The sequence below is a fragment of the Xyrauchen texanus genome, chromosome 30 (assembly GCF_025860055.1).
Source record: "Xyrauchen texanus isolate HMW12.3.18 chromosome 30, RBS_HiC_50CHRs, whole genome shotgun sequence".
Taxonomy (NCBI): Eukaryota; Metazoa; Chordata; class Actinopteri; order Cypriniformes; family Catostomidae; genus Xyrauchen; species Xyrauchen texanus.
This window is the reverse complement of record NC_068305.1, coordinates 1,313,729-1,374,676: the sequence shown is the minus strand read 5'-3', so window position 1 is coordinate 1,374,676 and position 60,948 is coordinate 1,313,729. Positions and strand designations below refer to the sequence as shown.

At 43.0% G+C, this 60,948-nt stretch overlaps 1 protein-coding gene and 1 pseudogene across 1 annotated transcript; both read left to right on the top strand.

The window, feature by feature from the left end:
- Positions 1-4,375: 4,375 nt before the first annotated feature.
- On the top strand, positions 4,376-29,400 carry LOC127624225 (transmembrane protein 200A-like). Its single transcript, XM_052098951.1, has 2 exons — positions 4,376-4,860; positions 27,424-29,400. The coding sequence occupies exons 1-2, from the start codon at positions 4,855-4,857 to the stop codon at positions 28,930-28,932; spliced, it is 1,515 nt and encodes a 504-aa protein (XP_051954911.1). The 5' UTR covers positions 4,376-4,854; the 3' UTR covers positions 28,933-29,400.
- A 17,593-nt stretch (positions 29,401-46,993) lies between these two features.
- Positions 46,994-47,639, top strand: LOC127623565 (uncharacterized; annotated as a pseudogene).
- The last annotated feature ends 13,309 nt before the right edge of the window (positions 47,640-60,948 follow it).

Below are 60,948 nucleotides of genomic sequence, written 5' to 3'. Positions count from 1 at the left end.
AAATTTTGGCCTACAGAGCTAAAATATTATTTTAAAAAGCTGCATTTGTGTTCTGCAGAAGAAGTCATACACATCTGGGATGGCATGAGGGAGAGTAAAATCTTATTGTGTTGCACGGAACAAAGAAAGTCATATGGGTTTGGAACAACATGATGGTGAATGATGACAAAATTTCCATTAATAATAATAATAATAATAATTCTGTAGTACATGTTCAATGTGTATTATGTAATGGAATATAGGGGAGTAAATGTCTATTATGTAATTTGTGAAAGTAACGAGTTACTCACTACTTTTTACAGTACTCTTTTAATTGGATACTTTCTTACTCTTACTCAAGTAATTATTTATTTACTTTTTGGCTACTATACCCACCTCTGTTAATGGTTAATAACATTAATCTAGTTGAACCAACTTAAGATTAATTAGATCTTATCTAGTTGGTCTGACCAAATTAATTTAAGTTTGTACAATTAGAACTAGAACATGCCAATTCAAACCAATTCTTTCTTGTTGGAAATTTGTATTTAATTATGTGGAAAAGTTTTCCTCAATTTAATTAAGTTCAGTGAACTTATTTTTTTTGTGTGTGTAGTAACCAAACTGTCCTCTATAGTGCTTTAGACTAGCTTGTATTTAGCATGCTAACATTCACTGTATTAATTTGAGATACTTTAAGTTTCCAGTTTTGTTGGGTTTACCTGATTCAATTAATTTCTCTCTACACCAAGTATTTGAGTTCAAATTACATAGTAATTCTAAGCTAAGAAATCTCACGTGAGAGTTATTTAAAAAAAATGTGGTGTTTATATAATAATAGTCATGTTCAATTAGTAAAATAAAGTATTCATGTATTCAATAAGCTAAACTAAAAGGATAACAATTATATACATTTGTCACCTTTAAACTTCTTTGTGTCACCTTGAAACATAATATATACTGCTTGTACATGTTTGGGTGCTTGAAGAATTCACAGGCATCAGGGATCATCAGTTTATGGATGTGATTAATCTGTACTCAGACATTTTATAACAGAACCACTGTTGTGTTCAAGCAGTATTCAAATGAAGTTGAAATGGAAACACATTAGAAATGTTCCACTTTATATAATCTTAATAGCCTTCTCTACAGCATTCACTCATAATCAGTTAAGACTGAATCTGTATACATTTGAACATAAGTTCATCTCCATGATGAACTAAGAACGAAAGCATGCATATCTTCAGGGTGACAGCAGTAAGGTTTCCTCAGCTGTCACGCAAGATGATTTTTTCATGCCAGGTGGGATTCCTGATTATTTTCCCATCATGTGCAGCACAGCACTCATTAAGAGAACATGTCTATTTTTAGACATTCTTTAACTGTGGTGATCACACCTACGCTGTCTGCAGTGTTGCATTCATCCAGCTCACTCCACTGCTCTTAAGATTCACGTCTTTATCTGCCTCTTCTGAAATGCTGGCTGAATTACACGCTTCTATACAAAATGAAGATGTTGCTAAGGTGGTGAGGATGAGTAGTCTACGAGTCAGAAGATTTAATATGCATTTTCCACACAACAGAGTGCAACAGTGACTGCACACTTGATCAAGTGCACCTCAGAAGCTCCTACTTTTAAGGCAGGCATTAACTCATGGATCAGGAAATGTTTGCAGTGTCGTGACAAACAAGTGCTTATTAGAGAAGTACTATGGTAGTGTTTATTGCTGTTTAGTATTTTGGGATAAAATAAAATCATAAGGAAAAACAAAGAAAGCCAGAATGTCTAGTTTTCTGCTGAGATATGATACATAGGCTAAATAGAAAAGAGGACAAAACATGTTATTTTGATTATTAAAATGTCAGATCGGCTCCAACCAGTCATTTTATTAGACAATAGCCACTGTCACACATTAAACCTGTTAAATTGCAGTACAATGGTTTGTCAAAGGGTGCACAGCATAATGAAAGGAAGACACAGGGAAACTGTCTTCTCCTGGCCCAAATACGATTTTTAATTGGCAACTTCAACGCTTACAGCTTCACAAAACTCATCAGCTTCACAGACACCATGGACTTCCTTGTGCCAGGCTCTCTCTCTCTGCTGGTGGCGTGGCTGCTAATATGCCACTCTCCCCATGCTCACTGGAATAAGAGACAGGTGTTAGACATAATCTAGCTCAGGTGCAAGCGCCCTTACCGCTTTCTCTCTCTCCGGATGGACGCTTGACCGCACCCCCGCTGCCACATGGTTGGATTGCCTTAACTGGTAAATGTTCCACATCTGCTATTAACATGCAATGGCTTTCTGTCTTTTTTCCGTTTCGCTACAATTCACACATCAGCAACAAAATGCCATTAAACTCTGAAATGTACTTATTATTTTATCAGTAGACAGATGTCCTGTTGTTGTTGTTGCTGCTACTCTTTAAAGTCTTGGAAAAAATAAGCCAAGTGCATTTGGGTGGAAAGACAGAGAAACTAAGATGGAATCAACTAGATGGAATAATTTCACTATCTGTCCACTTTGACAATTATTAATGTTTTTACTTTACTCCCGAGCAATTAAATTTTATCTGTCAGAACTTTGCGACTGGCCCGAAACGGACTTCTTACATCAACAAGTCCAGGCCTTGTGCGTAGTCAAAACGTTAATTTTATTTAAAATAATCTATATCTATATATTCACACAGAGTCAAATCTGGAATTTTTAGGTAATAATATAACTTCTAATTCAGGGAAATTGCCAGAGCTGAACAGAATGTAAAAAAATGACCTCTAAACAGAATAGCGCTGTTCATTTTCTGGAAACGGCTTTATGTGTGAAAGCGACTGATATCTTCCACTTTTTTTTTAAAAGCATTTCATCTGGAAAGCATCACAATCTAATTAATATCTGCTAAACATCTTTAGATTTTCAGATTTACAAACATTGTTTATTAGAAAAATCTCAAAGACATCTGATGAATGTCTTATCGACATCAGAGACGAAATGTTGTATAAATATATTGCAGATGAGAAAACAAGCTTAAAAATAGCCTTTGTCTTCTAGTTGTAAACAACACACACATTACGTAGACATCTGGGTGATGTACATGTACTCGTCGTCTGTTTTATGTGTTTGTTTACATCTGGAAAATGTTTTATTTGCTTATCTGCAATACGTCTGTAAGATGTCAATAAGACATTCAGCAGATGTATTTAAGACGTTTATTATTTAGAATGTTTGTAAATCTGATCTTTTTAAGATGTTTAGCAGATCTTGATTAAAATGTGATGCTTTGTAGATGAAAAGATCTTAAACCGATATCTCGGACATGTACAGTCAGGTCCATAAATATTGGGACATTGACACAATTCATTTGAAATGAAACGAACAAGATGTGCTTTAACTGCAGGTCCCTTAAAAAGTGGGAGGCACATATACAAACTGTTGTAATTCCTACACCGTTCACCTGATTTGGATGTAAATACCCTCAAATTAAAGCTGAAAGTCTGCAGTTAAAGCACATCTTGTTCGTTTCATTTCAAATCCATTGTGGTGGTGTATAGAGCCAAAAAGATTAGAATTGTGTCGATGTCCCAATATGTATGGACCTGACTGTATGTGTGCTATCTGGGAAGAAACCGAAAGAACCTTGAGCGGTGTGGGTGGGGGTAAGTTAGGGGGCATCAGAGGTCAATTTGGGTGGAGTTGCATTTGCAGTAGTGAGTGGCATCTCTGCGTAGCTTACCTCTCTATTTCAGGAAGACACATAGAGAAAATTATGTAAAATAAAAGTAGTTTTTTTCTCTAACAGGGGTCGTTAGTGAGTGAGTGAGAGAGAGAGAGATTATGTATACATGTGTGTGTGTGTGTGTGAGAGAGAGAATGTAACCTATGAACTCAGCTAAGCACAGCATAAACACAGGAAACCAGAGTGATGCTGACATTTTTAGATAAAGGGTTTTTGTAAATTAACTCTTTTCACTGTCATATGACAAAGAAAATCTGTTTTGGTTATCCAAGGAAGCTCCGTTAACGCAATGTTTTAAAAGCTTTACTCTCAGAATAGAATGCAATTGTAAATTAATTTCCCGAAGCTTAAATACCAGCATATATACATATAAAAAGTGCTTAAATGTTTTTTTTTTACATTTTGAAATATAGCTTAAATAAATAAAAAAAATATATATGGAATAAAAATATAAACTGTAAATATAATATATACAAAGCAAGCAAGTGGTCAGTGTTATTGTACTTTAGCATTCGGTGTGTGCTTGGATTATTTTAATCCTACACTAATTAATTATTCAAATTCGCACACTGTCTCTCTCTGTCAATGTGCGTCATCTGGAACGGCGTCACGTGGGAGTACAAAGGCAGTGTTCGTGACGCGCTCTGGTAGGTGGGAAGGATTCGCGTCTGAGGCGAACATTCGATATTTATTAGTTTTGGAAATACTGCCACTAAATACGAGTGACTTTTGCTTTTTATCGACACTAACTCATATGTCTGATCAATGTTTTGAAATATCCGAATGTAACCATGGATATATCTGGTCTTTGAACTATTTATTATGGATTTGTGGACGAGGAAATACATGCAAGACGCTGAACTGAGGTGATTTTTGAGATAGAATGAAAGAAAGAAATTGAAAGAAAGAGGACTTCTTTCCGCTGGGTTGAGATGGAGAGGATGCGCGCGCTCGGATGGAAGTTTTCTCACAGAGCTCCTCATCGACTGAATTATGACATAAACAATCCAAAGCATCTTATAAAGCCAAGTATGAAATACATTTATAAAATCATCCTCTTCAGTGGAGTGGAAATATGATGATGAGAGCGAGATCTACCTGTGCGTAATGGACACACAACATTAGGAGGAGGATACATATGCAGGTGTGTGTGTGGTGTGTATTATCAGTAAAACACAAGTGTCAAGGCTAATCATGCACTGAATGTTAAATCTGTAAGATATATTTAAATCTGTTGACGAGGGATCATTTTATTTTACACAAATATATGTTTATTTACATTTCTATTGGTTGTTCTGTCTATATGCATGATATGAAAGGGCAAATGTTCGGCAGGTTTGTTAAAGGTCAGTATATCTCCATCAGAGAGGAGCAGAGGAAAACAACACGATAATTAGAGTACATTTGATCGATATGGTCGGGCTGAAGAGGACTTTATTACTTCTGCCACGCACGCACGCACGCACACACATGCGCGCGCGCGTTGTTGGTGCAGCTATCCTTATGAGGACTCTCCATAGACATACTGATTTTTATACTGTACGAACTATAGATTCTATACCCTACCCCTATACCTAACCCTCACAACAAACTTTCTGCATTTTTACATTTTCAAAAAATATAATTTAGTATGTTTTCATTTGAATTATGGGGACACTAGAAATGTCCTCATAAACCACATTTATAGCATAATACCCTTGTAATTACCAGTATATAACCTAAAAAATGTCCTCATAAACCACCCGCACTCACTCACTCACTCACTCACTCTCATACACTCACAAATGTAGTGTTTCCATGTTTTATGGGGACTTTCCATAGACATAATGGTTTATATACTGTACAAACTTTATATTCTATCCCCTAAACCTAACCCTACCCCTAAACCTAACACTCACAGAAAACTTTCTGCAATTTTACATTTTCAAAAAACATAATTTACGGTAGTATTATTTATAAGCTGTTTTCCTCATGGGGACTGACAAATTGTTCACACAACGTCAAAAATGTTGGGTTTTTCTATCCTTACAAAGTGATAAATACACGTTCACACACTAACACACACACACACACTCACTTATACACACACATACTCACATACTCACACACACACAAACACTCACACACATAAACACATACTCACACACATGCTCACACACACACACACATAAACACATACACACACAAACACACACACTCATGTTGTGTTTCCATGTTTTATGAGGACTTTCCATAGACATAATGATTTTTATACTGAACAAACTTTATATTCTATCCCCTAAACCTAACCCTACCCCTAAACCTAACCGACAAATTGTCCCCACAACGTCAACAATTTGGGGTTTTCTATCCTTATGGGGACATTTGGTCCCAACAAAGTGATAAATACACACACACACGCACGCACACACACATACACACACTGATCCTTCTACAGCAGGTGATCATGGGTAGTCATATGCTGTGTATTCATACAAGAATCTCTTCACTATTAATTCGGCGTATCAAAACTAAAAACAACTACACAAATATAACTACAAATGTATTTTAAAGTTATGTTCACCTGAATCTGTTCTTTCACTCAAAAAAGGATTTTTGCTGCTTACTCATTTTACTTAATTAAAACAAACGAAAGTAACACAATTTTGTAAACTTGATTCCATTGCGTTCTATTCATTTATATTAGTAAAATGACATTTTCTTTAATCTATTTGAGTTTGGATGGCTTGAAAACTTTTTGTGGTGTTAATGCAGCATTGATATAGCTGGACGGGGAATTTCCATTTACCAGCATGCTTTGTGTGGGACTGAATTGGGAACAAATATTCAAATTAAGTGTTAGGGGAAGTGACCCATTTAAAGGTGGGTGTACACATGCGAGCTCCCGACAGTGTGAGAGACTGCGTGGAAATCGTTTGTGCTCGTGTGGTCACGGCTCGCATTGTGTGAGAGGAATTACGAGCGGAGCCGAGTGGCTTACGAGCAGCTCATGACCTCCCAATAATTTTTAAAACTATCTAAAAAATGAATTTGTGAGGTGTGTGCACGGTTGAACGAGCCGATTTGGCGATTTACCTGAAGTTGACCAATCAGGAGAATGTGTTAAACATGATCAATGGAAACTGAGTGTTCATGAAGCTTTTACACATTTGGAGAATGGTCGTGTTAAAACTGTGTTTTCCCATATTATTCAGGACCACATCACTGGGAATGATTCTACAGAAATGCCATGCAGTTCTCTGCTCTTCAAACAAATCATTTGCCATATGGGTTACGCTAGAAAACAATCTTTATCAAGTTTAACATTTCCATCATGGTCTGTTTTTATTCATCATACTTGCATTCATTTCAGTTCTAGGGCTTAATTTAGGGGGATATAGCATCTGTTATAATTGTATATGCACACAATAGTGAATATGTGATGGAAGATTTATTTAACTCTCCAAATGCGAGTCTATTGAAACAAAGGACTTCTAGGATGAAAGTTCTTCCTGTCAATCAACTGCTGCACTAAAACAAGATTTTTAAACTTTGCTGTGTGTGGCTTTAAAGTGCATTTACATGGACAAGTCCTCACGGGTCTTCTTCAGAATGTCTGCTATCAACATGTAAGCAGTGACACAGATGAGGAGTAGCAGTCTACATCTAAAGCTGAATAATACAGATAGTCAACTTCACTAAAATAACTCAAAATTCTGCACTAAATATCATGTTAACGGTGTGCAAATTTTATGCACTTTCTTTTTAATCTTGTACATTTTGTGCACTTTATTATCATGCAGTAACTGGCAGCAGCAACACACTGACATTATAATTGATGTATGCAGTCATGAAATCACACAACCTCCCTTCGAAATCTCAATCTGTCAATGTTGAAGAGCATTTGTAATAAGTATCCTTTTTTTAATCTGCAGATGAGTTTTCAGCTAATGCAGCACCTGGCCATGTCAGTCACAATTTTTATTTCTAAATCGCAAGCTTTGAGGAATAAAGCAATGTCCTCCTTAAGTCTTATAATGATAAATACCACGAAGATTAATGTGATTGCTCCAGAATTCACCAGGTTGTAAAGTCGTGTTGTGTATGATTGCAACTGTACGATTATCAGTTAAACTGTGCAGGGGCTCACAACCTACCGAGTGTGATAACTCGCACCGTGTACGCCCGGATTAAGCCCACCCAAAATTTTGTTAAATCAAAGATTAATCTCTCATCTAAACACTCATGTTATGTTTTGTGATAAACTGACAAAATTAAATTACTTTATTTAACTGCAAATATGAAAAAGTGGAGTGTGCTTATTAGGAACATGTGTCCCATTTCAGCCCACATGTGTTCTTAATAAGCCCACTATGCTTTTAAACATGTAAATGCTTCACCTTTTACTAAATTAAATTCGATTTAGACCCCAGACATCAACACCAGTTAATTGAATATTTATTTTTTGAATCCTGCAAGCTTTAATCACATTGGTGTCTGCCTATTCATTTTTCTTCCTGCAGTGAAAACAAAATCTGTATGTAGCGTTGACGAGGAGTTCAGTTTAATATGAAGTTCAAAGGGTTATTAGGAACAATAGGGGTCAGTGGAAAAATAAAATAATTATTCTGCTTTTAAGCTTTGAGGAAACAGGCTTTTCAAAGGCACTGCTCCTTATAAACCCAAATGAAAATAATGTTATATTTCTGGATTATAATTACAGACAGAGCACTCAATCTTGTTTGAGCTCAAACTTCTTAAATATTTTCATCTAATGTGTTTATCAGCTGTTTTTATTGATTTATTTTCTTTTACTGTAGGCTATCTATTTTTGTCTCACATGTCATGCACTAGCACCAGATACTCATCAAATCCATCTTTTCAAATACAAGGTATTGCTGTTAAATACAAAGAAAATAAATAATATCAAGTTGCATTTGGCTTATTAATCTCGCCTGATTTGTTCATCTGACTCAAGAAAAAAAGCTTTTTTTGAGTTCATCAAAAACAGTGACGTTTTTGAGCAAATTCCATAATGGCCACCAAACAGCTGGAGCACATGGTCCCAAATAACTCAAGAACGAAAAATTTTATTGCTTCCAAAATAGGACTTAAATATTGATCTGTTTCTCACCAACACCTATCATATCATTTCTGAAAACATGGATTACTTTTAAGATGTCTTTTTTTATTTGCTTTTTGGAGCTTCAACATTCTTGCCATCATTCACTTGCATTGTATGGACCTACAGAGCTGAAATATCCTTCTAAAAATCTTTGTGTTCTGCAGAAGAAAGAAAGTCATATATTTCCGGGTATCTAATCATGTGACAATAAAACTTAAAACCTTGTGACTGTGTGTGCAGTTTAAAAAAATATTATAATTTTGTCATATTATTATATATCGGTGTTTTGATATATTTATGAAAATGCACATTCAGGTCAATGGACACAAAGATTCAATTCCTACATACTTGACACATTTACAGTGCATCCGGAAAATATTCAGAGCGCTTCACTTTTTCCACATTTTGTTATGTTACAGCCTTATTCCAAAATTGATCAAATTAATTTTTCCTCAAAATTCTACAAACAATACCCCATAATGACAATGTGAAAGAAGTTTGTTTGAAATCTTTGCAAATTTATAAAAAAAAAAAAAAACGAAAAAAAAAAATCACATGTACATAAGGATTCATAGCCATAGCCATGACACTCAAAATTGAGCTCAGGTGCATCCTGTTTCCACTGATCATCCTTGAGATGTTTCTACAACTCAAGGAGAAACCTGTGTCCACCTGTGGTAAATTCAATTGATTGGACATGATTTGGAAAGGAACACACCTGTCTATATAAGGTCCCGCAGTTAACAGTGCATGTCAGAGAACAAACCAAGCCTTGAAGTCCAAGGAATTGTCTGTAGACCTCCGAGACAGGATTGTATTGAGGCACAGATCTAGGGAAGGGTACAGAAAAATTTCTGCAGCATTGAAGGTCCCAATGAGCACAGTGGCCTCCATCATCCGTAAATGGAAGAAGTTTGGAACCACTAGGACTCTTCCTAGAGCTGGCCGCCTGGCCAAACTGAGCTATCGGGGAGAAGGGCCTTAGTCAGGGAGATGACCAAGAACCCGATGGTCACTCTGACAGAGCTCCAGCGTATCTCTGTGGAGAGAGGAGAACCTTCCAGAAGAACAACCATCTCTGCAGCACTCCACCAATCAGGCCTGTATGGTAGAGTGGCCAGACGGAAGCCACTCCTCAGTAAAAGGCACATGAAACCCCGCCTGGAGTTTGCCAAAAGGCACCTGAAGGACTCTCAGTCCATGAGAAACAAAATTCTCTGGTCTGATGAAACAAAGATTGAACTCTTTGGCCTGAATGGCAAGCGTCATGTCTGGAGGAAACCAGGCACCGTTCATCACCTGGCCAATACCATCCCTACACTGAAGCATGGTGGTGGCAGGAACTGGGAGACTAGTCAGGATCGAGGGAAAGATGAATGCAGCAATGTACAGAGAGATCCTTGATGAAAACCTGCTCCAGAGTGCTCTGGACCTCAGACTGGGGCGAAGGTTCATCTTCCAACAGGACAACGTCCCTAAGCACACAGCCAATATAACAATGGATTGGCTATGGGACAACTCTGTGAATGTCCTTGAGTGGCCCAGCCAGAGTCCAGACTTGAAACCCGATTGAACATCTCTGGAGAGATCTGAAAATGGCTGTGCACCGACACTCCCCATCCAACCTGATGGAGCTTGAGAGGTCCTGCAGAGAAGAATGGGAGAAACTGCCCAAAAACAGGTGTGCCAAGCTTGTAGCATCATACACAAAAAGACTTGAGCCTGTAATTGATGCCAAAGGTGCTTCAACAAAGTTATTGAGCAAAGGCTGTGAATACTTATATACATGTGATTTGCAACGATTTCAAACTAACTTCTTTCAGGTTGTCATTATGGGGTATTGTTTGTAGAATTTTGAGGAAAATTATTAATTTAATCCAATTTGGAATAAGGCTGTAACATAACAAAATGTGGAAAAAGTGAAGTGCTGTGAATACTGTCCGGATGCACTGTATACTAGATTTTCAAAAGATTTCTAATTTTTATCATCTTTTATAAACCTTATTATTATTATTTCACTGAATTTTAAACAAAAATTTTGGAGTAGACTAGTCAACTAGTCAGAAACCCTCAGAAAATATTGAACTTGACCTGCATTCACCGATTCAACATTAGTGAATGGAGGCATTTTATTGAAAGCAATTGAATGAAAAGTTCAGGACCAAAAGCGCAATCCTTATAGCCTGTTCTGAATTCACTAAGTAAAAGTTACTTAACATATTAAAACAGCTAGGACATTGTTGAATAATTGAAAATAATGAAAAATAATTAACAGGAAAGATAAATCTACAAAAGAAAAAATATGCTGAACAGTTGTGGGTATTTCACAACATATATTAGCCTATGATCTAATATGACAGCTGTTCGGTAAAGAACATTAACCAATAACAGTTACAATGTACAAAATAAATAGATAGAAAAAAATTGTTCTGTGAGAAATATACAATAAACCAAATGTATTAAACTTGACGTGCACACAGAATAAAATATATTTTAACCTGTTCAGCAGTCGGCAAATCATTGAAAATAGCCTTCTTAATCTGCAGGGTAAAAAATTGCATACCTAGCTAAAAATAGGCTATTTAATCAAAAGCTTACATTTTTGATGAGCAAAATTATCATATCAACATGGTCCGGTTAAAGACTGGACATGACTTACCTGAGGCAATTATTCTTATTCCTGCACTTGAAAAATCCTGCTCGGTGGATGACTTGCAAGAATGCACAGATTGAAAGAAGACTCAAATGTGAAAACATCCATAGCGACTTGAATGTTTCGGAAATCTGCTTCCCGCACCACCACCGAACAGATTTCATAGCTACTTTGCTCATCTTGCAAGAGGACATTTTTCAAAATTAGGAGGGAAGAAGCTTGAGGTGAAATTAAGCTTTGTATCCATCTGCACCTCTTTTTTTACTTTTTTTTTTTTTATATTGACGACTAGTAATTCCAATGTCAAATATAGCTGCAAGCAGCAATGCGATTCCTCCTCAAAATGGCAAATCATTAAAAATGTATCATTAGAGGGTTAGAGTTAACCCTCCCAATGGAGGAATCCAAAAAACATGTCTTTCTGTCTGAATCCTAAACTAAAAACTTTACAGGAAAATCCATCATGCCGGAACTTATGGATACTTGAGGCTTTTTTGTTCCCAATGAGAAATGAGGTATGTACATTAAGTTTCAGAAGAATTGGATAAATGGGGTGGAAATATCATCACTTTGAAAATAGGACATTTGGGCATGGATTGTAGCACCCCCTAAGGGAGAATGTGGGCCAATCTTGGTGTGGGGTTTCCTGTTGGCCTGTAGTATCAATGTACCAAATTAGAACATTTTTGACCAGAAAATGGGAATTTTGGGCATGGCCTGTAGCACCCCCTAAGGACAAATGTTGGCCATTCTTTGCGCAGTACTTCAGAGTGATGTCATCTTGAAGCATGTTAGGTTTGAAAAACCATCAGTCAAAATTTGATTTATTGACACATATATATTGATAAAATGTGGAAATTTACGTAAACATGCCCCTTTCAGCCATTTTGTATTGTATTCATTTTTGCTAATAACGATTTGAAAGACATCAATTCTACACATGTGTACCAAATGTCAAGTCAATTGGAGCTACGGTTCAGGAGAAGAAGAGTTTTGTATGTTTTCCTAAATTTTCATTGAACAGGAAAATCCATCATGGCAGAAGTTATGGGTCCTTGAGGCTTTTTTTGTTCCCCATTAGAAATGGGGAATGTACACCAAGTTTTAGAAGAATTGAACAAATGGGGTGGAATGCCATCACTTTGAAAATATTTTTTTTGGGCGTGGCCTGTTTGGTTATAAAGAGTTTATTTCATTAATTTTTTCACGGTTTGGCGGCTGATAAACATGAAGTACACGAATGAGTGCTGTTGAGCAGTTTTCTGACAGACGTTCCAAAAACATGTTCATTATTTTGAATAATCTTCACAGTAACACATCTGTGGGTAATTTTGCTTCATTTTAATATAAATGTTGTTATATTTTATCACTGTACAATATGGTTCTATTCATTAACATTAATAAATACATTCCTATATTTACTGTACATTATCACATTGAGAATAAATGTATTCATCCAAAAGCTGAAAAATGTGTCTTTCAGAGGCTTTATATGGAGTTATGATGAAAATAAGATCAAACTGTTCTGAGACCAGTGCAGACAAACAGCACACTGATGGTTAAGTCATGCACTAAATAGGGAACAAGGGAGCATCCTATAGCTCTCTATGCAGTTACTGTAAGTGCATTCACTCCTAAAATCTGATGAAAAGTTCAGTTTCAGGCTGCAGATGATGTTTGGATCATGGGACAATGATCATCAGTACATAGATTCACCATTTATAATGGATCATTTTATTTGAACATGGTTGACAGTGATTGGATGATGCTGGATATTACTTTCAATCTGAATAAATTATTCAACTTTACAGAAAATCAGCTGTAATGTCTGTAACATCTCAAAAACATGAATCAACACTCCTGGACACATAATAAAATATTTGATGGAAAAAATCTGACTTTCTATAGCTTGATATTAGTTAAAATTTCACAACTTTGTCATGCAGTTCACATATGTGGACAGATTTTTAGGAGAACTATTTGCTCTATAATTTATGTATTTTTTTATTTATTTATTGTTGCTTGTTTATTGCACATAGTGTTCACTCTTGGGTCTCAGGAGGTTAATGAAAAGTCCTGAATATATAAAATCAAGTCCACTGAAACTTTCAACATAGCAAATCTATTTGATTTAAAATGTATTTGTTATATGACTGGTGACTCTGGTTCCCCGAACATCGGCATGAAATCAGGATTGACCCTATTTACTTTCTTGTCTTTTTGTGAACGATAAACACGTTACTCTAAAGTAACAAAATGTCTGTCTTAAAAAATGGTCATCAAAATGTAATAAATTGCTCCCCACTGAAATGATTTTATTTTTTAACCCCTCCCCTTCAACCACCTTTCATCAATCCAATCCTGATTGATGAAACCAGGGAAGCCATACTTTTTCTTCTTGTTGAATATCCTGTTTCACTTGGAAATATGTCACTTTGCAAGTAAAATGGGTTAATGCTATAAATGTGATACACTTCCTCCCTTACTCCCTGAACCAGCTTGGAACTTTTTGGCGTCCCACTAGCCAATTTTCTGTTGATTTTTTGTTGTAAGCTTCGAGAATTGGTGGGAGTCAGTTCACATGGCCACGTGAAATAAAAGAAATATAAAAAAGAAGTGACAGAAAAATCTGTGTTTTAATGAATGTACATTTTCTTAAAGAAGCTATGCATTTACATGTACAGTACTTCCAATGGCACATGCTGAAGGAACAAATACAAAATCTCACACTTCACAGAGTAAAGTCCCTCCATGAACTGCATCCTAATTCAGTACACAGTACGTGACAGGGAAACCGACAGAAATTAAAGAGGCAGTTAGTCACCCCTCCTCAATTCTTAATCAGTGAGTGTAACCAAAGTCCTTTGAGGCAAGTCAGTTCACTTGGCGGGCGTGTTTGGAATGCTCTCGAGTAAACAAGCAGCATAAAAGTGCAGCTCCTATCTACTTGAATGGGAAAAGGTAGTTGGTCAAATTACGATCAATGTCACATATTTCAAATCAGCAGTAAAATCTGACAGCAATGGTCTCATAAATTGTGCTTCTTTAGCTCAGATCATATAAAAAAAAATAAAAAAATTCCTGGCTTGTATAGCTAATGCGAATGCACGTTCTCAAGTTGATTGATTGTCCCACTTTACTGAAAAGACCCATGCTTAACCAAATAAAATCTGCTTAAGTAGGAGAGATGTTTATAACAAGTTATTCTGAATGTCTTTTAGCAGTCTGTGGAACAGATGTTTGAAGCTGCTCAAAAACACATCTAGTTAGTAATGGCTCATTGAGAGTTAAAGCATTCTTTAGAGGGAAATGCCTGTTTGCAGACTGTAGCAGGCAACAGATGAATGTTCTTTATTATCTCATAAAGTTTGTTTACATATTCTCCACCTCCTCTATCTTGAAGCTTCCAACTCTTTGAACATTTTTATTTTCGTGGCTTTGTTGCCTTCTAGTGGAACAATAATGTTTTGTATGGTGCAATGTACTGCACTGTTTGCCTAGTATTATATATACATCAACATTCATCACTGGTTCAACATGCTTCATTCTATAGGGTTATGAACAAAAAAAAAACGCACTGAGGCCTGCCAAATACAGGGTCTTAATCTATTTTAGGCAATACATATTAGTGTTGTCACAGTACCAAAGTAGTCTGTACCAGTGAAATTTCACGGTACTCGATACCATTTTCGGTACCAAAGCAAAACACAAAAACAGGATACTGAACACTTGTTAACAAAGTCTACAAAACATTAGCAGCAGAACTAAGAACAGAAATATGCCATTGAGCAACACTTTAATTTAAATATATTAATTTTTAATTATAACAAAACTGAACAATGTATGCTTTAAGTATTTTTGAACACTTATATAAGATTTGCTTCAACTTTTGCTTTAAGTTTTTACCAAGTACTAAAAAAAACAACTAAATAAACAAACATACAATAGAATTAATAAAAACAATTTCCAAACTAATGTGCAAAGTGCTCTCATATTAATAAAGCTGCATATTGCTAATTTTCTTCACGATAATAAATCCACAGTGACATAAATTATGATTAAATAAGTCGCGAGCAACCGCGTTCTAATCGAGCTGCATTAAGCGTCCGCACTCAAGGGATGAGCGTCCCGTGACAGAGTCTCTCTCAGCCGGTGCAGTTTCAATCTCTCCCCCTTATGCTGCGTTCACACCGGACGCGAATAGCGCGTCAAGTTATACGCTTGACCACTTTGAATCCATTCGCGCGTCAAGAGCGAAATTGACGCACGTAAAAAACAAAAAGTTTGAAGCGAAATTTACGCGCGTGACACAAAAGTGAAATGTGTAATTATATATATATATATATATATGCACGTGTAAAAAATATACCCATAAATATTTTGCAACGTCTTTATACACATTACAGGAGTAATACAACACAGGACAAAACATCAATATTTTTTTAAATATAAAAAATTCAATAAAACTGTAAACCCTCGCTCTGAGTTTGCATGTTTTGATGTCCACATGTTCTTGTTCAAGAAATGACAGTGACTGTAGCATTTCTATCGTAAAGAAGTGGACAAATATTAAAGATTAATTTGTATTTACAACTTACCAGGTTTCCCAATCTCCTCACTGACCCTCTTCCAAGCGAGGTCCTTTTTGTTCCTGTCTCTGTAAAAATATGAAGTGGAATCGTACAATTCTGGGTGACTGCTTACAGCAAGAATTAATTTTTCCTCCGTAAGTTAGCTGTCAGTGATATTGGAATGAAAGATTCCGAGCGGGAGTTTACGTCACTTTACCTCCTGAGTGACAGCAGGCAGCTAGGCTCCTGATTGGTTAACGCGGCGCGAATTGACGCGAAAGTTCAGATTTTTCAACTCGGGCGGCAGACGCGAATTCGCGTCAAACGCGTGAATGCACAAAATGCACCATTCGCGCGTAACGCGCGTAACGTGCCAGACGCTCAATTCGCGCCATTCGCGCGAACTTGACGCGCGAATGAGGCGTATTCGCGTCTACCGCGCCGCGCTCTACGCCTCATTCGCGCCGCAGGAATTTTTTACGCGTAACGCGTCTTTGCATTGACTTAACATTGAAATCACTCGCGCCTGACGCGCTATTCGCGTCCGGTGTGAACGCAGAGTTAGCTCGGGACATTTGCGCAACTCATAGAAGAGGCACCGACCACACAGAGAAATGCCAGTTTCTTAGTTTATAGTTATTAACATGACCTGCTTCTGTATTATTTGAACTTTAATAAAGCTATAACGCATTAAATATAACTGCATTTAAGATGTAATGCATGTTTCCTTTAAAGAGCACACAACGAGACTGCTTCTGAATGTACTTTTTTTTTTTTTTTTATAATTCCGTAATACTTTGGGATCTACATAAGATGAAGCTGTAAAAGTTTGAGTGCATCTGGACTGTGATCTGTTTAATTCTTCCTCTCCTCTGTCAGGCGTGAACTGCAGTGCTGCTCTCACGCTTCATCATTACAGTTTAATTTGATTTCATGTTAAATGAGATCAAACGATTATTAGACAACGGAAAATTTTCTCAACAATTTTTTATTTTTGACGCTGTCGATAATGTCGACTAAACATTTCAGCCCTAATGCAAATGATAATATGCTTTTAAACTCACCTGCTTTATTTGCTTGAATAAATCCGGGTGTCTGTCTTTATTAAGTTTGATGTGTTTCCTCCCGTCGTCGGAAAATTGGGAAAGCAGCGTTTACAAATAGGCTTTTGCTGATCTATGATGTTTCCCTTTTCATCAGCCTCAAATCCAAAGAATTTCCAAACCTGGCTTTTTCCACTTTTCTTTTTGACAAGATTCAGTTGAGACTCCACAGAAGCTTTGCTTGTCGCCATCCTTTGCTTGTTGTGAGCATTCGAAAGTTCCCAACTCTGCATGGGAACCGGGTAAACTCGGTACTCCGGTACCATCAGAAATTCTGGTAACGTAAAAACATTTTTGTTTGAGTACCGACTTGGTACCAGAGTACCGGTATTTTTGACAACACTAATACCTATTTAGATTGTTGGTTAAAATTGAGTTGCGCACAGACTTGGATATGAAACTAATATGTACACTGATATGAGTCAATACTGAAAACCAAAAGTGGAAAACACAGTACAAGTACAGTACTTAGATGGACTGATGGAGTGAAACCTTAAAGGTTGAAAGATTTTTAATCAACATTCTGATCAGTCATTTCCATCTGAACATTGTGATTGGCCCAAGGCAGTCTTCTTACGTTAGCACATCTTGACCTCATACATGCTCGGACCGGCAATCTACAGATTTGTTCTCACACAGCATCAAAACTAAACTTTTCCTCGGTTTCCTTGAGCCTCGGTTACCTCTTATCTTTGAGAAAAGGCCAATGAGAATTGGCAAACAACATTTTCATGCCCCTCCCCCGGACATACGTGTATAAAAGGAGGGAAGTGTGCGTCTGTTCAGACGAAAGTAAGGTCCCGGCCATTTCAGCAGCTAGTACAGTGTTGTGGCAAGAGGGAGACAACATCGTTCCCTCCATCAGGGAACGGAGGTAACGACAGTAGCCAAGACGTTCCCCTTCTGTCACTCACTCGACATTGTGTCGATGTAGTGACACTAAAGGTACCCATCTAAAAATGCTACAACACTGATCCGTGTTACGTGGACTGCTGATGTAGGTGTAAGCAAGCTTCTACTTCCCCAACACCCCAAAGACATCATGTAGCGATGTAACTAGCATGGGAGCAGGTCGCGCCAGCCGTGGCCTTTTCTCGCTCTATGTTTATGTTTATTGGGGAAGGTGTTCTTTTCCTATCCTATTCTTTCAGGGGGGAAAGACCCCACGGAGACCACATCCTGCCCAGCAGGGGAGGTTAACATGTGGCAAATACGTCACATGGGCTTACCAGCCACATATGGAAGTGGCGCAGTGGTAGGTCCTGCCATGACGATGAGGAGCTCTCTACAAACACAGCGGCCAGGGGCAGATGGAACTCTGCCCAAGGGAGACGCGGGTCCGCCGACAGGGGGACCGTACCACGTAAAATACATCACACCTTTGTAGCACCTGTTCGAGTACAGGCAACCTGGTGCCTGCAGTGGGTCTGGCGGCGAACTCCTCTGCTGAATTTGGTGTGTTATGTATTGGATACTCAAATTTCATTTTGCCACAGACTCTGTATTTAAATGAGGGAGCAGTCATTAATTAGGGAATAAGTACATAAAGAATTGGGTCCTGGCCAATGTTAGGATAGGCAGATGGGTTATTCTTATGGGATGGAAGTCGGCTGTGAGCCATAGGTGTCCGAAACCTGGTCTATGTTTTGTGTTGCATTGCAATACTGATACAGTATGTTTCACTCATTTACTTGATAATTAAGCAACTATCATGACTTTGTACAAAGTGAGAAAAGGTAAAAAACATATTGCTGATCTTATATTGTTCAACATGGACCAGTGTAGCTGGCAAAATTCCTATTAGATGGGCAGTGTGGTGGCCTTTGAGGAGATCTCAATTTCATTTGATTCCACATTTTCTGTTATGTCAAGTTGTTTTATGGAATGAAAAAATATTGTTAAGAAATAAGTTAGAACGGAAGTCTTGTATAGAGAATATACACAAACACGAACATTTTTAATAACTGCAACATAACATAATCTATGCTATTTATTAAATCTGATGTAAACAATACAATTTTCAAATAAAAATGTATCATCAGAAAAGAGTTTTAATGACTTCAGCCTATTATGCAAACTTCTGACTTCAACTTTATATATATATATATATATATATATATATATATATATATATATATATATATATATATATATACATATATATATTTATACACTGTATATGTGTATATATAGATATATACAATTTCTCAACAGCTTTAAATGCACCTCATCCATTTTATAACAACCAAATGCTTCCCTCAACATGAGTGCAGCAATGTCAAAAAGTAATATATTGGAATGTCACTGAGTGCATTTACAAGTACTTAAAACACGTAAAACGACACAGTTTCAAGGATTGTCATGCAAATCAATGAACCGAAAATGCAAAAACGTTGAATAAGCTGAAAGAACGCTAGTAAATGCATTTACATGCAAAGAGAAATCAGGTTAACAAGCAAAAGTCTAGTTGTGCCAATCAGGTTTTGAGTAAATGTTTATGACTTTTTCTCTGTCAAAAGAGCAGTTTTATTTACATGATTACATAATGTAATAATATACACTAAATAATTATACTTGCATATCGTTGGCTCATTAAACATGATCAATATAAGATTGTGCATGTAATCACAATCACTGTCTTTGTATACAGTACTTTTACAACAGGGTATTTGTGTCTTTTTCTACATAGTGGCTCTTCTCAACCAATATTTTAATTTGTGATAATAGATATTAACATTGAGGTCCCAGAGCATACACACAATGGACAACGAGGGATATAAACATCTCAGTTCAACCGCTCTATCCTAATGTCAGACTTGTGAAGGCATATGAGAAACGACAATGTGTTTGCTGTGAGATTAGCAATTAGCCATCTTGGTAAATTGATATTTAATGTCTCTTGTAGATTTGCAAAAATAATTACCATGCTGGATTTAAATATTGTTCTTTGTTGTCCTCACATACTTGGCTGCCCTTTGGATGCCAAATTCACATTGCCAGACTGTGTCTTGTCCACTGGCAGTTACTCTTGGTGAATGCTTCAGTGTTTTATTTATAGAATAAACATTTCTGAGGGTAATTTAATCATTCATTTTAAACTAGCATTTACAGAGGCAGAGGGAGCAACACAGCGAGAGGCCCTGTTGGTCTGTATCAGGGGTCAGGAACCTTTTTTAACTTAGGAGCCCATTTAAACATTTTTGGTTGATGCATTTTTTCACAAACAAATAATTTACTATTTTTAAAAACAGTGTTTTTCAATCAAATAAAATGTTTATATTGCCCACAGACTACTACTAAAAATATATATATATATAACATTTTTTTATAGGTGTCACGAACACGGGTGAAGGCGCCTCCTCCTCTAGCCTCCGGAGATCGCATTCACCCAAATACTAATTACTCACCTCAGCTGTTGCTCATTACCCCACTCTATTTAATCACGCCAGTTTGTTCCCTCCTTGCGAAGTCTTGTTTAGCCCCAGCGACAATTCCAAGCGTTATTTAGTTATCTCTCTGGCTTTCCTGTGTACCGACCTAGTTTCTCTCCGTTCCTGTTTGTTTGCCGCCTGCCCTTGTACTTTAGTCCGCCTACTACGCCTGTCTGCTGCCTGCCCCGATCATTAGCCTGTCCCTGATTACGCGTCAGCCTCTCCGCCTAACTCCGTTTGCCTGTCCCAGACCATTGCCTGTACGACCTGAGCTTGCCTTGTCAATAAAGCTGCACATGGATCCAAACCAGCCTGAGTCTTCATTACAGAAGACTTCGCCACCCCACGATCCAGCGGCGATCACCCGCCTATCGGAGGAACTCTCTGCGCAGGCTAACCAGCTCTCCGCGCAACAGCTCCAGCTCGGACGCCTCGCTTCAGCCATCGAGGAGATAATGCGCACCGTACAGGCAGCACTCCAACCCACGCCGGCTTCCGCGGCCGCACCCGCGGCTCCTCAAGCAGCCAGCCCGGTGTCAGTCGGCGATTCGCTTCCCCAAGCAACCGCCCCACGACTCGCCTTCCCAGAAAAGTTCGATGGCACACCCTCGAAATGCAAGGGCTTCGTTATGCAGTGCACCATTTTCCTAACACAACAACCGGCCGTATACCCGACAGATCAGAGCAAAATTCTCTTTGTCAGCTCCGTTCTAACGGGCCGCGCTCTCGACTGGGCGACCGCAGTTTGGCACAGTCAGGGTTTCACTCAGTTCTCCTTTGACTCGTTCATGCGAAGCCTGATCGACGTCTTCGATCACCCTGAAAGTGGCAAGAGCGCGGGTGAGCAACTTCTGGCTCTTCGCCAGGGAAATCGCACTGCGGCGGATTACGCACTCACCTTCCGCACCCTCGCAACACAAACCGGCTGGCTTGAGTGCACCCTGAAGCTTCTCTTCCGTCAGGGACTGAACGTGGACCTGCAATCTGAGCTGGCCTGTCGCGATGAGGGGACCACCTTGGAGCAGTTCATCTCGCTGGCTATCCGAGTCGACAACCTCATCCGCTCCCGACGACCAGCCAAGTGGCTCCCACAGTCCGCTCCGACACCCCAGCACCAAGCGGCTCCAGAACCCATGCAATTAGACCGCGCCCACCTCACTCCGGAGGAGAGAGAACGCCGCCTTACCAACCGCCTTTGTCTTTACTGTGGCCAGGCCGGTCATGTCCGCTCCACCTGCCCAACGCGTCCCGCCTGAACGACAACAACCAGGGGTGAGTTTATTACTTTCCTCCACTCTACCCAGTTCCAGCCTAAAAGTTCCCATTTCACTCTACACCCAATCATATAGCTTACATGTCCACGCTATGATCGATTCTGGTGCGGCTGGTAATTTCATTGATGAGGGCTTTTGCAAGAAACATGGTATTCCCTTAACTGTGTGTGAACCTCCCTTGGCAGTGGCGGCACTAGACGGACGACCCCTGGGTACCGGTAAAGTGTGCAACACCACTACCGACATCCGCCTGCAGGTAGGAGTGCTGCACACCGAAACCATCCGTTTGCACCTCGTCACCTCTCCTCACCACCCGGTAATCCTCGGCCTCCCCTGGCTCCGTCTTCATGACCCTCAAATCTCCTGGCGGCACAATCAAATCACACAGTGGGGAACTGACTGCCCGGCGAGGTGCCTGAAAACAATCCACCCCTTAACCGTGGGAACCACCAACGTCCAAAAGGCTCCTGATGACTCCGCTCAGATACCCCCCATGTACGCAGACCTGAGCGAGGCCTTCAGCAAGGCCAAGGCCTCCCAACTGCCTCCTCACCGACCTAGCGATTGTGCCATCGATCTCAAACCCGGAGCCACACCACCCCAAGGCCGAATCTTTCCCCTGTCTGAACCCGAGTCCTTGGCCATGAGGTCCTACATCGAGGAGGAACTGGCCAAGGGGTTCATCCGCCCTCCACGCCCCGGCAGCTGCCGGATTCTTCTTCGTAGGTAAGAAGGACGGCTCCCTTCGCCCGTGTATCGACTACCGCGGCCTCAATGACGCCACCATAAAATTCAGATACCCCTGCCACTGCGTGCCCGCTGCTTTGGAGCAACTAAGAAACGCAAAGATCTACACCAAGCTGGACCTACGCTCCGCCTACAACCTGGTACGTATTCGGGAGGGAGACGAGTGGAAGACTGCCTTCTCCACCACCTCTGGCCATAATGAATATCTGGTGATGCTGTTCGGTTTGTCTAACAGTCCTTCGGTGTTCCAGTCCTTTGTCAATGACGTGTTCAGAGACCTGCTCAACCATTGCCTCATCGTTTACATCGATGACATACTAATCTACTCCGACTCCCTCGAGGAACACATCAAACATGTCCGAACCGTCCTCAAACGCCTCATTCAGCACCAGCTGTACGCTAAGGCCGAGAAGTGCGAATTCCACCTGAAGTCGGTAGCCTTCCTGGGGTATATCATCAGCCCAGAAGGAGTGGCCATGGATGACCGCAAAGTACGAGCTATCCTGGAATGGCCTCAGCCCGCCACAGTCAGGGGGCTCCAACGCTTCCTGGGGTTCGCGAACTTCTACCGCCGGTTCATCCGGAACTTCAGCACAGTCGCTTCCCCTCTTACCGCCATGCTGAAGAAAGGTGGAAACAAACTTCACTGGCCAGCTGAAGCCTTCCAGGCCTTCACCCTACTCAAGACACGCTTCACCACTGCGCCCATCCTGCACCATCCCAATCCTGATCTCCCCTTCGTGGTAGAGGTGGACGCCTCGAACACTGGAATCGGCGCCATCCTCTCCCAACGCCAAGGAGACCCACCTAAGCTGTTTCCCTGCGCCTACTACTCCCGCAAACTCACTTCTGCCGAGCAAAATTACGATGTCGGTAACCGGGAGCTTCTGGCCATAAAGGCAGCCCTGGAAGAATGGCGTCACTGGCTGGAAGGGGCCAGGCAACCATTCCAGGTCTTGACGGACCACCGAAATCTTGAGTACCTCCGCCCTGCCAAAAGGCTCAACCCCAGACAGGCCCGATGGGCTCTCTTCTTCACTCGTTTCGACTTCAACATCTCCTATCTCCCGGGTTCCAAGAACACCAAGGCCGACTCCCTCTCACGCCAGCACGAGACCACAGCCCAAAGCCAAACCGCCAAACCCATCGTACCGCCCGAGCTCTTCCTTGCCCCCGTCCAGTGGGATCTCATGTCCGACATTTCCCAGGCTCAAACCTCAGTTCCACCTCCTCCCGAATGCCCTGCGGGTCGGACCTTCGTACCCCCCAGCCTCCGGGAGAGAGTACTCAGCTGGGTGCACGACTCCTCTTGTTCCGGCCACCCTGGAATCACTGCTACCACCCGCCTCCTGAGTAACCGCTTTTGGTGGGGGACCCTACCCGAGGATACCGCAGACTTCGTCAAGAGGTGCCCAGCCTGCAACCTAGCTAAGCCCTCTAAGCAACCACCGGCCGGCCTGCTACAACCTCTCCCCATTCCGCGATCGCCCTTGGTCACATATCGCCGTGGACTTCGTAACCGACCTACCCAACTCCCAGGGGCACACCACCATCCTCACGGTCGTAGATCGCTTCAGCAAGGCTTGCCGCTTGATACCCCTACCCAAGCTCCCCACTGCCCTCGAGACCGCTGAACACCTGTTCCAGTTCGTGTTCCGCTTTTACGGTCTGCCCAAAGAAATTGTCTCAGACCGGGGAACCCAGTTCACCTCCAGGGTCTGGAAGGCTTTCTGCCGACTCCTTAACATCAACCTCTGCCTCACCTCCGGTTACCACCCCCAGTCCAATGGCCAGACAGAAAGACTCAACCAAGAAATTGTCAGGTTCCTGCGCACCTACTGTCACAACAACCAGCGGGACTGGAGTAGATTCCTTCCATGGGCTGAGTATGCCCAGAACTCCTTGACCAAACCGTCCACCAAACTAACCCCCTTCCAGTGCATCCTGGGGTACCAGCCCCCTCTCTTCCCTTGGTCCGGAGAACCTTCGGAGGTGCCCGCCGTTAACGACTGGCTGCAGCGCAGCGAAGCAGTCTGGGACCAGGCCCACGTCCACTTACAGCGGGCCGTGGACCGCACTAAGTCACAAGCCGACCGCCACCGCCGTCCCGGACCCAACTACGCCCCAGGCCAATGGGTTTGGCTCTCAACCCGAGACCTCCGCCTCCGCCAGCCCAGCAGAAAACTCGGGCCTAGGTATGTTGGTCCCTTTAGAATCCAAAGAAAAATTAACCCTGTTACCTTCCGTCTCGATCTCCCCACTAATTACCGTATCTCTCCCTCTTTTCATGTCTCCCTATTGAAACTGGCCGACGACCCGGGGGCCGAAGAGGAGGCCACTCTCAGACCCCCTCCCCTGATCGTGGGCGGAGAGGAGGCCTTCCTGGTGCGAAGGCTGCTCGACTCCAGGCGCCTCCGAGGTCAGATGCAGTACCTGGTTGACTGGGAGGGGTACGGCCCGGAAGAAAGGTCCTGGGTCAGCACCAACGACATCCTCGACCCAAACCTCATAACAGAGTACCATCAGTCCAACCCGGAGAGACCGGCCCCTCGACCTCGGGGGAGACCTCGGCGAGGATCGCACCTTCGCGTCAGGAGCCGCTCACAGGAGGGGGGCTCTGTCACGAACACGGGTGAAGGCGCCTCCTCCTCTAGCCTCCGGAGATCGCATTCACCCGAATACTAATTACTCACCTCAGCTGTTGCTCATTACCCCACTCTATTTAATCACGCCAGTTTGTTCCCTCCTTGCAAAGTCTTGTTTAGCCCCAGCGACAATTCCAAGCGTTATTTAGTTATCTCTCTGGCTTTCCTGTGTACCGACCTAGTTTTTCTCCGTTCCTGTTTGTTTGCCGCCTGCCCTTGTACTTTAGTCCGCCTACTACGTCTGTCTGCTGCCTGCCCCGATCATTAGCCTGTCCCTGATTACGCGTCAGCCTCTCCGCCTAACTCCGTTTGCCTGTCCCAGACCATTGCCTGTACGACCTGAGCTTGCCTTGTCAATAAAGCTGCACATGGATCCAAACCAGCCTGAGTCTTCATTACAATAGGTAACATGTTGCAATATGGAATTGAGTACACGTGTGTGTGTGCGGGTCTCATTTTACAATTGTTCATGAAAAAGTTTACTTCCCTTTTGGGCTGGGCGATATGTAAAAAATATTTTAAGGATAATTGCCTTTAAAATATTGTGCTATCCAATTACATCGTCAACCCCCCTGTCAAGGGTCAGTGAATATTTTTGCTTTATTGATTTTGCTTTAAAAATTACAGTAATTTATTGAAACATGAAAAACTTAAACAAAATACATTTCTAAATTCAAATAGATCTATAAACAAACGAAAAGCAATTAAAATATAAAAATAATTAAAATAATGAAGTGATTAAAAAAATCCAATTTAACCACCTCCCCAAATCCAAACATTTACAGTCTCCAACGGCCCAATTTGCCATCACGCAAGCATCCATCAATGGCAACATTTGATAAATGACTAATAGCCTACAAATTTAGAACTAAAGACAATTATAAATGTAAAGATAATTATAATAATCATCATAATAAATAAGCCTATTAAATTCCCTTGTGTTCCAAAATAATGCTGCCAAATGTGTGTTCTTATTGAATTTGTGTTTGTATTGTGTTTTAGTAATAAAGCTTCTGCTGCCTAAAGAAAAGAAAATATAATGTGAACTTGTCTTGAATTACTTTATGATTTAATCCCTTTCATCTTTGTTTCTTTAATACAAAGATATATATTACTGAACCAGCAAAACTGCTCCCACCTGTTGTGGGTAGATGAGCAAAATTACTCACGCATGAATTGCCTGCATTTGAACAAGGAGCTCGCAAACTGGATTAAGCCTCGTCACATTTGCAATTTGGTGGGTGCTATTTCACACCTGAGCGCACATAAAACATAACAAACGTTCATAAAATCGCTCGTAGAAAATGCTCTTAAAAGCTAAGATCAATAGTTATTGGGAAACAAGGCCCAGAACTATACGAATGTGCGTGTTTTGGAGAAGCGCTTTCATTGCACACGTGAATAGCAGAGCTCACTGCACACATATAAAATCAGACACGCATCAGCAGCTTTTCTTTGGTCTGTTCTTAAAAATATAATCACACGTTTCTTCAAACGCGCATCTTTGTGTCTAATTTCTTGTAATATATCACTCAGAGAAGTCTTACAGGTCACCTTTCACAGTGGCTGGTACATCAGCAAAATCCTCCATATAAAAAATTTGCATTTGTCTGGTGTTCATTTCAAACCTTGTTCACCAGGAGTAGGCTATACGAAAAATTCGGAAGAAAGAACAGTGTCATTGACTTCAAGCTTTGCAATCGCATCCACGCTTTCTGCAGGAAAATTATCTCTAGAAAGTTTTAAACGATCATGTGTTGGTGAATGGAGAGAAACACGGCGAGCCACTTGATTTTTAGCAAAGAGCCACATGTAGCTCGTGAGCCATAGGTTTACGAACCCTGATCTATGTTTTGTGTTGCATTGCAATACTGATACAGTATGTTTCACTAATTTTCTGTACAAAGTGAGAAAAGGTAAAAAACATAATGCTGATATGTAAAAGCACATTTCATCTAATCTTATACTGTTCAACATGGACCAGTGTAGCTGGCAAACTTCCTATTAGAATGAAAAATATTGGGAAGTTTCCCAAATTTTTCCCCCTCAGGTTAATATGCCCCTAACGCCTCAAGTAGGATTGATAGAGAAATCAAAGAAAAGACTCTTTAAACATGGCTGAAGCCTCCAGATTGCTTATATGTTTGTTTGTTTTTTTGTTTGTTCGTTTGTTTTGCAGGCTTGTTTTGCCGTAGCAATGATTGCAACAGGAGGGGTGATCACAGGGCTCGCTGCATTGAAAAGACAAGACTCCATTCGCACTCAGTATCATCTACCAATCCAGAGCCCCACCCCTGCACCTGAGAAGAAACATGCTAAGCGTAAAACTCGAGCTGATGTGGTGGTAGTGAGGGGGAAGATCAGACTGTATTCCGCTTCTGGGTTTTTTCTGGTTTTGGGAGTGCTGATCCTCATGGCAGGTATTGCGATGGCTGTTTTAGGATACTGGCCGCACAAGGACCACCAGAAGGCACCAGAAAGCAAGCTCTCCATGAATGATACAAAGTTTGGGCGAGGGCAGATGGGCTCCATGGCACAATTTTTTGAGCAGCACCTGCATTCGGAGAAGATGAAAATGTTCGGTCCTTTCACCATGGGAATTGGGATTTTTATATTTATCTGCGCCAATGCCATCCTTCATGAGAACAGAGACCGTGAGACCAAGATTATACACATGAGGGACATGTACTCGACCGTCATAGACATTCACAGCATGCGGTTTAAGGAGCAGAAATGTACGAATGGGGCCTACGTGGGTACCTATGCAGACTCAGAGATTCGTTCCTTCAGTCAAGACAGTCATTTTGACTCACGGCTCGCAGCTAACACATTAATGTCCTTCTCTGATCTAGACAGTGACCTCCAATTCTCCCACAGAACCAGCTCTGAGGATGAGGAGGGTCTAATGAATGAGGCAAAAGGTGGATTAAGCCTGTTGTCACCTACCTACAAGGACCGAACTGAATCATTCTTTGGGTTCCAGTCTGAGAGCCGTCGTCAGTGGGAGGGTAAGAGTGGTGCACTGAAGAAATGTCAAACGCGGTCCATCGTTTCCTCCTCCATCAGCGCCTTCACGTTGCCTGTCATCAAACTCAACAACTGTGTCATCGATGAGCCTGAAATTGATAGCATCACGGAGGACTTGGAGCTGAACAGGGATCACTCCAGACCTCTTTCGATGGAATCTTTAACAGTCCCTGTTCCTGTCGTCGCCAAAGCTTTCAAACCTCACGGTGCCCAGCTGCTCCGGAGCAACTCGGCTACAGAATCCCCTAGCTCCACATTTTCCCATTCCTCACTGTCTGCTGGATCCACCAGCGGTAGATTCCTGTCACCTGGAGCTGCTCGTAAAGAATTTGGTTCCAATAACTCCCTCCACGTGTTGTCAGCACATTCCAAATCTCTGGATTTAGAGAGAGGGCCCACAAGGCTGACTGTCCAGCCTGAACAAAGGAAACACCCTAGCTGGCCTAGACTGGACCGCAGTAATAGTAAAGGATACACTAAACTGGAGAACAAAGAGGACCCTATGGACAGGCTAATAGTGCCCCCAATGGCCATGAAGAAGGACTACACTAAAAAGGAGAAACTTCTCATGATCTCCAGGTCTCACAATAACTTGAGCTTTGAGCATGATGAGTTTATAAGCAGTAGTCTGAAGAGAGGCACCTCAGAGACCAGATTTTAAAATCGAATTAGTTTCAAGGCTGCAATAGCCACACATAAGGCACACATATATGTTCACACAATGGCTTTTGGTTTTCAAGATCTGGTTGCAATACAGGATAAAGTAATTGCTGTTTTTAAATAACAATCTTTGAACACAGAGCTCAGGCAGTTGGCAGATTAGTAAACTGTCATTGCGCAGGAAATACAAAAAGTGACCGGTATTGATAAATAAAAGTATGGGTAAATAGCAAGTGATTCAATAAACAAAAGGTTGATTAAACCTGTTGAAATGTGTTTGTATTGTCTTTGTTAATGTTCAGACATCACCTATTGTCTGTTTTGAGTGCAGTCTGTGTGTTGTACAAGAGCTGTTAGTTATTTTACTATGGGGGCTTTAAATAATGTATTGTTTAAAACACACACTGCTATTTTTGAAGAGAACTTATCAATGTATAATTTATCAGTTTCTCAGAATAAAGATAACCTTTCCAGATAATGTTGTCCTGCTGTGTTTTTATTCCCAACTTTGTCAAACACTGTTTAATCATTCAAATTATTTTCAAGAATTTAAATTCTTCATTCTTATTATATAATTATGTTATTAGATCATTGTAATCATAAAATTTTTGCTTTTTACTTTTAACTCTGTCTCATATTGACGGTTTAATGTTTTGGTCTAGTTATCACATGCAACATTACGTTATTAGCTCTAAATTCATTCTTTTATTATACTTAATTGTTTTCATAAGGTAATAGAATAGAAGTAAAAGTGTCTGGCGAGAACTGAGCAGCTCTCATGTGTTTAGCTGGGATAGGTTTGGAGTATTATGGAAAGTGCTGCCAAATTCTGCTCCCAGTCAGAGAAGATCCATCTGGATGAATATTACCAGTCAGGGTGTGACTGACAACTCACTTCATCCTGTTTCCATGGAAATAATAATAATTAAAAAAAGATGCTCCATAGTGCAGTATGGCAATAATCTCCATGATACAGCCATTCATTTCAAGTTATAACAATACACACACAAGTTGTTAGGAATGCCAATAATACAACCTGATCTCATGAAAATATGAGTTGGCTATTTCATATAAATTTGTACGATTTCATCACATGCAAATGCCCGGATGTCTAATGTGGAAGTTAGCGTGAGTTCTGTGCACGAGGCATTAAGGACATGCTTATTAATATTATGCCCTTAACCAAACCCTTATCTAAACCTAACAGATCAGTACAGTGTGTAAACATGACAAGAAGCTGTTGTGTGAGACAGAAACAAGTAATTGTCGCGTATTAGATGGAAAACCTCATTAAACCTCATTTTTTAACCACTCCACAGATTTCCTATTAGCAAACTATAGTTTTGGCAAGTCGTTTAGGACATCTACTTCGTGCATGCCACAATTAATTTTTCCAACAATTATTTACAGACGGATTGTTTCACTTTTAATTGACTATATCACAATTCCAGTGGGTCAGAAGTTTACATACACTGAGTTAACTGTGCCTTTAAGCAGCTTGGAAAATTACAGAAAATAATGTAGCCTTTTAGCAATTAACTATTTAGCTTCTGATAGGCTAATTGGAGTAAATTGGAGGTGTACCTATTTTAAGGATTACCTTCAAACTCAGTGGCTCTTTGCTTGACATCATGGGAAAATCAAAAGAAATCAGCCAAGTGGACCTCCACAAGTCTGGTTCATCCTTGGGAGCAATTTCCAAATGCCTGAAGGTACCACGCTCATCTGTACAAACAACAGTATGCAAGTATAAACACCGTGGGACCATGCAGCCATCATATCGCTCAGGAAGGAGATGCATTCTGTCTCCTAGAGATTAATGTAGTTTGGTGCTAAAAGTATAAATCAATCCAAGAACAACAGTAAAGGACCTTGTGAAGATGCTGGAGGAAACAGGTAGATGAGTATCTATATCCACAGTAAAACGAGTCCTATATGGACATAACCTGAAAGGCTGCTCAGCAAGAAAGAAGCCACTGCTCCAAAACCACCATATAAAAGCCAGACTGCAGTGTGCAAGTGCACATGGGGACAAAGATCTTACTTTTTGTAGGAATGTCCTCTGGTCTAATGAATCAAAAATGTAACTGTTTGGCCATAATGACCATTGTTATGTTTGGAGGAAAAAGGGTGAGGCTTTCAAGCCGAAGAACACCATCCTAACTGTGAAGCATGGGGGTGGCAGCATCATGTTTTGGGGGTGCTTTGCTGCAGGTGGGACTGGTGCACTTCACAAAATAGATGACATCATGAGGAACAAAAATTATGAGCACCATCTCAAGACATCAGCCAGGAAGTTAAAGCTCATCACAAATGGGTCTTCCAAATCAAAAATGAACCCAAGCATACCTCCAAAGTTGTGGCTAAATGGTTTAAGGACATCAAATTCAAGGTATTGGAGTGGCATCACAAAGTCCTGACCTCAATCCGATAGAAAATTTGTGGGCAGAACTGAAAAAGTGTGTGTGAGCAAGGAGGCCTATAATCCTGACTCGGTTACACCAGTTCTGTTTGGAGAAATGGGCCAAAGTTCCAGCAACTTATTGTGAGAAGCTTGTGCAAGGCTACCCAAAATATTTGACCCAAGATAAACAATTTAAAGGCAATGCTGCCAAATACTAACAAAGTGTATGTGAACGTCTGACCCACTAAGAATGTGATGAAAGAAACAAAATATATCATTCTTTCTACTATTATTCTGACATTTCACATTCTTAAAATAAAGTATTGATCCTAACTGAACAAAGAGAGGGAAAGTTTTCTACGATTAAATCTCAGGAATTGTGAATTCCTGTTTAGAGTTTAAATGTATTTGGCTAAACTGTATGTAAACTTCTGACTTCAATTGTAAATACCTTTTGGGAAACTTTTCAAATTAATTTCTAGTGCTTGTTTTCCTTGTGTGCCTTAACCCTGTATGTACAATGCAGCCATATGGAACAAAATTAAATTTCTTTCACTTTCTTACCTTTCATAAAAAGCTAGAACATAATGCATTGTTGTAAATAAAAGGATAGTTGTTAAAGTAACCAATAATATGCTGTTTTTAAGACACATTTGATTTTGTTTTTCCTGGGGTCACCCTTACATGTGAGGCACACATCCATAAATTGCTCTATTAAACACATTTTGGTTATGTTTCTTCTACATCATAATTTATTTATGTATTATCTTTTTTTTGTTGTTGTTGCTGCATCTTTGAAAAAACAACGTCTCATGTATGTTTTAGGGTGTTTGCTCGAGCAAACACCCTAAAAAATACATCCTCCATGTAAACACACGCACCAAATAGATGTCTGGGGGATGTACATGGGCCACCAAGGCCTATACTAGATTAGATTCAACTTTATTGTCAGTGTGCAGAGTACAAGTACAAAGACAACAAATGCAGTTTGCATCCAACCAGAAGTGCAAAAAAGCAGAAAGGTGCAATGTGATATTGAAGTGTAGAAATATATTGCAGTGTTAAAAGAGAAGAATAAAGATGGCTATGTAATATGAACAGTGTATGAACAACATATACAGATATGTGCAATGTAGTAGCAGTGACATTAAAATAGTAGTAAGAATAATATAGATATATGCAGTGTATTAGCAGAATATATAATAAGAAAAATTCTGTATGAACCATATAGACAGATGTGTACAGTGTGGTAACATTATAAGAGCAGTAAGAATAAGTGTATGTGCAGGATGAATAATATGAAGAGCAGTAGACTATGGCTACGTATAGGTGTATGTTAGTATTTAAATAGTGGTGCAATTAGCACCTCACACTTCTTGAACGAAGTTCAAAGAAGATGCTTGTTGTTGCATCTAGAGGCGCTATCGCTATAAGCACTTGCAGATCACTTGCTAATCAAAGCTCAAAATTATAAAATTATAAGAACATACTTAATACATACTATACAGGGTAACATATCTTTTCTAACAAGTATTCTCTAATTCTGTATTAAAACCGTTTGGTTACGTATGTAACCTCCGTTCCCCGATGGAGGGAACGACACGTTGTGTCGGAGAAGCGACACTAGGGGTCTCTCTTGAGCGCCGATATCCACCTCTGATCTATGAAAAAAGGCCAATGAGAGTTCGCAGCCGGTATTTGCATGTCCCGCCCTCGGACATACGGGTATTTAAGCGGCGCAAATACGGGAGTTCATTCAGGATTTTTCTGAGGAGCCGGAAATAGTCCGGCCACAACAGGGGCTCGGCTCAGCGACATGGCGGAGTGAGATGTCCCGTGGGATGAAGGAACAATGCGGGGTGCAGCTGGGGTGGCTTGCTTTCTGTTGAAAGCAAGCCGCGACTGCAACGTGGTCATGGTCATGTTCTCGCAATGAGAACATGAACCATCCACAAACGCCGCCTTGGTGTGATCGCGGCCCAAACACACGAGACAGCGCCTGTGGCCGTCTGAAGCGGAGAGGCTTCTACTGCATCCAGGAACGACACGGGGCAGAAGGGCATCTTGAAAAAGACGCGTCCTTTTAGAGGAATTTACTCTTTTAAAGAAAATTGCTCTTTTAATACACAGTGTGTGTGTGTGTCTGCGCTGTCGAAGCACTCAGGGGCAACAATGCACGCCGTGCAAAGTAGGAGAAAGCCGCTGTTGTGCGCCGTCAAATCCAACAGCAAGCAGATCGTCAGAGATACAGGAGTTCAGGGTGTGTATTCTCGCAGCAGACTGCAAACAGACCATCGGCTCCGAAGAAATTTTCGGAATGAACTCCTGTATTTGCGCCGCTTAAATACCCGTATGTCCGGGGGCGGGACATGCAAATACCGGCTCCCAACTCTCATTGGCCTTTTTTCATAGATCAGAGGTGGATATCGGCGCTCAAGAGAGATCCCTAGTGTCGCTTCTCTGACACAACGTGGAGAGAGAGACAGAATGGGAAATTCTAGTGCTGTTGATTTAAATAAATCCAGTGCAATTAATTATTGTAAAAAACAACACATTAAAAATCTTTTATTTTAATTTTCAATACATTTTTCTACCACTGGAAACCATTAATTAGAATTTCAAGCTTGTAGTAGATGTTTTAGTGAGTCTCAGTCAGCAGGGGTCAGTAAGAGTGACTCCAGCTGTACAGACAACAAACACACTTATAATAACTTTATAATCTTTAAAATATTCTGGAGGAAAGAAGATAACATTTCTAAAATATGTTAAAAATGTAATCCTAAGAATATGGGAAATGTGACTACAAAACAATTATGTAATGAAGATTGTTATTATATACATAATTTATGTTGTTTTGAATTCTTAATCTAAAAATGCTAAATAAGCTAATACAAAATGAATGCCTTCATTAACATTTCTTTAATGTCGTCCTTTTTTTTCTCTTACAGTGGCGCTGGAATAATGAGAAGTGTCACTAAGAGAGAAGAACCTTTGTTTGCTTGCCTCATTAAAAGCCTGTCTTACCGATACACACTCCAACTGGGGTTACAGAATCTCACCATAGCAACAAAAGAACCCCTGCCAGTTACTAAAGTGACGTCAAAGGCACCTCACAATGCCAACTGCAAAAGACAACTTGGCACATCTGGACAGGCTTCAAGGTTCATCACCTTGGAAACATTGTCTCATTACACACAATTTCTTCTCAGCAGCAATTTAGTGTTTAGAATTTGCATATTTATGATATATATTTAATCTGCACCTGTTGGTGATGACTCACACAAATGAAACAATATTTACTGAAACTCAAGCACCAGAGTAAATATATTCTAAGCTATAAAAATGGGAATTATTTGAAACCTGAGGCATCCAAAAACATAGCAGACAAACCAGAAAATAATTTTGTAATATTTTCATATTTTACATTCGTATCACAGTCTTAACTTCAAAAAACTTTTGTTGCAACCTTTATATTTGCATTTAGTATCAGAGCAAGAGCAATATTTTGTCCCAGTTAGTATGCAGCCATCATACATTCCCCACTGGTACATCAATTAACTACACAGCATGTCTGGAATCATGCGTTTGGCCTAAAGCATGATAAATATTTCAAAATGATGAAATACCCCAACAAAACACAACTCTAACTCAGCTGAAAATATGAATCCCTATCACGCCACACTATGTAAATATTTAATCAGTATGTGAATATTTCAGCGTGACAGCGCCCTTGTCTTAGTGAGTTGCTTATGGATTCTGAACAACATTCCATACTCACAGACATACACAGGAACTTGGTCACGTGGTCTGTTCAGTGCTCCTGGTGGTACATAAGAGTTGGTTTTTCATTTTGCCATAATAATTATTTCTTCACTATCAATTCCAGCAAGCAGTGTTAATGTGTGTGTATGTGTGTGTGTGTGTGTGTGAGAGAGAGAGAGATAGAGAGAGGGAGAGAGAGAGAGAGAGAGAGAGAGAGAGAGAGAGAGATGAATGTGACAAACATAAACACTGACTCAGCTGTGTGCTCATACACAACACAAACACACACAGACAAAAAAGACAAAGACCAGAGGGCAGACATAGGCAGATTATGAGAGTACCCCCTCCCCACTCGACGAATACCCCCTAGCGTCCACACAAGGCAGGATAGATGGAATGGACCAGGGATTAGGCAGAGGACCAGGAGGGCAGAAGACAGATCGAGGGAAGGGTGGATGGGGAGAACAGGGGAATGAGAGAGAGAGAGGTAGAAAGGAACATTCTTCTCTGCATTGTTGAAACATGTTACATTTGTGATATTAATGACCATAATACTTATCATCTTGAGAGGTTGACCACTCAAAGTTGACTCAAAAAATACAAATCTAGCTAGATATTATAATAATAATCCACCAATATAAACATCCAATTTAAGTAATTATATACTGAATTTAGGTTTATTCCAAAAGATAAAATGACTGCCACACTAGCTCATGAAAACTCTTTAAAACACTGATGACAATCAGGTCTCCTGTCACTCAGTGGAAGTAGCACAGTCAGAACAGCAGAGAAAGTTCTAGAATAACCTCTGTTCTTGTTAGACCAGGTGAAGCAAGGTCAAATTTCACTAACATATTTGTACTGGAGGAAAGGAAGTGAGATGAATCACATCTCTTGGTGACACTTTAATGCACCATTATTCTATGTTGTGACACATAAAATATTTTTTTGAGTGTTCTCATGGGCTAAAAAATATGGGATAAAGGGCTTTGAAGTGTAGGGGTGGATTTAACCCTGTCCCTTCAGCCTACTGATAAGTTGAATACATTCACTAATAATTGTTAATCAAAGCGTTTTTAGTCATGAGCATTTATTCCGGTTATGTTATAATTATGAATGTTACAGGTCATTTGTTTATTTGAACCCTGAGGTGTGACAGAGGGTCTGACCCATATCAGGAATGCAGTTAACAGTGCGTGCTCATTGCCTGGCTACCGGAGAACAAATATACATCTGGAAAAGGCCTCAGCCCCAGTGAGTGTGTCTTAACCTTGAGAGAAAGATAGCTTATGTTGTGTTCCGTCTACTGATGCAATTGGAGGTATTGTTTGTAGATTTGAGAATCATGTGACTCAAAGGAACTGAACACTAATTTATCTAAAGAGAAGACTCACCTCTGACCCCCTGTAGAAAGGAACATTCTTCTCTGCATTGTTGAAACATGTTACATTTGTGATACAAATGAGAGTTTACTGAAGAGAACATTCTCCACATTTCCAAAGGCAAAAGACAGAAAAAGAAAATGAGTTGAGGATATAACCTCAAACTAACTTAGATTACAGAGACATAATTAATTATAGGCTTATGCAAATGAATTGACATAATCTCTTATGAGTATGGAGATCTGATAGGTGAACAGTGCAGACAATTCTAGAAATCTTATAAACATGATGTTCTGTTTAACTACGTGAATGCAATCATTCAAAAGATTATATTTTTAAAACACTAAGTCAAGTTGGAAAGCAGACTTAATTTGCTGTCCGTCCACTGTAATGATAAGAAGACTCAAAATGGGTTTATCATGTGTAATGATGTACAGTTGATGAATTGAGACAATTACAGCAGTCCTCTTGTTTCAAAAATACAGTGAGAGACACTTGTAAAAACTCTCACTACTAATGGCTGAAGCTTCATGGGAAATAAAATGACCCTGTTATTAGCAGTTGATGGTCCTTGATCAGAGTAGTAGCACCCAAACAAATCTAGCAAAAATTACTCTCTTATATTACTGTATAAGTGTCTAGCTTGAAAAAACATGCACAATGCCTACATCATCATTCCTCTGAACAGCACTGGTTCATACAGCAGCTGGACGCCACTTGAAAAGATAAAGGGCCCTACTTTAAGAGTGCTTTGCCATAAGCTCAGCAATCTGCGATTTTTCATAATGCGCAAAGTCAGTGAGCAAGGCCATGAAGTTTTGATATAGTCTAGGGGCAAGTGGGTTTGGCGAAATTGCATGCAGAAAAATGCTAATGGGATGGGTTAAGTACAATTTAATTCATTCTGATTTTCTTCTCCAGTTATTGCACTGTCAGCATCCTATTATATATGTCAAGCAACATTGATATAAATGAAGACAGCCCATTCATAAGAATCTGTTAGTGTAAATGGGCTGTATGCAATGCATCCACTGCTCTGTGACTGCCTTTACTGTAGTTTCCTGCTCTGCTCCCATTGTTCATTGTTTTGGAATGTTATTTGTTATTTTTCTTTTTTTAGCGTCCTTGAGCTAGCAAGCAGCAGTCTATATCATTTTATGTCAGGATGATATTTTGTTCCCCGTCTGTCGCTCACTTCGATGTTGTGTTGAAGAAGCGACACAAGGGGGTCTCTCTTGAGGGCCTTGTGCATCTCTGAACTTGAGAAAAGGCCAATAAGAAATTGGCAGACAGAATTTGCATGTCCCTCCCCCGGACATACGGGTATAAAGGGAGGGAAATGCGTCTGTCCATTCAGAATTTTTCTTCGGAGCCTGTGTGATCAGCGTGCTCCATGCACAAGACTGTTCACTTCATCTTTTGAAAAAGCATATGATGTTGGATCTACGGCTTTCTCCTTCTCTGCACGGCAGTGCAGCTTTGCCCCTGGGTGCTTCGACAGCACTTTTTGTAAAATAGAATATTTCTTAAAAGAGTTTATTTCTTTAAAAGAGCAATACACAGCGGCATTGAACGTCCTTTTCAGGACACGTCTTTATAAAGATGCCCTTCCACCCCTGTGTAGTTCCTGGATGTGGTCGAGTTCTCTCCGCTCACAGGTGCTGCCTAGTGTGTCTGGGCCGCGATCACATGAGGCAGCGTTTGTGGATGGTTCGTGTTCTCACTGCGAGAAACTTGACAACCATGGCAACGTAGTGGTCGCTGCTTTCCTTCCTAAAAAGGAACGTCACTCCAGCCGCCCCCGCGTCGCTCCTTCTTCCCACGGGATTGAGGACGACCCGGCTGGCGATGGAGGCGATTTGGGGATGGCAGTGGGCTCGGTTTTGCCCAGGCTGCCGTCAGCGTGGGACTGGACACTAACCGTCTGTCCTCCCCACAGACTTCACAGCTGGATTATAGGTTCCTCGGGTCTGGGCACCGCTCACAGCCAAGCCCCCCCTGGTTACTTTCTTCCCAGAGGTGCATGATGAGCTGACGAGATCATGGAGGGCACCTTTTACTGCCCACAACTGACCTCCTTGCTCATCCGCTCTCACTACCCTCGATGGCGGACTGGCCCACGGGTACTCGGCGCCCCCCCAAGTGGATAGGGCAATTGCGATCCACCCGTGTCCCGAGAACGCTGCCACCTGGCAGGATCGCCCGGTGCTCCCCTCCAAGGCCTGTAGGAGGATGTCGTCACTGACCTCCAAAGCCTACAGCACCGCCGGACAGGCCGCTTCCGCCTTGCATGCCATGGCCCTCCTGCAAGTCCACCAGGCCAAGGCACTCAAAGATCTGCACTTGGGTAGTCCTGACCCCGACGTGTTGCAGGATCTGCGCTCAGCGACCAACCTCGTCCTCAGGGCCACGAAGGTCACAGTGCGGACTCTCAGGAAGGCGATGGCCCCCCTCGTGGTTCAGGAACGACATCTGTGGCTGAACCTGGTCGAGATACAGGACGTGGACAAAGCACGCTTCCTTAACGACCCCGTCTCCCAGTTCGGTCTCTTCGGCGACACAGTCGAGGACTTCATCCAGCAGTTCTCAGCAGTTAAGGAATAGACGAAGGCAATTTCTCACATCATGCCCCATCGCGCCACCAGCGCGGGCCATGCTCCATCTGCTCGCCGAGGGCGTCCTCCTGCGGCTTCCAGGAAACGTGCAGCTCCGCCTCAACCTGGGCCCAGCTTTCAGCCCCAGCGTCGAGCGCCCAGCAGGACGTGCACACCCCCATCTCATGAACATCCTGCAGGACCCGAAAGGCTCCCAAGCATTCCTGAGACGGACGACCCAGAGATCAAGACGTTTGCTCCGGAACTGGTAAGCAGGCCGCTCTGTCCCTCGGTGGAGGGCTGGGAGGAGAATCCTCAGTTCAGTTTGTTTTCTTTGCCAGACCCCCTTCGGGCTGCAGTACCCACATTCTCAATAAAAGAGCAATTTTCTCTTTCTCTGGGTCACCTGGCATGCATATGCCGTTATCACGGCATCCCGGTGCCACACCTCATCAGTCCCGCCACAAAGGACGCGGACCTCGCCTCGGTCCCACGACTGCTATCCCCCAGCCAGCTGGTTCTGACGCAAAGCAAGGTAAGTGCTTCAAGTCCTCTCTCAGCACCAGAGCCTCGGGACCCGCTTTTTCCTCCCGACGCTGCATTGCCTGCTCCCCCCACTGCGAAGCCCCTCCAGGTATGTTAAAAATGATCATACCCTTAGTGCCCCTAGCACGGAGCTTGGAAGCATGGCTTTCACTTCCCAACCCATCACGCTGGCTGGCTAAGACCATCCAACTCAGTTATGCGATTCAGTTCACCAGGCCCCACCCCCTTTCGGTGGCGTCCACTTCACCTCGGTGCACGGTGAAGACGCCAACACCCTGTGGGTGGAGATCACGACCCTTCTACTCAAGGATGCGATACAGCCTGTCCATCCAGCCGAGATGAAGAAGGGTTTCTATAGCCCTTCATCATACCCATGAAAGGTGGCGGCTTACAACCGATCTTGGACTTGAGAGTTTTCAACCGAGCCTTACACAAACTCCCGTTCAAAATGCTCATGCAAAGGCATATCTTAACTTGCGCTGGCATCAAGATTGGTTTGCAGCGGTAGACCTGAAGGAGGCGAACTTCCCCGTCTCGATCATGCCTCGAAATCGACCCCTTCTACGGTTCGTGTTTGACGGCCAGGTGTATCAGTACAAGGTCCTCCCCTTCAGCATGTCCCTGTCCCCTCATGTCGCAGAGGTCAGAGAGGCAGCCCTTGTCCCGCTAAGGGAAGTGGGCATTCACATACTCAACTACCTCGACAACTGGTCATCCTGGCCCACCTGTGAGTTACTATGCACCCACAGGGACCAGGTGCTCAGGCACCTCAGCCGGCTAGGGCTTCAGGTCAACTGGGAAAACAGCAAGCTTGCCCCAGTTCAGAGCATTTCTTTTCTCGCTATGGAGTTAGACTCATTTTCAATGGTAGCGCACCTCACCAACGAGCGTGTGCAGTCTGTGCTGAAATGCCTCACCTTATTCAGTCGCACCACTGGAGTTGATGCATATGAGACCTGAAATGGTGATGGCGCCGTGGCACGCACGTGTATTTATCATCCCCGCCTGCCGCCAGACTTTCAAACCCTGGACAGATTTCTGTTTTCTACAGACAGGAGTCCCCTTACAGCAGATGTTCCCATGCATTCTGGTCACCACAGACACCTCCAAACAGGGTTCGGGCACTGTGTGCAACAGCTGTGTGTGTACGACTCAAGTCACTGCATGCCACTCACATCCCGGGCAGCCTCAACGTGGCAGTGGACGTGCTGTCGCGACAAGGTACGCCCAGTGAGCATTTTTGCACGGGTGCTGTGCAAGGTCAGGGAGGGCGAGGAACAAGTCATTATAGTGGCCCCCTACTGGCCCACTTGGACTTGGTTCTCGGATCTCCTTGCAACAGCCTCTCCCTGGCAAATTCCCCTTAGGAAGAACCTCCACATCTGGCCCATGGCCGGGATGTGGAAGATCTAAGTGGCCTACCACCTGCTATCATAGACATGATCAACCAAGCCAGAGCTCCCTCTACCAGGCAACTTTACACCCTGAAGTGGCGCTTGTTCGCAAATTGGTGTTCTTCCCGGTCCGAAGACCCGCAGATATGCGCAGTCGGATCAGTGCTCTCATTCCTGCAGGAGGGGTTGGAGGGGAGGCTGTCCCACTCCACCTTGAAGGTGTATGTTGCCGCTATTGCGGCCCACCATGACGCAGTAGATGGCAAGTCTTTGGGGTAAGGACAACTTGATTATCAGGTTCCTTAGAGGCACCCGGAGGTTGAACCCTCCCCCTGCCAAGCCTGTTCACCTCCTGGGATCTCTCAGTGGTCCTCTCGGGCCTTCAGAGATCCCCCTTTGAGCTTCTAGAATCAGTTGAGCTCAAGGCCCTCTCTCCAAAGACAGCCCTCCAGATCACGCTCGCTTCCATCAAGAGGGTCGGGGACCTGGAAGCGTTCTCTGTCAGCGACACTTGCCTAGAGTTCGGTCCGGCAGACACTCACGTCATCCTAAGACCGCAACCGGGCTACATGCCCAAGGTTTCTACAACTCCCTTGAGAGACCAGGTAGTGAACCTGCAAGCATTGCTCTGGGAGGAGGCAGACCCAGCCCCTTCGTTGCTGTGTCCAGTGCGCGCCCTGCATACTTATGTGGACCGCACGCAGAGCTCTAGATGTTCTGAGCAGCTCTTTGTCTGCTTTGTTGGACAGCGGAAAGGGAACGCTGTCTCCAAACAGAGGCTTTCCCACTGGGTAGTTGACGCCATAGCATTGGCCTATCACACCCAAGCCATGCGCACCCCCTTGCAGGTTCGAACACACTCGACGAGATGTCTGGCATCCCCGTGGGCACTGGCCAAAGACACCGCCCTAGCATACATATGCAGAGCAGCGGGTTGGGCAACACCCAATACCTTTACGAGATTTTACAAACTCAGGGTTGAGTCGGTTTCATCCCGTGTTCTCTCAGGTCCGAGCCAGTAGAACTCGGTAACGTGGAAACAACTGACCAGGTGTACCACTTGCATTTAGCGCCTTTCCCTTCCACTGAGGCGATCTCGTGCACTATTATCTCAGGAGATCCCACTAACTCGGCACCCTGGATGACTCCTCCCTAGCCCTCTGGTCCATGAATTCAGCGGAGGAATTCCCCGACCAGACCCACCTCGAGTACTCAAACTACTCTGTACTGGAATAGGTGCTCCACAGCACGGGTCCCCGTGTGAACTTATCCCCCTGTGTGTATTTTCCGTGGTATGGTCCCTTGTGAGCAGACCCGCATCTCCCTTGGGCAGTCCCCGCTGCCCCCCCAGTCGCCGTGTTTGTAGCAACTCCTCCCTCTCAACAGGTAGGATCTACCACCGCAACCTGAAAACCCATGTGAAGTATTTCACCACTCTTTACCTCCCCCAGCCAGGGCAGGTGTGGTCTCCATTGGGTCTTTTCCCCCTGAAAGAATAGGAATTGGAAAAGAACGCCTTCCCCGATACGTGTGATAGCATTAAGATGGCCCCAGCTGCTTAAGGCGTGGCTGGCAAAGCCTGCTCCCATGCTTGGCATGCCACCTTGTTCCCCCCTTTGGGGTGTAGGGAACCAGAAGGTTATGATGATCATATGGGGCGTTGGGGAAGGGTATGTGCATTCTGACGTGGCCTGTCGCTTTGGCACACAACTGCCTGCCCACACCTGCGTCACATTTACATTTATGCATTTGGCAGATGCTTTTATCCAAAGCGACTTACAGTGCCCTTATTACAGGGACAATCCCTTTCGGAGCAACCTGGAGTTAAGTGCCTTGCTCAAGGGGATCAAACCGACAACCTTCTGCTTACCAATTCAATGCTTTAGCCCACGACGCCACCACCACGTACACAGTTCAGCACATGGCGAGAATAAATATGTACCCCTAGTGTCACTTCTGTAATGATGGAGGGAACGAGATGTTGTGTCCTCTCGGCCACGTCGCTGAACCGAGCCACTGTTACGGCCAAACGTCATTCTCGGCTCCTCAGAATAAAATCCTGAACGGAAAACGCATTTCCCTCCCTTTATACCCGTATGTCTGGGGGTGGGACATGCAAATTCTGTCTGCCAATTTCTCATTGGCCTTTTCTCAAGTTCAGAGATGAACGAGGCTCACAAGAGAAGGAGGTTACAATAGTTACATAAACGTTTCTTTTGTTATAAATATAAAAAAAAAAAATCCTACTTCTAATCCTAATTTTAACTAACATTTTCTAAAAATGCACTAAAAAAAGCATCGGTTCAAGTTATATTAAATATTTCCCAATTTTAAGTGGGAGGTCGACTAATTGAAAGAACCCATAGGTTGAGTATTCATTACAATTCATATTATATATCTTAAATTATCATCCTGCACTATATTAATCGAGAGTTTCGTTTAGTTTGTAAATCCTATTTCATACCTCTGATACTTGATATTGCACATTAACTAGTACCAAAAATTCTAATTTCATTCCGTCACAATACTTAACTGTTATTCTATTGTTAAATATAGCTTGTAAATCCTTGTGCCACAGGTCAGCATTGCAGTTATAATGGTATACTCCTGAGCTTTACTTTAAATTATTACCACTTAACCTATTGTTAGAAATGACTTGTAAATATGATGTTATACCTCAATTTATTTGGTATCCTGCACTTTATTTGGTACCAAATATCCTCATTGCTTATGTTTACTGGTAATTCTTTTCATCCCAGAGCTGACCTCTTTATATTATTAACAGTTATTGTAAGTGTTACAATAGTGTTTTTTTTATATATTTTTTTTTTTACCAAAATTGAATTGGAAACCAGCATGTTCTTTAGTGTGTGTGTGTGTGTGTGTGTATATATATAATGTTTGTATTTTTCTGTTATTTATATTTCAGTGATCTGACATCTTGTTTCAATGACAGTTACTGTACTTTGAAATGTGGAATTAAAACGCCAAATGGAAATTTGTCTGGTTTGATCAATCATTATTCTTGATAAACTGCATGCTATAAATATAAAAAATATTCGGTCGGCCGCGGAACAAAGGCGGTAGGAAGGCGGCTGCCGCTTTTAAAAAGCGGCTGCCGCCGGCGGTGCGCCGTCAAACGTGTTTGCGATAACGCCATTCTGCTGCTTCTACTGCCTCCGGAGCACCGCCAGCGGCCCGCCGACTCATTGCTATCTGGGATGATATAAAATTATATGAATGTTTAGAATATATTTAATCTAGTGTTTATGCTGCCTCATTATCATCAATGCTTGTGCTTGCAAATATCTGTTCAGGTGTAAATGAGTAAAATACACTTTAAATATGACCATATTAGAAAATTAGCATATTATAATGATTTCTGAAAGATAATGTGACACTGAAGACTGCAGTAATGATGCTGAAAATTCAGCTTTGATCACAAATTATATTTTACAATATATTCAAATAGAAAAGTGTTCTTTTAAATTGTAAAATGAGTTCACACAATGTTTTTACTGTATTTTGGATCAAATAAATGCAGTCTTGGTGAACAGAAGAGACTTCTTCTAAAACTTTTAAATGGTAGTGTAGGTCTAAAATTAAGTAAAGTCTTTATGTAAAGAAAATGTATAGTCAGATTACTTCTTTTAACTTAAAACTTGATTTTGATCATTAAGTCTCCTCACATTCATTCTCTTTCTGTCACATTCCTCATTGATAGGCCCAGGGGAGGGGTATTTGTCTCCTCAGGTGTGAATCACATCAATATTCATGATAGTTCATGCATCCTCGCATATGACCTTTCTAACACTAAAAGTGTTTTACAAAAGTTCATTGACTATATTGTTTTGTATGAATGAGTGATCAGGATGGTTTTCACATCATTTTGTAGCAAAAAATCTAGACTACAAGATCCAGTTCTCAAAAGTCTTGTGGACAAATGTTAAGTATATGTTATATGGCTTTATTTCAATGACTTAAAATTTTAGTTTTTTCTAAAACCATGCATAAACGTTATTTTCTCAAAAATACAAAAATTTACACACATGTTGGTCATATATTATTGTAGCCCAGTTTGTACTGAATACAGTGTTATCAGACTTTAGCCATTAATATGTTTTTAAACAACTGAAAAAAGCACAAATGTCAAGGCATGTCACACCCTCCGACCCCAGAGGGATAAACCATAGGGTATCTGCATAAAAGGCTGTACTGATGGCTTTTCAAGAAAGATACTTAGGCTGAAGCATCAAGCAGTGACCCGAAGATCATCGGGGTTACTACATAGAATCAGTGGAAGACCTATGAATCATTAAAGGCAATTGTTTATATATAAATGTGTGTGTGTGTGTGTGTGTGTGTGTGTGTGTGTGTGTGTGTGTGTGTGTGTGTGTGTGTGTGTGTGTGTGTGTGTAAAGATTTAATTCACAACTTTTTTCTCCTATTTGTATGGAATAAAATCAGAGGATGATGAGTCTGATGAAATCACAGGTTGGGGAGAACCCTCCAAGTCCATTTCCATCGTATAAATGTACACACGTAGCATTCGGAGTTTACTCTGTTCATAAAGTTTATTTATTAATAGTAATATTGAGAGGAATTGTGTTTTGACTGAAATTTTCAGTGGGTCATTTCTAAGAAATATTTTCTAGGAAAATATTATTCGTTATCCATCATCAATTCTTCAAACAAAGTGTTCTTTTTTTACTGAGATATCCTCCTACTTGTCGAATTTGGTGGAATTCTCTGTTATGACAATGAAGCCACACCATCTCCAATCACCTGGTCTCCTTAGATGCATGTTTGTTGCCGATACCCGCAAGTTTATTTAGTAAACTCCCATCATTTGCATATATACTACCGCATATTGTCTCTTATCTAACAATACATTTTCCAAGTTCATCTTCAGTCATAATTGCAATGACACTTGTAAGTCAACAAACTGCTTTTATTAAATAAAGAGCAGGCGAAGGTACAGTAAGGAAAATCCAGGTGGAGAATGGTCAGGGAAAGCGTAGAGTCGAGAGCCGGGGAGCGAGGATATAACAAAAGGGCAATAGCAAATAGAGTGGTCACAGGAAAGCAAGGGGTCGGCCGGGGTGATCAGAATAACAATAACAAGAGGGTAGAGGACGGGAAAACAGTTAACAACTAGGGAGCTGGCAAGCTAAAAAGGTAGCAGTAGGGAGGTCAAAACTAGGTGAGACTAGCGGGGGTCAAGACACGGGGAACTAAATACTATAACCAACCCCCAACAAACGAAAGGATAGTGAGTTATATAGGGGCGAGTGCAGGTGTGAACAATGACAGGTGATGAGACAAGTGCAGGTGAAACTAATGTGTGGAGATAGGAAGCGCGTGAGTGCAAGTGGTCATAATGTTCAGGCTGATGAGCGGGAAGCGAGCACGCTCGCGGAGTGCATGTGTGTCAGAGGGGGGAGATAGTTTACGAGCGAGAGCTTGTAATAGAAAAACCGGGCGTGGAAGCCTGAGGGAGGAAAAAGAGCGTACGAGCTCAAGGGGGCGGCGCGAGGGAGCGGGAAGCGAGCACGCTCGCGGAGTGTATGTGTGCGTGCTCGAGGAAGCGGAGATGGGGCAGAGGAAAGGGGTTCGTGACAGATGGTCTCAGATGCAAAGGCACCTGAGATTTGTCCTCTGCCACCCGGACTGAGGACTCAGAGCACACTGGAAATTGGGCATTCCAGATTGGGGAGAAAAGGGAAGAAAAATCAAAAAATCTATAAATAAATAAATAAATAACATACAATACATTCAGGCAAGGTGCAACTATATGATGAAGGTAGATTTTAATGCGCATGCTCATGGGGATGTGAGGAGCAGTTATTCTTGCAATGCTATTTAATAAGATCATCGATACCAGCGAAGTCCAGCCTGTTTGGTTGTCCAGTGTCACTGTGCCGATTTGGAAGAACAAAGGTAATGTCACAGACTGCTCCAACTATCAGCCGTATGCCTGATGTGTTACACCATTAAGATCTTCGAGCGACTATTGGACCACCGAATCCATGCAATCGCCACGATATCGCCAAATCAGTGCGTCTTTGTGAAAGGGTGTGGCATAACCGACGCCATCCATGCAGTGCGCCTACTGATGGAGAAACACAGAGAGAAGAATCGAACCATTAATATGGCCTTCCTTGACCTAGAAGGCTTTTAACCGAGTCCCACACAAGCTCACATGGAGTGGCAAAGCATACGTCCATTGGATCCAGTTTCTATACCATGGAACATCCAGCATGGTCCAATGCCCTGTGGGAGTATCAACACCATTCAACATCATATCGGCCCTGCTTTTCATCGTCTACATGGATATAGAGACAAATAATATCCAGACTCTGCACCCATGGACACTCCAATATGCCGATGATGTCATGCTCACAGACACGACTCTGCCCGGATTCGAGCAGAAGATGCAGATCTGGAATGAGCGCCTGACCAATTTGGGCCTGCGCTTGAACATCATGAAAACCAAGTACCTTGAGTGTGGAAATAAATTGGACAGGTCAATCACTGTGGGCGCCCAGGAACTTAAAAAAGTCACCACTTTCAAGTACACTTGGTCCCACGTCTCAGCAGATTGCGATTCGCTACAAGTCCTCTGACATTGCGTTAATGCTGCCTGGCTGAAATGGCAGCAAGTCACCTGAGTAGCATGTGACAGCAGAAGCACTTTGCACATAAAGTCGAAGATATACTAGTCGGTAGTCCAGCCGGTTGTAATCTATGGCACTGAATGCTGGCCTGCAATGAACAAGCACGAGGTGGCATTAAATGCAATTAACGATCGTGTGGTTAACACTGATGAACAGAAGGTTTTTTGTGTCACCCCGATCCAGGACAAGATATGTGAGGTCCACCTATGGTGGTATGAGCATGCCACGCGAAACGAAGAAATGTCTGTTGCAAAAATGGCAATGAGATTAGATCCAGCTGGCCAGTGCCCCCGTGGCCATCCCAAGAAATGTTGGATGGGCTTTATTCAAGATGAATATGTCCAAAGTATGGGCAAAGTATGGGCAACAAGAACAAATGTAGTCAGTTCAACAGAATGACTCTAAATGTAATGGCTTATGCAGTCAATTAACCACAACTAAAAACAATGGGGAAAAAAAAAAACTTTTCCCAGCACTAATACCTCTGTCATGCTGAGTGGGTTCTATGGTGGAAACATCTCGTCACTAACAAGAAAAATTTAATTAGTGAAAGCTGAAAGATTGTATAAATCCTGTTCCTTGAAGCACAACCTGTCATAAAAGGTCAGCAGGAAAGGGAGGAAAAGAAAACAAATGGAAAAGAAGAAAGAAATAATAGATGTTTCAGCTCTCTTTGGAAACAGGCATTTGTGGTCTTGTAGCAGGATATGGTTTCTCTGAGTAATGTCATTCACATAGATATGTCACATTGCATTGTTCCACGCTGGTAGCAAAATGTTCCGCTTGCTCTGGTCAGCCAGAAAGTAGCAGTAATTTACAGTTTATCTCTTTTTTTGTTTTTGCAACAGCAGCAGCTGATCCATTTTTAATTGCTTATTAATATGATATTCATTGTATACCAATATCTCAACAGCTGCCTATTGTGGGACATTGAATTACATTCCTTACCTTTAGGTGCCACTGTTACACTGGTTACTTAGAGACATACACAGTAGAGAAATAAAACGTGTGCATACTGCAGTAGTTAAGTGTGTTAGTAAAGAGAATTGAAGACTTACTGCTGTATTTCTGCCTCTTTCTTTATTTACAATACACAACATATTGCCGATTGAGGATTGCCCTGCTAGCTCTCTCAGCTCCACCAGCTTTTTTGGAAACTTTGGGTGAGCAAACTATAGAGTTTAATTAATGGATTAGAATGTTTAATAATTACCTGACTGCACTGTCTGAAGAGGCAATTCTGGAGAAGAGAAAGCTCCATTCCATTGCTTGAGCACAAAGGGTCAGTGCATTTTTTACACATTTACAGCGGCTAATAATAAGTATGGGACTGCACTCACTGCACTACGAGATATTTTGTTCAGAAAGTGAATGTGGTTACCATGTAAAATTAATTTCACCAGCACGCTCAGAGACCAGGTGAATCAATCGTGGAATATGTGACTGCTCTGCGTGAATTGCTTGTGAAGTGTGATTTCGGTGCACTTTCTAATGACATGATCAGGGATCAGAGAAACATAAAAAAACAAGCACTCCACATATCTGGGAAATTATTCTTTTGGAAACAGATCTTACATTTCAAAAAGCGATTATTATCACTGGACAAATTCAGTCTGCTGTGGTTGAAGCAAAGGCTCTTGAGCACACTGCTGAGTGTGCAAATAAAGTGAACTATGCTGGTTTACGCAGCAGTAAAAAATGCCTTGGGTTACGTATGTAACGTCTAGGTTACGTATGTAACCTCCGTTCCCCGATGGAGGGAACGAGACGTTGTGTCAGAGAAGCGACAGTAGGGGTCTCTCTTGAGCGCCGATATTCACCTCTGATCTATGAAAAAAGGCCAATGAGAAGTTGGCAGCCGGTATTTGCATGTCCCGCCCCCTGACATACGGGTATTTAGGTGGTGCAAATACAGGAATTCATTCAGGATTTTTCTGAGGAGCCTGAAATGGTCCAGCCACAACAGTGGCTCGGCTCAGCGACGTGGCGGGGAAGACACAACGTCTCGTTCCCTCCATCGGGGAACAGAGGTTACATACGTAACCTAGACGTTCCCCTTCTGTCACTCTCTCCACGTTGTGTCAGAGAAGCGACACTAGGGGTCCACTTATAATAGTGCCATGCGCTGAGCCGTGTACGTGAACTGCTGATACAGGAGCGAGCAGGTATTCTTACGTGCAGGACGACCAACTGTATCAGGCTGCACGTACCCTTCCCCAATGCCCCATTCAAGCCATCAGAATCCTTTTCATTACCCTGGAAGGGGGAACAAGGTGATGGCCGCCAACCTGGGAACGGGCCAGCCTGGCTGGGCCTCTTTTCTCTTTATGTTTCTCGCATAGAGGCTGGGGCCCTTACACGCATTGAGGGAAGGGGGTCTTAGCCCTTCTTTCAGGGGGAGAAGACCCTGTGGAGGCCACACCTACCCGGTAGGGGAGGCAAAGAGTGGCAAATGCATCACATGGCCTGTTAGGACCTATGTGGAAAAGTTGGTGCGGTGGTAGATCCAGCCTCGTAGAGGGGGGAAGCATACAGCACGGCGACCAAGGCAGCTGTAACTGCCTAAGGGAGACACGGGGGTCCACTCATGAGGGGACAGTACCGCGGAATTACACACAGGGGGAGTCCGAGCAGGAGGCCTTACCTGTGGAGCACCTATTCCAGTACAGGGTAGCCTTCGGGTACCTGTAGTGGCTTGGGTCGTCGAGTTCCTCCGCTGAACTGCGGACCCAACAGGGCTAGGGAGGAGTCAATCAGCGACCCGGAGATGGGGTCCCCTGGGAACGGAGGTGCACTATTTTACCTTGGCTGAGGGAAAGGGCGCTAGGTGCAAGCGATTCACCTGGTCAGTACGTCAGCGTGTTACCGAGTTATATGCAAAGCACGTACTGGACACAGCAACGCAAGGGTTGGGTCTGCCTCCTCCCGGGTCAGCGCTTGCAGGTTCACTACCTGATCTCTGAAGGGTGTGGTAGGAACCTTGGGCACATAGCCCGGTCGCAGTCTTAGGATCACGTATGTGTCTGCCGGACCGAACTCCAGGCAAGTGTCGCTAACAGAGAACGCTTGCAGGTCCCCGACCCTCTTGATGGAGGCGAGCGCGATCAGCAGGGCAGTCTTCAGAGAGAGGGCACTGAGTCCAGCTGAATCTAGAGGCTCGAAGGGGCGTCTCTGGAGGCCTGTGAGGACGATCGAGAGATCCCAGGAGGGGAATAGGTTAGGCCAGGAGGGATTTAGCCTCTGGGCACCTTTGGGGAACCTGACAATTAAGTCATGCTTACCAAGAGACTTGCCGTCTATCGTGTCGTGGTGAGCCGCGATGTCGGCAACATACACCTTGAGGGTGGAGGGGGACAGCCTCCTCTCCAGCCTCTCCTGAAGAAACACTTCTTGGGTACAACGAAGTAAGGGCTGTAGACACCCTTCTTCGTTTCGGTTGGAGGGACAGGCTCTATCGCGTCCTTGATTAGAAGGAATGCGATTTCTTCACGCAGGGAATGGGCATGTTCGCCGTGTACTGTGGAAAAATGAACGCCCACGAAGGGGGGCGGAGGCCTGGCAAACTGAATTGCTAACCGAGTCGAATGGTCCGGTGCAGCCAGCATGACGGGCTGTGCAGTGAAAGCCACGCCTCTAAGCTCCGTGCTAGGGGCACCAAGTACGTCCACAAGTATTTTGGACGTACCCGGCGGGGCTTCGCAGCGGTGCAGAACAGGTAATGCGGTGTCGGGAGGCAGTGAAGCGGCCCGAGGCTCCAGTGCTGAGAATAGACTCAAAGCACTTACCTTGCTCCGCGCACCCGGCAGGGGGCGGGTTCATGACTGAGGAGGAGGTCTGATGTTGGCGTCCTCTGGACTCGTCTGAACCGGCCGGCCGGGGAACAGTCATGGGCTGAAGGCAGGGACACCGCGTCCAGGAACCGGGACTGTTGAGGCCTGAAAGCAGAGTGCTGTGAGAACGGCATTTGCGGGGCAGGTGACCCAGAGACAAAAAGGAAATAGCTCTATAGAGTGTACAGAATTTAACAAAAAATTCTCCTTCCGGTCCTCCACCAGGGAACGGAGCGGTCTTACCAGCTCCGGAGCTATCGTCTCGGTCTCTGGGTCGGTCATCTCAGGAGCGCTTGGGAGCCTTCCGGGTCCTCGAGGGGGTCCGTGAGACGAGGGGCGTCCAACTTCTGCGGGGAGCTCGACGCTGGGGCTGAGAGCTGGGCCCACTCTCTTCGTTAGTTTAGGCAGAGCACCACTTTCTTTCTTTCTTGAAAGCCGCAGGAGGACGCCCTCGGCGAGCAGACAGGGCATGGCCCCTGGTGGAAGGTTTGCGGCAGGGCAAGATGTGTGAAATAGCCTCCGTCTGTTTCTTCACCACTGAGGACTGCTGGGCGGAGTCGACAAGTGGTGTCGCCGAATGGACGGAGCTGGGAGACGGGGATGTTTTTTGAGAAAGCCTGCTTTGTCTGCCTCCTGTACTGTGACCAGGTCCTGTCCATCGTTGCGTTTCTGGACCACGGGGGGTGGCCATCGCCTGTTTGAGTGCAGTTCCTGCAGCACGTCAAGAACAGGACTACCCAAGTGCAGATTTGAAGTGCCCTGGCCCGGTGGACTTGCAGGAGGGGGCCATGGCGTGCAGGGGGGAGCGGTCTGGGACCGTTCTACCACCGAGGGTAGTGAGAGCGGAGGAGTGAGGAAGCTGGGCTTGCTCAGCTCGTCATGCACGTCCGGGAAGGAACCGGGGGGGTTGCGGCTGTGAGCAGTGCACATGCCCGCGGAACCCGGGGAAGCATAGCGGACCTCCGTGCATCAGGCTCAGACTGGGCTCAGACTGGGCGGCCCAGGCGAGTTATCCGCATTCGCCGCCGCTGTTACGCTCTCCGATGCAGCGGTGATGTCATCATCCAATGCCGGGGAGCTCGAGGGACCGGACGGTAGGCCATTAAGCAGACCGCACTAATCCCGAGCTCGGGGGAAGCAGGCAAGCTTGCCGGGGAGGCGGGAGGTTTCAAGGGGATTTACCCGGTGAAAGCGTCCCGTTATTCTCCCCAGATCGTCTTTCATCGCCCGCGGCGCCTGCTGAAATGGCTCTCTCTCACTACAAGAGAAAGCAGAGATCGCAACGCTGCCGCGGTTATGTTCTCACACTGAAAACATAACCCATTGGAGAGAATGCTCATCCCGAGCTCGGATGGAAACAAGCAAGCGTGCCGGGGAGGCGGGGGGTTTCGAGGGGATTCACCCGGCGAAACGGAGCCCGTCATTGTCCCCAGATCGTTTTCATCGCCCGCGGCGCCTGCCTCAATACCGTGGGAAGGAGGCGAGGTGCAGGGGGCGACTGAAGCGGCTTTCTCTCACTACAAGAGAAAGCCTACGACCACAATGCTGTCATGGCTATGTTCTCGCACTGAAAACATAGACCATTCATAAAAACGCTGCCTGCGTGTGATCGCAACCCAGGAATGCAAGGCAGTTTTTATGACCGTCAGAGGTGGGGAGAAATCAACCACATCCAGAAACTACACAGGGGCGGAAATATCATCTTTAAAAAGACGCGTCCTGAGAAGGACGATTCAACGCCACTGTGTTTTGCACTTTAGAGCGAAATTACTCTTTTAGAATAACTCTTTCGAGTTGTCTGCGCTGTCGAAGCACCCAGGGGCAAGAATGCACAGCCGTGCACGAAGGAGAAAGACGCTGTTATGCGCCGTCAAATCCAACAGCATGCAGAGCGTCAGAGGATTAAACAGGAACTTGGTGTGTAACTCGCAGCAGACTGCATGCACGACCATCGGCTCCGAAGAAATTTTCTGAATGAACTCCTGTATTTGCGCCGCCTAAATACCCGTATGTCCGGGGGCGGGACATGCAAATACCGGCGGCCTTTTTTCATAGATCAGAGGTGAATATCGGTGCTCAAGAGAGACCCCTAGTGTCGCTTCTCTGACACAACGTGGAGAGAGTGACAGAAGTGGAACCCTTGTTCCCTGAAAAAAGTGGAACGAGATGCTGCGCTTTTGATAAGCGCTTTTGGGAACAATCCTAGTTGTGACCGAGCTGTGAATATGTGTGTAACACGTCAATGAACATTGACCGGAATTTATAGCCTCGGCTGATGTAATCATTAGATGCACCTGTGGCCAGGCTATAAATGGATGCATCACCAGGTGTCGTCAGATACTTCTTTGTGAAGAGCAGACTTGATGCATCCCAGTGCGGCAAAACAAAGCAGCATCTTGTTCCGCTTTTTTCAGGGAACAAGGGTTACATACGTAACCCGAGACATTCCCTTTACAAAAAGCTTCACTATGATGCTGCGCTTTTGCTAAGCGCTTTTGGGAACGCAATACCCATGCCACCGCACTGGGGCTGTCCGGACCCCTACGGTTGTGAAGTGTGCTCACAAGAACGCGAGAGGTCTCAGACATGAGCTTGAGATGTCGACTCAAGGGCATAAGAGTAGCATAAACATCCAAACTATAAAAGTCTAATGAATGTGTGCGGAGAGGACCAACCTGCCGCACCACAAACTTACTGCAGAGGGAGACCTCTAGCCAAGGCTTTAGAAGAGGAGAGCCCTCTGGTAGAGTGTGCCCTAAAACCTCTTGGCGAAGCTTGATCACGGTGCTCGCACCAGCCCCGCTGCAACGCGAGAGCAGCGTGCTCTTCCCCCAAACAAACACAGCAAAACTGATGCGTGTCCTCTTCGGCTATAGAGCGAGAACAGGGGAACATGCATCGTTTGCCCTGGCTTTCAGTCATTCTCTCTTTTAAATATATATATATTATTTTCTTAGAAAGAAGAGGAAAGGAGAAAGGGTTAACTGCACACTGCCTAACAAATTCTAACTCCTAGCAGAGGAAAGAAAGTTTTGACAGGGTTGTAAAACACACACACAGAATCGCTCTGAAAAAAGAGGATCTGACGACACCTGGTGACGCATCCATTTGTAGCCTGGCCACAGGTGCATCTAATGATTACATCAGCCGAGGCTATAAATTCCGGTCAATGTTCATTGACGTGTTACACACATATTCACAGCTCGGTCACAACTAGGATTGTTCACAAAAGCGCTTAGAAATCGCAGCATCATAGTGAAGCTTTTTGTAAAGGGAACAACGATGGTGACTGAGATCTACACCTCGTAAGTCCACAGCCCCTCATAAGACATCAGCAAATGAGTCACAGAAAAACAGGTTACCATTGTGGCTTTGCCTCACATTTAGCAAATTGTCCCAAATACCCAACTAAGCAGTTTATATGCAAACAATGCAGAAAAGTCAGACATTTTGCCAGGGTCTGGCATGGTGCTGAATCTACATTCAACGTAGAAGTTACTGTACCTGACTTGATAGTTCTAAGCATTGATGCTCCAGATCCTATGCAGCAGACTCATCTGCAGGTATCTGTAATGTCACCATGCACACTGAGTGTGGAATATCCCTCAAGATTGAATTAATAAACTTATGCTGGCTCTGCTGTTTCCATCCTTTCAGGGCACGTGTACTGCTAACAATTTGCAGACATCCCACTTTGCTGTGCCAAATGCTAGCTTGGTGACATAATTGAAAAAGACTATTCCAGTTTTGGGATGTCTTACTCTTACTGGCACATATCACAGTTGCCAGGCACAAGCTTCTTTTACATTGTACCAGACGGAACACTTTTACTTGGCATGCATCTTTTTTCTGCCTTGCATCTTGATATAAAGAATGGATGTATTGCATCGCCTGAAATTAAATGTCAAACTGCTGTTAACATTACTGATTCCTTGGGTGTGGCTGCTGGTTTTGTACATAAAGTGAATGTGCGTTCAGATGTACCACCAGTTCAACAAAATCAACGCAAACTGCTATTTTCAGTGTGTGATGCAGTCTTGAATATGAAGGAATCAATGAGAAAGTCGATTAATCTCCTTGGGTGTCTCCACTGGTGGTCATCCAAAAGAAATCTGGGGTAATTTGACTTTGTGTTGATTTAAGGGTGCCGAACAACACTATTGTGATATATAGTCACCCATTACCACATATTGAGGCAGTCTTTACAGAACTTAGCAACCTCTCTATGTTCTCTACAATAGATCTCCAGGATGCATACCACCAAGTGAATCTGAATCAAGATAGCAGGGATCTGCCTTCATTATCCATGATGGACTCTTTCATTTCTATAAGGTCCCATATGATCTGATGTCAGTCCTAGTGCATTTCAGAAATGATGTCACAAATGTGGCTGGTCAGGATCATGTCTAATGTTATTATTAATGTTATTTGATCATTCTTTGCCAACAACGTTCACAACCAATGCTTCAGACTATGACATCGGTTCTGTACTTACCTAGTGCCATAGTCATTCAGAAAGAACAGTTGCCTTTGCATCCAGGATGTTGTCTGACTGTGAAAGAAAGTACTCCACAACTGAAAAAGGCATGTGTCTGGGCAACATAAATATGGCATACTTACCAATGGGGATGCCATTTCACTCACCGCACTGACCACAGTCCCTTATCTACACTGCTTTCCACAAAGTGCCTTGGACTAGCAGGCTTGAGAATTGCCCAATGGTCTGCACGTATCTTGTTTTGTAAATACAGTATTGAGTACAAGGCAGCCCAAGACATTGTTACAGCTAACTGTATGTCATGACTCCCACTTCCTGCCACTAATAACAGCCAAAACTAAGAGCCTGAGATGGTTGCAGTACTGTCTCCTTAGTTTTTGGCAGTTCTGCAAGGGAACTTAGCCTCTCGTGTGATGCCTGTCCTATCCTTCAACATGTTAAGGCTTACTTTGATAAAGGGTTGCCTTGAAGTGCAAAAGGCCTGGGCCCTGCTATTTTATCATATTACTGTCACCAGAATTAACTGATTGTTCAAGATGGGCACATCAATCAAGGCATTCATCGAGTAATCATACCAGCAGCTTTGCAATCAAAACTCAACTAGCAAATGGTGAAATTGAACACTTCAATAGAAAATCTTTTAGAAAATCTTTTTTTATGTCTCACTTTTTACATACTTGCAGAGCAACTCTGCATGTCAGAGGTCTTCCAATCATGACACTGCTAAAAGACTACTGAAACAAACCATTGAACAGACACAGCATAGAACAAAACAGGACACAGATCAGCGTTGTAGTACACAGAAACCTCCTAAAATTCAAGTTGGTTCCTTTGTTCGCATTAGAAAGCCTGGACTTAAAAGGTCCTGCAACGTATCTCCTTGTGTGACAGACTGGCTTATCCGACCATCTGCTAACTGTCTTGAGATGTCACACAGGTCACATAAACTACAACACATAGAGACTGTATCACCTAGATATCATATAGAGGCTTTCTCTGTGCCAAACTAACAAACACAAAACCCTCATTAAAATCCATTTGAAAAAAATGATTGATGTCAAACTAGAAAATAACAAAACAAATGTAAGATGAACATCTTATAAATGTGGGGCTACTAAACATTAGATTGCTTTCATCCAAAACACTTATTGTAAATTCAGTTATTACAGGTCATAGTTTGGATCCACTCTGTATGCCTGAAACCTGGCTTAAACTGGATGAATATATTAGTTTAAATGAATCTACTTCCCCAGTGTCATGATTCACTGTTGTTTGCCTTGTGTTTCTCCCCTGTCATCTGTTCCTCCCGGACTACACTTCCCATAATTCTCTGCCCTCATCACTGCCAGCTGTCCTTGATTGTCCTCACCTGTGTTTCATTAACTTATTAGTCTTTGTGAATGCCCTGATTTCAGTTCAGTCCTTGTGAGTTGATATATGTTTTGACCTCCTGTTTATTGACCCATTCCTATCGTAGATAATTTCTCTGTTCCTATGTTTTTCCCATTGTGGATGAACATTTGTTCCTGTGATTACCCTGTTAATCTAAACTTTTGTTTACTTTATTAAATACTATTTCACTGCACCTAGATCCAGCTCTCTTGACTTACTTTCTAACATTACAGAACAACTAACAACAAAAAAATGGATGTAGCAGCTTCTCTTAGACAATGGTACCGGATAAATTTACCCATTAGGGACTACTCACTTCACTTCTGCGCCATAGCTTGCCTCACAGGTTGAAAGCATTCTGACCTCAAATCCATATATCGGATTTGACTTATGTTTCACCAGTGAAGGGATTTCCCTGAGGAGAGTAACCTCACTTGGAAGGAATATGTGAGGCTAATCTTAAAGACACTTGCTGCAGAGGATCCTACTCTCTCAATCAAGATTCAGGCTTCCGAGTCTTCCACGCCTGTCACAGCCACGTCTGAGTCTGCTCCGCGCCTGTCACAGCCACGTCTGGGTCTGCTACACGCCATGTCACAGCCACGTCTGAGTCCACTCCAAGCCATGTCACATACGTCCGTCCCAGAGCCTGTGTTGCCAGCCTTTTCGTCTCCGCCTACCTTGACCTGGGAGGAGACAGCAAAAAAAAGCAAAATAGGTGAGGGAAAGGCCAACACGGAGCCACAGGGAGAGAGGAGAGAGAAAAATAAATTCTCTCACCGGTTCTCTAATGCGCCATCGTGTGGTCCTCGATCACTCCTCCACCCTCTCAGGTGGACGGCAGCTGCTCCTCCCCAGGCTGACCGGAGTCAGACCTCTGACACCAGTGGACAGAATGGCCCTCCGCGTTCCCGCCGACCTGTGGGGACACTCCTCTTCCCCTGGCAGCGGCCCTACCACTCCAGGCAGTCGGGGAGTCACTTCCCTCCTCCCCTCGCGGACAGCAGTCTTCTGGGGGACGGCAGGGCACTCCGCCCCTGGCAGAGGCTCCATCAAGCCAGGCGGTCATCCCTCCTCCTTCCTGGGTTTCAGCAGCAATGTAAGGGTGTGAAAGGGAAAGGAGGAGGAGGCGAGAACTGGCTTAACAATATAAATAATATTTGAATGATCAATTTAACCAAAAACACACAAACATGACCACAGACAGGGCAGCTGCCTGTAATTCTCTCTCTCTCAAACTGTCATCACCGGCTGCCTTTATCCCTCGCGCGGCCTATAAGGCTGATAGGGAACCGGGTGTGCGTCGTTCCAGCCCGGCCCCGCCTTCCTCCGCTCTACACTATGATATTCTCCTGTATGTTAACTGCATTTAATTTTGGTAAACATACATCTAAGTGGTTTGCTTCTAACCGCCAACAAAGAGAACCTTGTGTTAAAATTTTGCAGGAAAAGTAATCTTTTATTAACAACAACAAAGGAATACCTCAAGGTTAAATTTGAGGTCAATTATATAAATGCACTGTCCCTATACAAAAATAAACAAACAAATAAATAATAAGTTTGTTAAAAAGGGAAGCATTGCACAAGGCACAGCACAGAGGGATGCAAGATCACTCCTTGCACCTGGAAGTGATTGGTCAATGGTGGTCAACATTGACAAGCATCTGAAATTTAGTTCAGAGATCATCATTACCTCCTTGAGGCCATACATAGTATTATGGTCTGCATCAGAGAAGGGTTAGGCTTCCCTAACCCTAACCCTAACCCTAACCCTAATTCATAATGATTGAGCTTAGTGTTAGGAAGAGGGAATGGATGCAGCCTACGAGAGAAAGAAGCTAAATAAGCTGATCTGGCCATGCAGGGAAAATGGATGGAGGGCTGCTACTTACTCTGTAATATACTCTGATATCCAAACCTGGCTGCATGGTATGTCCTATAAAGGGGAAGGTCTTGATGGGGATGTAAGAACTAGAAGTAATGGAAATTATCCGGTGTCCGGCTGCGGGGGAAGGCACTGCTGCCCCACCACCTGGAGATGTTCTGGGATTAATGAGGCGAAATATATGTGATTGGTGACTCCCGGCTGATGACCCCATAGCTGGATGAATGAAGGCACTGTTTGAGGTGCGGCAGGCAATAATGCCCAGCAGGTTTAGACAGCTACCTGTGCATCTGATTACAGTGAACAGTCCATAACCATAAAGTAGAGATATATTTCTGCCATATTTTTTATTCAGTTTCTGTGTGTTTTGATGGTAGTTTCTCACTTTTCGAAAAGTAGGTTGCTATGTGACCCAGTGTGATTGTTAAAATCAGAAAAGGCTCTTATTTAATTAAATCATTATGTAGTCTGCATGTGCTGTGTAAGGTAGAGTGAAATCTGTTAATCTGTATGTGTGCACACAGAGAGCGAGCAGGCGGGAGAGCGAGTTTAAAAAAGTACCTTGAAAAAGTGTACATGTAAACACGTAAAAATTGATGCACAGTATTAAATATACAGAAAATATGATAGTCCTAACTGTAGAGAGCACATCAATATGAAGACAAAGTCAAATCTTTTCTCATTATTTTTATATTATCCATATAATTTTGAAATAACCATTTATCAGTACCGAGAGGATATAAGTTGGAGTGGACAAGGATATAAGTTGGAGTGGACACGTAGAGGGGCGCATAGTCATGAGGGGCGCACTTCCTACAAAACAAACAAAACCTCTCATGCGCCACCTCACTGTCATTTGTCACTACCAATGTTGCCCCTGCCATGGGCCTGCCCTGTTTGGAACAGTCATGTCTAGCCCCTGAACGGAGCTTGTCTGACATGACGGGGTTGTTGCAGCCTGTGCTCAACACTGTTCAACATGCTAGTGCTCCATCTATAAGATACCTCAATGCTTTGAAATGGTGAGTTTTTGCCAACTGGTGTTCCTTACAGGGCGAGAACCCAGTGCATTGTCCTGTGAATGTGGTGCTTCACTTCTTGCAGGAGCATTTGGATGCATGACCTACTCCATCTACGCTAAAGGTGAATGTCACAGCCATAGAGACAAACCACACCCATTGGGCTGCATATCTTTAGTTAAGCACCGCTTGATGTGCAAGATCTGCGGGGTGCAAGATATTTGAAGTCTTCTCAGCCTGCTATTGTCCTGGTGTTGGACTTGCTGCTTGTGTTAAATGCACTGATGGGTTCTCCATTTGAACCTTAAGTCGGTTAATTTGCATATGCTCTCTTTTTAGACCGCGCTACAACTCGCCTTGGCTTCAGTTAAGCGTGTTGGTAATCTTTAGGCCCTGTTTGTCCTTTGTTACTTTTTGGAATTTGGGCCTGACTTTTCAAAAACCTTTTTTAAGCCTAAACAGGGTTATTTTCATAAGGTGTTAGGGTTCAGGTAGTAACCTCAAATGCTTTCTTCCTCCTCCGTTTGAGTTGGACAAAGCGCAGACATTGCTTCTACTTTGCCCAGTTAAGGCATTACAAATTTATGTTGAGTGTATGAGTCAGTTCAGGCTGACAGAACAGCTCTTTCTATCA